Source organism: Temnothorax longispinosus, chromosome 6 (genome assembly GCF_030848805.1).
Source record: "Temnothorax longispinosus isolate EJ_2023e chromosome 6, Tlon_JGU_v1, whole genome shotgun sequence".
Lineage (NCBI taxonomy): Eukaryota > Metazoa > Arthropoda > Insecta > Hymenoptera > Formicidae > Temnothorax > Temnothorax longispinosus.
In genome coordinates, this window is record NC_092363.1 from 3887532 (window position 1) to 3945181 (window position 57650).

Sequence of the window (57650 nt, forward strand, 5' to 3'; positions counted from 1 at the left end):
TATATATATTACTCGAGAAATATTGGACATTTTATACTCACAATCAGTTAAATGCATAAAATATAATGCACTGCATATCGCTAATACAATATTACATATATCAAATGATATCGTTCTTGGAAATTTTTAATCATTCGCAATTGTAATTCACTGCGTCTACGATACGCTTTGTTTCGTGTACAATCTCCATCTATTGTTGCGGCGAAAGCAGCTGGAAAGACGACGAGATGTTCGGCAGTCTCGGAAACGTAACGTAACTTGAGAAGTTCTTACCTCCCGCGCGTATTGAAACAATAATGATATGAGAGACTGCCCTAGCTACGATACCGAAATGAAAACACGTGCCGCGCACGGCACGGGAGAAGGAACGAACTTACCGAACAGGCACGTTTACATGCTATAACATCTCTCGTGGGGGGACGATCGAACAAACAAATTTCGAGCCCGCCGCTACGTCAGAAATTCACCGTGATATTATTATCGAGAGCTTTATAAATCGCACTTAAGGGGAAATACGGCGTTGCAAAATTGCTCTACAAACAGTACCTTATAAGCGGAAGAGAGAATGGTTTATATTATTTTATATCGCTTTCACCTTCACTTTCGCTATAACAAACTTACTTAAAATGTTCGACTTTCTGTTCCGTATGTTTTTATCTCTGATAATTGTTTGATTCTGGTATATTATAGTGCTATGTAATAATATTATATACCGTTAAATATGTTATTTATTATTATTTTTGAAATATATTGTTATTTATCGTATTAATAAGGTTTGGGTCTCAAATGTGCCGCATAAGTATTTGCATCGATCAGATCCGTCCGAATTAAACGAAGTGAAATATAGATCCTGCGGTATTCCGCAACAGCGGAAAGAAGAAGAAAAGGATATAAATTTGGATATAAAGCAATGTGCCACCCCAGGCAAATAAAAATATCGGTCTGTGCCGAGTACCGGGCATTCCGCCCGCGAGATAATTTATCAGTGGCCCACTCTGTGGCAGCGATTTCTTTACATGGCAGCGTTGAATTCTCGACCGTAATAAATGCAGAATTGAGATACTTACTTCGCGCGGTGCGTTGTTTAGACACACGTCTCGTTTCCCGTTCGCGCATCGATCAAGCGTAAGGCCGACCGGCGCGGCGCGGCGCGCGGCGAGTCGGTTCGCGTAGCGGCGATATGAATTTCCGTTTCGCGTTGCGCGATAAATTTTCTCACCAATCTGACATCTCGAAACTGTCGAAGTCGCTAAATTGATTCACGCGACCTGAAGTTGGACAGCTCGCGGGGGAGAAAAAAGAAAAGGAAAATTTATATATATACGTCGCGCGATTAAGGGCGGAGGGCGGAGCGCGGATAGAAGCTGAAGCACGCAATTGTAGCTGACGCGTGTGACTAATCGTGCGAATGGGTTGACGACGATGGGGTTTAACCGGAGGGCAGTTCGTATCTTTTATCTCTTATCTTTTCTCACGCATTACAGCGAAGCGAGAGGGAGAATGTCAACGAACGAGAATAGAAATTATTGCCGTATTTGTCCCGATCACACCATGTGCTTATTTCCTGTAAATATTTATTAAGGCTGCTTGAGTAATATCGCACGTGTCTACATAAACTTGTTTGATCCACAAAGAATAACAATTTTGTACGTTCGGTATAGTCAATCATGATAAAATATGCTGGGATACGTTCGAGCTTTTGGAAATCCAATACGTTTAACCTAGATTTTTTTATTACTACGAGACATTTGCTATTTTGTATAATTGCAAAATTGAACAATGAAACCTTTCACAACAAAAGAACGTGCGCGCATCCTCAGTTTACAATTCGTTATTCATTCCTGTAGTCCGACTGCGAGAGCGCAGACTGCATTGATATGGAGAACAACAATCTCGACGAGGAGGATATCGCAACTGTACTCGACAGTCATAATCTTTATCGCGCCGTTATTGCGAGCGGCAAGGAGAACCGTGGAAATCCCGGGCCGCAGCCCGCCGCGAGGACCATGATGGAATTGGTAGAAAAATCGACGGGACACGCGCGACACGCGCGCGATATTTAATCATTTATCCCGGGGGTGGTGGACGGCGTCTGAAGGATCATTTGTTTCGACAGATCTGGGACGACGAACTCGCCGTTATAGCACGTCGATGGGCGTTGCAGTGCAAGCTCTTCGAGAAGGATCAGTGCCGAGACGTTGGCAAGTAACTTCGACGGATATATCTCATTTTTCATCCCTCTCTCTCTCGCCGCGCCGTTATTTTTCAATATCCAATAACCCATGCAGACGCGAAATTGTTCTACCGATACAACTATCGAAATACGCGCATGCATACCAGCGTTATGTATAATATAAGACCGTACTCTCGATTCTCTAATTCTCTTATCGAGAGCTTTCGGATTTCAGTTTAAAGTTCATTCGGAGCTCACAGATTTCGGTGATAAGAAGATAAGAACACGCGAAAATAATCTTCGTATTCATAAGAAATAAGAAACTCGACAACCGACGGTAACATCTTTTTGTTTTGAAAACGTCAAATATTCTCTTCAAAATTACAGCAATTTCCATATCTGCAAAATTGGATAAGCAAGCTAAAAGTTTTATTGTTAAGAAGACAGAACTGTGAGCAATTTCGTTTTTGTGATCATTGCTCTCAAGACGAACGCTGTACGAGGTCGAGGTATATACGGAATCTTATTGAAACAAGTCGCTTGTTGCAGAACGATTCGGAGTGTGGCAGAATGTAAATGCGCTCGACATGGACAGCGTGGAAAATAGCACGAGTAGGGAAAGAATTCACTTTCATATTACATCGTGGTACGATGAGGTGGAAGACTTTGACAACGCGGAAGTCGGGTAAAACTCGAAAGTGCGCACAGTATATATGTATATATGGAATGTACAGAATGCCCCATATTTAGCGAGACACCTTTTATTTATGTAGATGGTTCGACCAATTTCTTTTTGGCGAACATCGATGGAAGAACATTTATTATTTGTCGCAAGTTCTCAATTTTTAATAATATCTATCTTTTTCACTTATTAACTTTTAACAATATTTAAATTAAAATTTTATTAAAATAAAGTTCATTTAAAATCAAATTATTTAAAATTAAAGAACGTTTTCATCATCTATTCATGAGTTTCCAAAAAATCCGTTACTTTCAATCATTTGTAACTTAAAAATTAATGATCTCGGGACGTTATTGTTGAGAAAAAAATATTGAATCTATGTTAATCGAAGACCCCCACAAGTGGAAGATAACTGGCTATCTATGGGATATACTGATGTATACACAAATCGTGCGTCAAGAATCGTGAACACACGCACGCTTTCCTTACGTGTATATAGGTCGATAGTAATGCATCCGCGAATCACAATGCTGTCGAGGAAAAAGTACAATAGCTTGTACCGAGTTGATCAGAACGACTCCTTTGTGTCGAGAGACGCTATCCCTTTGTGAATACCCGATGTTCGACCCGGCGCGGCGTGTAGACACACCTAACTCGGTCCTCTAAATTTTGGGGAAAGGTTTGCAGCCACCGCTGTTTCTCGCTTCCCTTCGTCTTCCTCTCGCCTTTCCGCCGATCCTCTATTTCATCCCACATATCCACCCTTGTTTCTGCTTTCACTCGCGATCGCGGTACCCTCATGGGAATCCAGTGCTGGTTTTAGGAATCTCGGTACCCCGAACGCAGACTTTCGCGTTCCCTCTTTACCATTCCTCCGTGAATCAAATAAGATTTAAAAAAATAAGCTAACAAGATTTTGAATATATATCTGTATATCTTTCATTTTCTTTTTATATAAAAAAAATTTCTTAAACGTGATAGAATTTATAAAATTTTTATTTGTAGCGTTTTGTCAATAGCGAAATAAATATAAAATTCATAATATAAATATAATAAATTTATCAAATTAATTCTAAAATATATTAAAGTTATTTTATATTTTTACTTCCTTTTTTAGATTTATTCGAAAGAAATAATAAATTAATCTGCAATTTAGTCTATAAGTTTGGAAAAAAAATAACGTTCTTCAAAGATGATTAAATTAATGTTGACATATTTTTGTGGTACCTGCTTTTCTTGGTGCACTGAACAGCGCCAGCGGTTCGTTTCGATCACTCTTTAAAGTTGATACTGCGAGAGGTTTACGGGCAGTAAAGGAAGAGAAAGAGAGGGATGAAGACTTGACCGTCAGGGAAAATGACCGAAGACCGATTGTATGGAACAGAGGGTGGAAATAGAGGAACAGCGGATGGTATTCTTCTTCTGTCGCGCCGGGAACAATCAAAATCGCGTATTCTCTCGGTAAATTGGAAATCGAGAGTGCTATTGTACCGGTTCAAATTACTCGATACTCCGGTATATATGGATCCCCCCAGCAACTACGAACGAGCCTCTGTCGTTTTTTATTATTTCGGTCTGATAGAAAAAAATGGTTTCAATTTCCTACAGAACACATGAAAATGTGATACAATCAGACTTCGAACTTTAACCTTGTAAAGCATGCTCGAAAGAGAGCTGTACAAAAATGTAGTACCCCTATCTCTTTTTTATGTCTACAACTTTTTATGTCGAATTTTATCCGAATACGTTTGCTAAGCAAATTGGTAACAGAGAGAGAAATATCGCTCCTTCCATAATATTAAGAATAAAACGATAGCTTTATGTACAATTTTTATGGCATTTTTTTCAGGCAACATGTGTCTGAGTTTTTAGAATTATCATATATACTTCGTGTCAAAATGAGATCTTAATTATTTTCACGTTCTCTCGTAAAACTTAATTAATAATTTCCATTCGTAATTATCAAGATAAATCTATAAGATGCGCGATTATCTCTCGAATCTTACGAGAGCATCTCAAATTAGGAAGAGACCCGTCCTAATTTGAATTCAAGCTGCGCGTCAATGCGGAGAGGGCTCGAGGCCCGAGGCTGGTTGTTGGCCGTCCACCTTCATTTAGTCCAGATAATCGTACCTTTCAGACTAGTGAACTATTCTAGTACGGCGTGGCAACTCTCCTCTTACATTCCCCTCGCATCGGCGACGTTCATTTACGTTGGCTGCGGCCGCGCGATTTACACGCTCGACTTGAACAAGACCGCGGCGACGCCCGGCGGGTTTGGGAATCGGGTCGAAGTACTCGTGTGTAATTACGGACCCGTCGATCGCACCGCACCTCGGCAGCTCTACAAGCTCGGCCGACCGGGCCTGTGCCCGCTCGAGACCATCCCCAGCGACCGTTACCAGTCCCTTTGCAGTAAGTACAAGCCTTATCTTACGAAAACTTAAAGCTTAGGCTATTACGTCTTTTAATAAAAAATAAACATATTTCTGCAGAAAGAAGATAAAAAAATTAATAACTTTCGAAATTACGAAATGTATAATGTATCGCCATTTGTGCACTCTTTAAATTATCTAACAATCTTTTTTATTATCAATCATAATAAGAGTAACGATTATGATGTCAGCGAATGCTTGTGTTATATATATATTCTCAAGATATCGTAAATATATTCAAATGTAATACTATAGTGCGCAATGCACAAAGTATCTCGTAAAGTTTAACATTAACAAGGCCTAATAATTTTTATGTGTTAATACTGCGTGAGCAAGCAGTCATATACAGTTTGTTTGCAAATCTTAAATAATGGTGCGAAGGTTCCGCACCGTTGTCGTCACGTTGTCTGCCCATGCACATTCATTACTACTTATTTAGCGATTGGACACTTAAACGAGTCGGTTATCCGTCCGCGCTTCATCGATCGTTACGGAACACGCGACCACTCGGTTAATCCGCACGAAAGCTCGTTTATCTTTATCGGTGTTTCTGAGTCTCAGATGCCGGGAGCACTTTTGTGTAAGAAGATTACCTTTGTCGGGAAAGGTGGGAAATCTTTCTCTCGCCGTTAATACTTGCTGACCCGCCTTTCGATACATTATTTTTGTGAACATATTTCTTCTATATATTTTTTTATGCATTGTTGGATGGGTACGTAAATGTAACGTTATATAAAAAAAACTTATAAAAAGAAATAGAAATAATATTCAATAAATATATTCAATAAATATGTACTAACAGAACGGGAAATTTTTTGTTATCATCTCTTTCCGTATAATAATATTTTTAAAATATTTTTAATGTCAAATTTTATATTTTTATTAATATTATTAGTATTAATATTGATATAATTTTATTATTTATATTTTATTATTACTATAAATATTATTAGTACATATACATATATTAACTAAGGCAAAAATTTAATGTGTCATCATGTGTGTTATAATTTTACTTTAAATTCTCGATCTGTTTTCTACATATAAAAATGTCTGCATTGCAGCTTACGCGATTAAGATGAAGGGAACAAGGTTCGTTATCTTTCATTATCGCGTATATCTTCCTCCGCGTTGATCACATTAGTCAACCAGACGAAACCAGGTTAAGGTCCGTCAATGTGGATCAATGTTTTCGTGCTCACTTTCGGCTGACGTGCACAGAATGACGAAACTGCAATTAATGCTGAGTAATCTCGCTGTATTAAAATGTAAAAAAAAAAAAAAACGATAGCCACTTTTTTTGAACGATCAGCACCGCCCTTGTCGTACGATGTATATAGCGATTATTCATCCCTTTCTGAACACCAAGAACTTGACATAAGAATGATGGATGGACTAATATCACCGAAAAGGACATATCGTCGTTCCCCGATAATAATTCAGACATTTTTATTCTTCCCACGTAACACGTAACACGTAACATGCTTCCGAAAAATGATCTCGTAAATAAATTTATAGATGTCGCAGAGAATCTAGAAATATAGACCAAATATGTTGGGAGCCAAACTAAAAAAAATTATTTTTTTTTATATAAAAACGTATTATTTTTCATTCACGATTAGAATAGTTAAGGCGTTTTAATAATTTCAGATTAAATATAAAATTAAAGATCATTTTTAGTATCAATCCCGAAATTCTATCTGAACATATGTGATGTCACTGATATATGTTATTTCATTTAGGAACGTTGCAGGATTCGCCATTTCTGAGAAAATCAAGCCGAACATCGCAAGTGAGAAACAAGCAACAGATAAGCAATCGTACGTCTTCTACCGTCCATATTGTCTCTCTGAGTCAGCTATTGTTGTTCTGTACAATGTCGCTATACTTAACGCTGTGATTACTGTTGTATCGTAGATAAACTACTAAACATCATTTTAAGATAATCTAAAATATTGAGCCAATGTGTATCTATCTATCATTACGTAATGCTATCGGATGTCAGGTTTATCTGAATTACAATGCACATTGTGCGCATTTGTATATGCGTAATAATGCCATTGTAATCTGAGTAAATATAGCATTATTGCCATTATGATTCGCGAGTAAATTGTGAGTAAAATTGTCAGTAACAAGTAACTGATGATTTAACAATTATTAGTTTATAAATTATGGAAATGTGATAAACATGTGGAAATACATCGCATTACGGTGTTGACTACAGTGATTTTATCGTAAATATCACGAGTTAAATCTATGTAGATTTAATGTCTGCTAATTAAATTTACATTTATCTTCGTGTCGATCGGAAACTGGAGACTAATATTCACTATTACTCGTCTTCTAAAATTTTACGCTCCGAGATAAGCGTAATTTTAAGCGTAATTATGTTATGTGGTCTCAATAAATAAAGAAAAAGTGGAAATCATTGAAATTTTAACACTGAATCGCCGTTTTTTAATTTAATTTTATATTTTATCTCTTAAAAAATTTTTGTAAAGTTATTCAAATTTCCGACTAATTAAAATTACATGATTAATCCGAAACTCAAATTTTACTCAAAGTAATGGATGTGTATGATCTATTTCACAAAGATCGTTAACGTTTCAATTTTATTTTAAATTTGTATATGCACCTTATCACATGTATATTTCTTAAACATTCATTACTTCAAATAAAATAAAAAATAACTGGACTCACCACTTTATGATGCGCAGCAGCGGAGTTTGTGATCTGCAAAATACAAATATATTTGCGTTATAGCGTTCAAGTAATAATTATAGCGTTCAATAAATAAAAAAAAAAACTAATTATTACGTGGATTAAATTTTTCATTTATCTCGCAGTAAAGATAGCTAACAAAGTCGCGATAAAAGATAGATAACAATCTATTTCCTTTAATGTAAAATTTACAAATAAAAGATCTGATGCTCGCATAAATTAAACACGTAAAGAGTATTTTCCGTATATAACAAATATCAGATATCTTCTAAAAAAATAATCAAAAATATTTTACGTTACATGATGGTGCAAAGTGACGCGCGGAACGCAGCAGACGGTGGCAATCGCGCAGATAAACGATTAATTCGTCGGGTAATAAAACAAATAAATAATCAAATAAACTCACCCATTATCACTCCGCCGTCGCCCGATGCCGTCCCGGGCCTCCGCCTCCTCTCCTCCTTCTCCTCCTCCTTCGTCGTCGCGGCTTCTTCATGGCACTCACTCGCTAAAATAGGGTTAACTGCGATTAATGCACGTGTGTATGCGTTAATCCCCGTAACACAACGATCGCGCGGTGCTTTGCACGGTAGCGATCGCAATGATCGCATGCGACGAGCACTCTCTCGCGTCACGGGGACCGAAGAACGAAGGCGAAAGAACAATCGCGACGGTACGAGACTGCGATACGTTCGGCATCCGCAAAGTGTCGCAGATTAGAACAGCGAATCAATCGAATCGCGAGCGGCGGAGCGGTTTCAAAAATTATCGCGACCAACTTCACGTCGTCGCCGGTCGCCGCACTTGTTGCTCCCGATTGCACGTTCGTGCGTTTTCCGCTCCTCGAGTAAGAAACAGTTCGTTCGCGTTTCGGAGCAACACTCACACTGACACACATCACACGCACATTCTCTCTCTCTCTTTCCTGCGTGTTGCGATGCGAGCGAATAAGAATTGGAGTTAAAGTCGAAGGTAAGACACTCGCCATGTTGTGTTGGTCATACGTCGCTTCGCCGAGTGTCCCGACATCGAGTAAACGTCGCGAGATACGGTACGCGTCTCATCGATATCGCCGATGGTTAAGAACGTCGAATCGCGCCACGCGGCCGACGAGTATCGAAGCAAAGAAGCCAATTACGATTCCACTTACTGAAAACGCAAAACCACTTTGCGACGTTTGATTCTGCGTCGAACCTTTCTCGCTCGCTCGCTCGCTCCACCGGCTCCACGACAGTCCACGACCAGTGATACCAAAATCAGCCAAAACGAAGCCGCGGGCGGCGCTGGCGCGGGCCGCGGCTTTTCGGCGGCACGAGTGGTGGGACTGGTGGGGGTAGGGTGACTAGGGCCATCACTAGGCACGCCGCGCGACGCGCGCGCTCACTACATCGCCAATTGCCACATTCGCCACCACTCGTGTCGCCGAGAAGCCGTGGCTCCCATATGTTGGCATATTACTGAGAACGCGACGCCTCGTCTTCGTCGATAATCAATTACGAAAAATCGGTCTCGGTAACTTCACTCCGATCCGAGGTACGACACGATGAGTCGAATCAACGGCCGAATTAATGGATCGCGATTCGAAATTACACAATTCGGTAGGTATAGGATATTCACACACGCGCGGATAATATATATTAATACCGCGAAGCACATGTGATTACACATTACGAACAAACGGTCGATTTCTGTCTCATTTACGTTAACAGAATCACTCGATTGAGTGACTCGCGCAGATATTACCGTCCAATCGGAAACGAATAGCCATTTACGTTCAGTATTCGAGCCAAGTCGACCATATATCGAAAGCGAGAGACGCGGAGGGCGACGCAAATATACAGAATATAAATATACACGAGTCTCGTTGAGGAAACGATTGCCCACACCCGTTAAGTATCGCGAGAAGCGGCAATTTTTTAACCCTGTTGCGTTGATCTCGCGTTTGAACGTGCGAACGAGCCCGCTCCAAGCACTCTAACCGATGGTCCAATGAGAATTCGTTTTCAAAAAAAAAATTTTCTCATTGGACCGTCTTGTGCGTTCCGACCGTTCCGACATACGATTGATTGTAGAACCGGCTTAAAAACGAGCGTCGCTGCCGTCGCTTTGGCGCGAGCGGCGGAATCGCGCGGTTTTTTCGCGGAGATGCGTCGCGTTTCGAGATGTGTCGCGTTCGCGATGGCTCGCGAATTCGTAGGGTAACCGGTAAGTAATAATGGGGCCATGACGTACGCGGCTGCCTGCTCGAGTCTCGCCCTCGCCACGCGAATGCCGCGAATAACGGCTACGGTAACCTTGCGTGGGCGTCGGCCGGCGCGGCGTCGCGTCGCGTCGGGAAGCGCGCGGTAAACAATTCTCGGAAAATAAAGACGCGCGCGGCCGAGTCGTCGTCGTCGCTAGAAGAACGTTCGACGCGGTGTGAACCGGCGCACTTACTCTTCCTGAATCCCGGATCCCGGAATGCTCCGAAACTTAACTCGCTCCGATCCCGCGGTCAGTTTGATGGTTAGATTACTTGCCGTACATTAATATTAGAAGTTAGACGATCGACTTGTTACAGTTGTTACTGGAAGCTGGCCGTATTGCGCTCCGACAGAAGGCAGGAACTTATAGTTAAAGAAGAAGAAGAAGAAAAAGACGATCGACTTGTGTCGATTATTTAAGAACTTCAAGAATTTAAAGGCTCGTGGCGAGAAAATGCCGTTTTGCACCTCGCGTATAAACCGACATGCTCTTAATTTGCGACGTTTCTCACGTTGCGTTTTCGAAAACGTTATTGCGGAGAGACACGCGCTGGCTTCGGTCGCGAGAGAGAGAGAGAGAGAGAGAGAGAGAGAGAGAGAGAGAGAGAGAGAGAGAGAGAGATGCAGCGAGATATTCAAAACTGTTTGGTCCACAGAGCAGCCATTTCGATTAACGTTAAGAGAATGAGAGAGAAGGGCTCTTTTATTCCGTGGAATTTATCCCTTTGACGCAAACGTTGTTCGAGCTGATGAATTTTTAATGAGGCTTCCTACCGCCGCAAAAGCCGGGGGACTACGCCTCCCGCATCATTCTACGAGTTACCTTGAGTCTCCGCGAAGATGGAAAAGGTGCCCGATAAAAACAGGCTACAACGTGAAGCATTACTCCTGATTTCTCGCGAAAAAATACCTCCGGAGTAAAAGAGGAAAAATATCAAGGAGCCGAGCGCGACGAGAGATAAAGGAGTTCGAACAGCGGAAAGGAATTTCAACGTCAGCCGGAGTGAAAGGAAGAAGACTATTACTACTGATAGCGATGATCGGAGTAGTAGCAAGTGAATGTGACGCGGACGGGCAAAAAAGATGAAGGCGAAGGGAAAAGAAGAGAATGCGCAAGGTGGAGAAGTGTGCCAACTTCGCTTTTTGAAATATTCGAATCCTAAGTCCATCAAGAAGAGTGATTGGATACGATGTCAGCGAAACGGCGAGCGGTATCGCGAGGTTTTCTATAGGTGAGTGTGAAAAAGCTTCGTACGTGATAAATGCATGTAAGTAACGTGGGAATTAAAAAGGAAAACGATAGTCGTGTGAGCCGTTTTAATTTTGAAGTGTAAATGGGCGAATTATAGCGACACACGCAACGAAATGTGAAAAAGGTAGCGTGTCGTGAAAAATATGACGTGAAAATAAACGAACGTGTATCTCAGTTGACCATTTTATTTTAATGGTTTGTTTTAATAGAGACAAATATGCAGAAAGAAATCGATCGATCGATCGATCGCAGCTTTCGGCGATGGACGTCCTATCGTTACGAAACGATCATTTACTGTGTAAACAGTTATATCGATGTTATTTCAACGTCTGCTCGAATATTCGAATATTCGTAACTCTTTTTCGTACATTGCGACACTTGTGTAACTGTAATACTACGTGAATGTTTTTCATGAAGTATATTTTTAGTTCTCACTTTAAGAAAGAATTAATAATTTTATATATTACATCATAATTTTGACGAATCTATAACGTATTATGGACGCTATAGAATACGTTATAAGATCAAATAAAATAACCTGATAAACACGTTTACATCGTTTTGCAATAAATCAATATTACAATGTATTTAACAAATTAATTCATAATGTTTTAAGTAATTTAACAATCTGGTATACCTACGGTATATAAAATCCGGTATTCGGTATATACAATACGTGAAACGTGATAAGTTAATGTAACAAAACACGATGTTTTATTAATGTTTCTGTACATTCTTTTATATAAAGAATTCTAATACATTTTATAACATATCATAAAAATTTTCTCTTTTTTTATTTCGAAGAATTAAATAATTATGACAAAATATACTCATCTATAACTTAACGATAAATTCCTAAAATAAAATGTACTCAATACATTTTATCTAAAATAAATTTATATTTTTTAATTGTAGCAATCAATCGGTATATTCGATATTCTATAAAATAATTATGAATTAGTTTGTGCGTACGATACCGATTCTTCGCGCGCCGACCACACGTTTATTAAATACGTGGGAAGGGATGGGGATTACGCGTGGCGGGTTAAAAGGTAGGCTCGGTCGTAACGTCTATTCATCCCGATTCATTGTCAGCCAGGCGAGCGAGCGCGGGGTGCGCTCTGCCGCTAAAGTATGTCGCACTTTCAAAGTATAAGCACGCACGTTCAAAAGCTGCATACAGATCGAATGTGGGGCGTACGTCAGACGCGTGCTCTCCGAGCGAGCGAGAATAGCAAATACATAATAGTGATACCGTTGATACGCGTCACGTTACCACACGTTACTCATATACGCGCGATAACATGTAACGCGCTGAAATACTGTAACACGACACCCTAACTAAATTCTATCTCTTTATCGTATCGTCATTACAACGGCGCATTCGTCGCATGTTGCGCATTAGAGACGATATTACGATTTAATTACAATACAGGTATATCGATGCTGTCCTTTTATTACATCTCGTAACGGTATATTACGGTGTATGCTGTAACGTTCAGTTGATATCTTGAAATGGATCTTTTAATCGGTATAGTTTGCTACAATTCCGCTAGGAAAATAGAAGTTATAATGAGTCACGTTAACAGTTGGACGCGTAATTTCTTAGTGAATTTAATTTGCAAAAACTTGAAACGTACGTATTAGTAAAAGAATTATTTTAGGTTCCACAAAAATAGTTCTAAAATATCTTTATATATTATCGAGTATCGTAATCACAAGTAAATGCTCCAAAATTTTCATTACTATATTTTAAATAATTGTTCGAGATTACGATCGCTAAAAATAGCGATTGTTTCATAGCAGGCACCACGACATTTTTATCGATTTTCTTTTCAATATTTTATATGTATATCATAACGAAACTTGAGTTGTTCTCGGACCTGCTCCGGCGATCGATGGTTTGAAAGCTTGTTGATTTTAAACGTAATCAAACAGGACGAAACCGCTATCTCGCAATACTAGCGGTACATCCATGAACTTTGTTAGTCGTAATGATTCCGAGAAGCCAACAATTCTATTGTCTCTACTCGCTGTTGCCAGGGGCTCGGAGTCTCTAGTATATTCGTTGCGAGTATAAAAAACTCCGGAACTTTCTCTTTCTCTTGATTAGTCGTTGTTAGTCATTACCTACTTTCGATCGCGAGCGGTCTAAATTACAGTGAACGAAAATGTAACTAAACGAATTCAATGCGGAACACTCGCAATTCGGTCTACCTCTAAATTCTATAAACCTCGTATAAAGTTTTCTTTTTTTTTTTTTGTATATTTTAGCTATATAATAAAGTGACGCGCCACGTTTGAAATATTTGCGTCAGTTCCCACGTTATTTCCATCTTCTTTCTTCACGTCGCATCGTGAACAACAATATACAAATAAAATAATAAAAATATTACTTAACAATCTCACGTTCTAATGCTTAATTCTAACAGGCATTCTACTAAATTAGTAATTTTAATCAATACAATTATTTATTGTTTCAGATGCAGATACGGATGCACTTTCTGCGGATTTGCCACCTGCAGTACCGGAGGATCCGGTTCGGGCCAAGCAGGACCGGCTCGAAGGTAGATTTTATGTTTATTTTTAACATTTTGCATTAGAAATTTAGTAGTTTTAAATATGTTCTTTTTACAATCCAATCAATGTAAAATTTAATATTTAATATGTGAAATATGTATTAAAAATTCTAAATAAAGCATATACATATATACAAATATATAAAATAATAGATATTTCTTAATTCTTATAATATATTTTATATAAATAATACTTTATATACATATAAAAGTTATACTTTAATTATTGTAAAAGAAAACCTTAACATTGTTTATTATAAATTTGTTTAATTTATATCTAATCGGTCATATTATGTTTTTGTTTCAGAACCGGATGCAGAGACGTGGCCGGTCCTGAATAGGCGATATCGGTGAGTAAAATTTAGGGTATTGGTGATGGTTTTTCCCGTCGAAATTGCTATTTCTGAAATTAGTGCGATTCACATTTTGCGTTAGATTTTTGCATGTACGAGAATTTCTTTATAAGAAACGTCGAGCGGAAAAGGGATATAAGTCATATTACTCATATTTCTCACATTTTTCAAGCAGAAAAATTCATAAAATAGAGATACTTATAATAGAACTACTTTATTGTAACACTTTTATCGATTTAATTTATAACAGCTATTATATAATTGAATAAATAACTTGATACAATATAGCAGTTTTTTTAACGATTGCTTTGTGTGTGTACTTTTTTACTTAAAATTAAATAATTACGTATAAAGACTTCTAAATAAAATTTGATAATTGTTAAATTTTATAATACAGAATATGTGCGTGCATATGTATATTTTCTTTCTCTAAAATATCTGGTTAAGCTTTACCAGTGACGTTATATCACTATTCTTTATCATCGTCGACTATTATAACATTTATCCGTTCTCGATGGTTCAGTTTTTAGTATAAAGTTTTTTGCCGTGTCGATATCGACGCTTGAACTTTGTAAGCTTGAAAATAATCATGTGAATTGTAAATCGTGGTTATTTTGCACGTCCTAATAGGACTTACAATTTTTGGTTCTCTATTTTTCTGTTTATTTTAATATTATTGTTAATTTTCTGTCAGCTTCGCGTGCGAAAAATCATAAATCCACGGATATTGGAAAACATTTTACGGAAATTCTAATTATATTAGACTTTGCTTCTTTTAGTTTTATGCTTTCAGTTTTTTCCGTTTTCTGATCTATATTTTTTATCATAAATCTTTTATCGGAAATAGAAATAGAGGTTTTACAAAATTAAGTTTGTAAAAAATGTCTCAGTTTTTGTGTAATTATTTTATTGATTATTAATATTAGCCGTTTTTATTAATATTAGCAATTGGAAAATTGATAACATTTTCATTCAATTAACTTCACGAAAAGAATTCAACGATAACGTTAAAAATTTAGCGACATCAATTTTATTTGCAAATTATTTCACATGAACGGAGTAATTAGCATTTTCTACTAACAATCGTTATAATTGTTAGATTGTTAGACTGTTAGGCTGTTTCCTTTTATGCATTATTTACTTCGACATTGCAATAAACGATATTCGCAAAAGATTTGCGAAATTGAATTCTGTGTTATAGGCAATGCGATCTTCTCAAGAATATTATGAAACGAGGTGATCTGTGCAAGAATATTGCTAAGCAATAAAATTTAAATGAAATTTAAACTATATTAAAGGAAACCGCAAATTCTTCATTTTAATTTTGATAAATACTCTTTAAACTTAATTTATAAATACTTTATAATAGATTTATCATTTATGATAGATATTATCATTAAAACTATTCGTAAAATGTTGCGTCATACATATTACGTAAATGAGTTTGCAAATTAATATAGATTTCTCGTGTAAATGCACTGTGAGTGAAATGAAGTGATCTGAGAAGTAAAGTTCAGAGCAGTCTTCTAGAACTCTCTCTTTAAGATTTACACGCTTTATTTTATGATAAATTCTCGGGTTAATTATTATATATATCCGTGAATAATGAATTATACAATTAGTTGAAATTGCAATTTTGTGAATTTCGCGTCGCGAGTGGTTTATATAAAGTGCAATCAACGAGGGACGACACAGGAAGGCTCTCGAACCACTTGGGTACTATTGCAGTGGAAGATGCATCGGTGGACGTCGAGGGACGTCGCGAAATGATGAGTTTAAATTATAAATTTTACATTAACCTATTGTTTTAAATACATTTTTATGCACTTTGTTGCGGTTTATGTATACATATTATTTTTATAATTTCGCATAATTAAACATATTATCAGAAAAAATTTACGTCAATTATTTAAAATATAATAATTTAATTATTAAAAATAATAATGATTTAATAAGCATTTTCTTTGCAATAATTGCATAATTAATTGCGTCCTTTTTAAAAATTAATTCAATACTTGAAATTTTATCGAACAATATATTTGGTCTATTTTCTGAACACTTAAAAATTGTAATCTCTAATTTAATATTTTATAGAATTATTTCCCAAGCACAAGTTATCAAGAGAAGTTTTTAATGAGCTATAGACTAAAGAGATATGGGGTGAAAGTGACCAAGACGTATTAATTACATACCGCTAACTTTTATGCTGTTATTAGTCTGTTTTTATTATCAAATAATTAAATATTAGAAAAGCTTTTTTATCGTTCTTACAAAATAATAATTTTTTTTTCTCTCTCTCTCTCTCTTCATCTATTTATATTTAATAATCAAAATATTCGTGAAATATATAATACATACGGATATATTTAAATACTTACTTATACTTAAGTACTTAAATATTTATAGTATATAATATTAAATATAAATTTTGTAATTCTATAAATATAAGAATTTTATTTCTTGCAATATTATTTGTTTACCTATATATTGAAATATATAAGACAAAAAAGAAAGTGCAAAATGTAGTTAAAAAAAACAGGTTATACTGCATGCGTAGTAATCGCTTGTAATAATCGCACTGATTTCCAACAGAAGAAATCATGAACTGTCAAATTTATCATTTTATATTTTGCGCGTCGCGTCGTTTCACTTATTATTAAAAAGTATATTTCTACATATTTGGTTCGCAAATGCAATCCAAGTATGTAAAATTAACTTTCTTGTATTTCCTATATTTTGTCTAATATTTTTTATTATTACAATTTATGTTATTGTTGTATTCTATGAAATTTGTATGTATATTTAATATTTATGAAACGTTTATGTTTATGTAGCAGTTATGTACATTTATGAAATTTTTATACATTTCTTTGCAAGTTAATATTTTTATGTATTTATATACACATATATAAAAATTTACTATTTACAGATTTATATTCGCGGCATTTTGTTTTTATGTATCTCTTTATGCAATTTTTGCTATTTTATTATTATAGCTGTTCAATAATCCTGTTCTTCGATATCCAATGTAGAAATATTCCTAGGCAATAATCAAGCGCTGAAACACAGTTATAAATACTATATGGTATAAATAAGATATAAATACGTTATAAATAATACGTTATAAATAAAACGTTATAATACGCAAATTTAAAATTATTAAAAATAAATGAAATAATTAAAACTAAATTAAAAGAAAGGACGCTATTTTGAATAAATAATCGAATATTTATAAAATAATCAAAGATCTATAAATACAAATCTTTTTTTAGTTACTTTTTTAGTTATATACGCTATCAAAAAACAAAAGTTATATATGACGATTTTATTAATTAATACAAATACGTAAATTTAAAATTTTACTAAAAATTTTAAAATTCCCCAAAAATTGAAGTATATATGCTTCGATAAAAATTTTATAAATAAACATTTGTGCGGAAAAACATATATATTTAAAATACAAAAAATGTAATTTTCAAAAAGATTTCGTGAAACGTAACAATCTTTATATCCATCGAATAACTATAATATTCGTTTCTCTGATCAAGTGATTGAACTCTATCCATATACCTAATATCGTTCTCACCTGAAGACCGTGCGCGGCCGATCTCATCGAATCTTTGATAATCCGCGCTCAATTTTGGCAGGCGAACGTGCACGGAGGCTCGGATGGCTGTGCCAAGATTCGCAGGGCAGAATGTAAGGAAGCCGAGTCTCCGATGCCGCAGGAATTCCAATTTCTTCTCGATTTCTTGGACCACTTTAACGAGTCTCTCGTATACCGCCGCCCGAGGTTACCATCTCGTTCCATCGATATCAAACGCATGTGATCCTCCTCGTTGCACCAGACAAGGAAAGTTTTCTTCTCGTTAAAAAATATCCCCGGGTACCTGGAGGAAAGAATACGGCGCGATACAAGCACGGTAGTTTTATATGCCTTGAACTTTCAACCGGGAAGCCGTTCTCCTTTAATCGCGAAAGGTCTTCTATTACATCCCGTTGTCTTAAGTATTTTTGTGTGATAGTTGTCGTTGTTATTGTGTGTGTGTGTGTATGTGTATGTGTGTACTTATAAATATTACACTAAGTTTCTTGTAGTACGGCAGAAATAATGGATAGGTCGCAAGGAAGCAATTCCGTTTAACCTTTAACCAAAATCGTCGTATTTTGAGTCAAGGGACATTATATTGCGTGTTCAGAAAGTTAGAAAGTTGCCTCGCCCACTTACATTTTAATTTGAATCATTTTTTCGTTTATAATCACGTGAAATGCTCGAAACGTGGCATAAACTTTATCACGAAACAAGTATGTCTTAAAGATAAACTTGCTTTCGCTTAAATCTCACTTCGCACGATCTTGCAAGCTCTTACTTAAGTCTGGCAGTTTTATTAATAAATTGTAAGTACTATTAAATTCAGTTACAAAAGTAAAATCGTGGCGAATATCGAAATTAAATGAAGCCCAAGGTCAAGATTAGCTTCGGAATAAGCGCTTTTTAAATTAATCTAGCGATAAGGTAATATCTCATAAAGTACATGATACGAAAAGTCTAATATTCGAATGAGCGTAAGCCGAGAGCGCGATGCACTTTAATCTATTAGTGTATTCAAAGGCTAGTCCGTATTGATTCAACCGGTCGGGCGAATCTCTTTATTAAAAGGAAAAACGGATCCGACTATGATTCTGATTATCCGTGAGTAACAAGCAGGCAGCGCGGTAATCTCCATCGAATGCACGCAACAAATGGAAAAAGAAATGCAGCGAGATATGCAATAGATAGACGAATCAAACAAAGCACGCAATTAAATTTGTCCTATGGCGAATCATATTTCTGCACATTGCACATTTAATTAATATTAGCGGCAATGTCAAATGAGGGGAGCAAGGGGAAAATCCAACAGAGTTATGATGTTGTTAATTAAGCATAACTGCATATGCGCCCTGCGTAAACGCGGGAAAGGGCGCGCCGAGATCCTTTGTTTGGCAGGCGGTAAAAAATGAAACGTTTTTTTTTTAATTGACGTGATAATTCGTTTCATCTTCCATTTAAAACCTTTTCAACGTAACCTGGATTATTCCATTGTGTACATTTTAAAAATCTGTCCGCTAAATGACGAAAAAAAGAACCGGCTGGGGAAAATAGCCGAAAACTCTTTTGTGTCTCGTTTTTCATAATAACGAATTAATGATTCAAAACACACCGTGTGCATTTCGCGAGAGCGCGTGTAATCTGGAGCGGTTCATAAAAAAGGGAAGAAAAAAGAATTCAACAAAACATTCGGTTCTCTTAGAAAACTCTCAAGCACTGTACGCCACACCCTTCTAAGCTCCGTAACACTAAGCTCCATAATACCTTCTAACCCTTTTAACTCCCTAATCCTAGAGGCGAAGGGATCTTCGAGACCTCATCGTGACGAAAATCATTAATGCAAATTTATTTAATCAGCTGTTTGCCGCTCTTGTACCGCGTAACATATATATGTAAGATATATTATGCCGTAGAACACATTGTTTACACGAACATCATGGGGGATTTGTAACTTAAATTATTATTTAAAGTGAGGTATGATAAGACGTGGATATAAAAATCCTTATTACGAAGCTGCTTAAAAATGCATGTTGCAGTTTGCGGGTCGGAACTCGGAACATTTGCCGACACACGCGCGCGTAATCGTTTTGCTTATTCCCGTACAGAACTTGCTTTAATCTTAGTAAAGTTTTGGTTTAATCTTCGTTTCAACATAAATCCTCGATTTGGGGTGTATGGCTTACTGAGGGATTAATGTTTTCGAGTAGGCTGAAGGAACTTAAGACATTGTAATTGAATGTTTTAACGAAAGTAACTACGGTTGGATCGAAGTTCGACCCCGTATAATATTAGTCGTCGAAGTTGGCTGTTAGCGTGCAGTTAAGATAAATGGAATACATTTGCAACACCGTCCGATTTCTACTATAAATAAGATGCGAGGTGTTAGATAATTTTAGTTTATCTGTGGAAATGTAATTTAGTGCTGAATTATGTACACATAATTCGAAACTAATTTCAAACGTAGGCGAATAAGAAAGTATAACGCTATTAATATTAGTTGTATATTACATTGGGAGATTTACCCGTTGGCCAAAACCTAATAATGTTCGCTGCTTTTAGAAATCTGTCGCCTTCCTTGAACGGGAAATGATCATTCAGTAATTATTGCCGGATCTGTTTGTCTAATGCTCCAAGCGTGTAATAGGTCCCTTTGAGCTCGTCCTTTAACGAGGTTAAAGCTTCCTGTATCCAGAGGTACAGGATAATCGTGTTATAAAAGCTATCTTGTAGCTTCACTCTTACGGCAGCTTTAATTCTCTTTCGCCACGGCACTAAGCGATACAAAACTAATTGCAGAAATCATTTTCTTGGGATAAATCGCGCGCGCTTTCTACCAATGGCGGATTTAGTACTTCAGAAGCCTTAAATGCGACGATCCCTGCTTTGTTCAGCTTTATATCAGTACGATAGACAGAGCAAGAATTTATTTACACGTTCATATGGAATGGATAAGATTTCACAAATTTCTCTATCGAACGTTCGTTTTTATTAGAAATTACAAAAAAGATAAATTATTATTAACTCGCACAACGATTTGAGAAACAGCTAAAGCTCTGAGAATCCGTTTAACTCGCTCATAAGTCCTCCACTGTCTTCCATTTTCTACTTTAGCTCGCGGTAATGAATCTCGCTCATGGCAGGATTGAATGGATAACAGGATAACCCTTGATCGACCTTACGCAATCCGCATCAAGATCATGTGCTTTCTTCTTGGATAAAGATTACTCAGTTTTCCTGGCTCACCCCTCAATCTAGGTCGGAATGAACGTCGTTAGCCCTAAAACCACTGTGATACTCTTCGATTACAGGGTCGAATAATCCGGTGAAGACGTTATAGGTCTCGGGATCAGACGCGTATATGCCCATGATAGAATCAGGATTCACCGGGCCAAGGCGCGAATCATGGTCTTAGGGTTAAATCCCAAGTGACTGCGCGTGTCTTTAGTTGGTCGAACAAAGTCCTCATCAGATATTTTTTTAACGAGAAATCACCTTTGTTCGAAAATAAAATTAAATATGCCGTAACGGAAAATGTCAACCAAATTTTTGGTTGACATTTTCAACTACACTTTTTAAAAAGTTAATAAAATGTAGGACTTATAAATGCAGTCATTTCATGCATTTTTTATGTACAGAGTATGTACATATTCTAAGTATCGGGTATTCATCGTTATGTTTTATGCAAAATATTGCCATATTTAATTAAAAATTTTATTAATTCTCCTGAAGTTTAGTTTGATTTAAATAGAATGCATATAGTATTAAACGAGTATAAGCTGGAGAATATATTTAATTTTATTCTACCTTTTTTGTTTGTATTCATTATATCATTCTAACTAAGTATCACATATTCATCGTTTTATGCAAATAATTTACCACATTTAATTAAAAAATTTTTTAATTTTCCGGAAGTTTAGTTTGTTGTTAGATAGAATTACATTTTTTTAATATAACGTCATTAATACGTATTTAATATTGAGTATAATATCGAATTGAGTATAGTGCAAACTAGAAGACATATTTTATTTTATTCTATACCTTTAGTCTGCATAAACTTTTCATGTAAGCGCCTTCCAGTTCTTTTCCGTTTTTCATCGTCTATTCTGATAGAGCTTTGCCTTTTTTCGGCAAACGCACCGCGCACGATCGCTTGTCGCACATTTTTTCAACCTCTCTCGTTCGTTCTTTCTTTCTCTCTTCACGTGATCGTAATCTTTTTTTCACACACTTGTCTTTCTCTATCCTATCTGCCGTCGGCGTCGTTTATCTTGGGTAATTTTCTCGTCTCCTCGCCCTGATTTCTTCGCCCATGCTCGAGATGCATTTCACTCACAACGTTGGATTTTAATTACATATTTTTTCACGTACTTCTCATTCTCTTCCTCTTCATATATATTCCCCTTTCCTCTTTCTTGACATCCGTCGCAGTCAGGAGAACTCTGTAAGAGAAAGAGAACGCGAAATTTCAACTGAAAATGGCGATGCATTATGCAAGCAAAAATTCTTCATTTATTCTGAACAAGATAAAAAATAAAATGCACGATTAAATAAAGTAAAGTAAGATAGACTTGTATCAATTTTTAGAATACATTAATTTCCATTAAATATGTTGAACATTTCCTTTTGAAAATACTTAAATTTATAAAAAACTGCAATTTTTTACTTGCTGTGATAATAGCAATGACAGGCATATCTAGTACAATTGATAATAAGCGTTGAAGAAAATTGATAATAAACGATGAAGAAAAATAATTTAAAGTAATAATAGTTATTTTAATCGTTACATTCGACGTTAAATTCGTAATATTTTTATACTTTATTCTCTTGTTCTCTTTATATTATCCAGACTTGACTTCATTATCTACTTTTACTTGTATTACTGATATAATCATATATGAGACCATCGAGACACTTTTAATTTAAATGTTATGTAACTAAAAACGTATTATAATCTTTATTTGATTCTAACCACAGATTTCTATAATTAGATCGCTAACATGATATAATTTGTTACGAGACAGTTTGAGGCCACGGACGCCATATTTACCCGGTCATCACATACAGTGCTTTGTGAAGTAGTGTTAGTGTGCTCACTTCGCTTTGATTACATTTATATTTTGTAAAATTACAATAAAATTGAAAAAAGAAATCTTTTTTTTTTATTTTTCGTTTTGGAACAATTAAAAAGATGCCTTATAAGTGTGCAGTTTCTTATTGCAATTGCAACAATAAAAGTTCTAATATCTTTATTTCGATGCGTATCTATAATTAATAAATATTAGTTTTACACAAATAAAGAAATAAAGTAATAATTAAAATAAAAATATATATACAGCATCACAGAGAGAAGGCTTTTCTCTGAGAGCACATATTACGGTTAAAGTGACTCTTAAAAGATGCTACAGTTTGGTCATGACCAGATAAGGATGGCCGTCATCCTCTCTCCTATTAAATTAGCTTCACGTCCATCTTACGGAGTTAGTGAATCTAGTTATAGAAATCTGTGATTTTAACGTGTTAATTAAAACAGCATTCAATTGATTCATATCGATTCAATCAATTTTATCCTTTATTAATTTAATCTTAAGTTTAATTATATTGTAAGTAATTATATTGTAAGTATATTATAAATTTTGATATGTACTCCAAGTGTAGATATTATAATATTTTATTGTTTTGGGTACAAGCGTGAGATATTTATCTATATTTTATATTATTAAATATTTCCGCATAAATTCAGCTTCGATATAATCAAAGTGATAGAAAGTTGAGTGAATAATGCTTCTCCATTTAACACCGCGCTTTTATAACTTAATAACGGATTCCGTGTTATATACAGGCAAATGCCGCGGGTTATAAATTATGTTAGGAAACTTCGGTGCGAGAAGAATATCGGTGGCGCACGCAAAACTAAACAAACCTTTCACGAACATCCTAATGACACGTAACGAACGCGACTGACACGAACTATGCTCGAACTTCAAAACGCGAGGGGTAGCTCTCATGTAAATACTGAAGAGGCAGGGAGAAATGCAAGAAAATGGGGCGATATTACCCAGAGGTGAATAAATGTGAAAATTAATTATACTGAAGTAGGTACGTCAAGCTGTTAATTGATGTTCGATAGGTTCCTTGAATAATGGCTTATAAAATAGAAGGCCGAGATCTTTTGATTATTTAAAGAAAGTGGAAATACTGTGTTGATGAACATATTTTTAACTTTCAACTTTCTATAAAAAATGTTACTTGCTGCTTAGCATTGTCTTATATTAAGAAACTGAATTTAGTTCACGTATTTAAATTTATATATATTTAAAAATTAATTTCTTAAAATCTTTCTTTTTCTCTCTTAAAATCGCTACTTGTCCGTAACTATCATAGATATATGTATAATGACATCATCTGGATGTGATTATTGGTGAAGATAATGTCGGTTGGTAAGATTCTTACGAAAGAGTGTCGAACTGGATGATTGTTTGACCAACGTCACAGCAATTCGCTTATTTACTATCATTTGTTTGTCGATCGATCGCGATGCGTACCGCCGTCTCCTGCCGAATTGTTTGAACGGTAGACTCGCCGGACGCCGGTTTCCCGGCCTCCCACCCCCGAGAATCGACGCGGTATCGTGCAATCTCGACAAATTATTCGGTACTTATCGCCCTCCCCATCATGGACGACACCAGACTGTACAAGTACTATCGAACGTCCGGATACGGTTTGAATTCGCTGGTCAGAAATGCCGATCGATTAGGTTACCTCGATTCCGTTCGAGGATCTCAATTTTTCACGAACCGTGCTTCGTTTCAGATATACCGATTTCTCATCGCCGATTACAATCTCAGGCGGTTCTTCAACTTGAATGCTTATTGCGGAGCGGTGACTTTTATTACGTTCATCTTCGTAGTGATTATGGCTGTCTGTTCGATAGCAGTAAGTTTAATATAGAGCATTTTTAATTACAGAACGGGTAATAGAATAGTTTCGCTTCTTTGATACATGTAGCAATTATTTTATTTCATTAGATACGAAATTTATCAGATAATTAACAAAAGGGTTTAGATTATATTAGCAACGTCTAAAAAACTTATCTGTTAATTAACTTCGTCCGTAATAGCAAGCACGAAAGCTTCTATGCACAATTATTCATTTGACAGAGAAAATTCAAGTGAGCTTATTATTCTGGCAATTAATTTGCATATGATACCCGTATGACTCGATACAATAATTAAAACGCCATGACAATACGAGTACACCATTCTATAATTAATTGTTTGCTTTAAATCCAACGTAATAATATTATTTCAACGTGTAATTAATCAAGGAACAATAAGCGATCGAAATCGCGGAATTATCGATATATTCCCCGTCGTATGGTGGCCGATTTTTGAATAGATAATGCTCATCGTTATATATATCGTACGAAAGAAAACGAGTCACGTATCTTTCGAAAACCTTGCCAGCGCCGAACTCTCTTGCCGGCTTAAAGAAAATGTAAACAACTTTGCGAGGCAATCGCTTGAATACTGATGTTTTCGCGCACGTGCCACGTTGTAACAAATATAATTCTTATACACACGAAAAAGTACCTATACCATGCCTCTTCAATTTTGACGAAGGAGATTTCAACTATTTCCCACGCGAATAACGTTTGCTTTAATTCTTTTTTTTTATCGAGCTAACGACGTACAGAAGTTACAATTTCGAACTTCAAATAAATATACAAACAAAAGTTTTTATTGATTTTCAGTTTGCTATTTTTAGCTTCACGTCTACGAGGTTTATTTCTTGATAAAACGGATTAGAAAGCACGCGATAATTTCGTGACAATTCGTAACTATTTGTAAAAAGATAAGCAAACAGTGAGCGGTAGGAAATCAGAAACGAATATATAAGAAAGTGTAAAAATTAGTTTAAATTTAATTTTATATAATAATTGCTTCAAATACTCAAATCTTTATTCTGATGTTAGAGTTTGAACACGGTGACGTTGAACGATATACTTTTTCGTGAATTATTCGAGAAAGCGGAGAAGGTAAGTTGGGCAGTTTCGGCAATCACAGCTAAATTGAAGTTTGATCGAGACTAGAGTGATATTGAATCGCACTTTGAAAGCGTCAACGTTGACTGCCAATAATTTGTAGAAGCTACCGCGAATGGAGAGCGTCATTAGCATCATACCTCCGTACAAATGCATTCACAAGCATGTAAGCTTATTACTTAAGTATACCGAAAATTTTTAAAAGAACACGATTAATATTTTGCGTCACGCTGTCTAATTATTTCGACATCTAGCTACAGCGGATGAGCGTGTTCCAAGAGAAAACAAAGAAAATGGTGGGTATCGATAATCTGTTCGGTCGCTTGCTATACTCTCACTAATTAAATACTTTAATTTTCGGATTTCCGGATCTCGCTGTAACAGTTATGCAAAGAGCAACTGGAGCTGGAAATAATGAACAGCAAAATGTCGTGCATCGAGAAGCTATTGAAGCCCGAGGTAAATTATTTGTCGCAATAAATGGGACACATTGTGGGTCGTTACTAGAATAAATAAAAAAAACCCCGTTTTAAACTTGAGCGCCATTCACGCGCGTATTCTTTGTCGCGCTGTAACTCAACACTATATTGATAAAAATAATCGACTCCACCGCCAACTCGCATACCTATTCAGAATTTACGCGCGATCATCGACCTTAAATAATTTAATAACCAACAGGTCGCGGAGATGAATACGATGAAACTCGCGCGGGGGACTCGTACAAAGGGATAAACCGTGTGTCGATCACGAGCTCGTTTTTAATTAAAATTTAGCCGCTGTCGAAGAATGAGAGATTTAATAAAACGCATTTATGCGATTTTCCGCGTATACGCGGGGGATATTGTTACGATAGAAAGAAGTATCTCTTTTGCTGCACGCGGGACGATCTATAAATTCTGAATTACCAAAGGTCGTATAAACGTATCATGGCCTCGAAGACTTTCGGTCGTTGCGTCGGGCATTAGATCAGTCTCGGTATATCCGGCAGGCAGTTGCGCTCGATTGGCAGACATAAAATTAGATTCGACCCTATCTCAGACCTTTCTGTGGCTATCCAGTTTATATTGCATGACGGGATATTTTTACTCATCTGTTAACCCTTTCTGAACGGGGATATTTCGATACTTGTCTTTAATTAAGCGTGTCATACTTCTATTTCTTACCGACAATGGAGTTGATATTCATCATGAAGCACAAACCTCCGAATTAGTGAATCATTGAAGGTACAGGTATCATTAATGAGACGGTATATCGTACGGAAATTACGAGTTATGCATGTCATATTCTCGTTAGAGGATTAAGGTAATTCTGATCATTAAAAGATATTCTGTTCGTCGGCAAAGTGATCATCGAAACTTTCGAAGTTGTGATAATTTAGGAATTTTCTGCTTAGCTTTGTTTCTTTTAATCGATATGTGACGAATCTTTCCCGCGATACTCGTGCGTCATTATATTGTGCGAATTAATTTATTTGTTGTTTGATAAAATAATAATTATTATTAATAAAATTATTGACATATAATAACGGCGTATTTTGCACTAATTGAATATCGTCATAATGCGAATTTGTTGATAGTAACTACGTCCGATTATTATGCTAATAATGTATCTATTATACAAATATTATATATAATTCTTTATTAATAGTACTCTCTTGTGTAGGAACAGTCCAAGTGGCGTCGTAGTAGATCACCAAAGGTATACCATCGTTCTATTAACGTGGAAGCATCAAAGTAGAAAGTAATTTATATACAGGAAAAGAAGACGCATACATATGTAAAATCTGATAAAATTTTATTCTGAATTTTGTAATTGATGTTTTTGTTAACGATATATAATTGATATAAACATAATGGTTGTTGTCTGACGTTATATTTTAAACACTCAGTATAAATCTTGTGGCATAGTGAACTAGTAATATATATTCGCACATATCTCCGTCAGTTGTAAGCATTAATGACCCTTTGCGACTTGATAAATGTCTCAAAATTATATTGGAATTATTAAGTCCGCCCGCTGTATCTGTATTTTATGGATACCGAGCACACGTTATAATACTATAGTATGCATATCAGATACGAATTGATGTAAATTGTAAAACTTAACGTATTATAACCGCGTTCGATAAAACTGGAAAACATTTTCACACATAGTGAAAAAAAAACAGTTGCAAATAATGGTTTTGTAATCGAAGTATCGTTGTTCTGACACACCTTGATCAAACACACGTAATTTTCGCATCACATGCAAAGCAGTATAAATCATGACCTATTAAATGAACTGTGTATCACGTATAAACGTCACAGTTTTTCTGACAAAATTTTTTGCACTGAAGCAGGCGGCGACGCAGGATGCTGAAACTCTAGTACGTGCCGAAATTCGCCGAAAAAAAAAATGTGGCGACCTTTTTTGCGGTCGACCACATGTGAACGACGAGTGCTGTTGCGTTCTGTAAAAAGTAAACGCCATAACGTCGCTTACGTTACTTTTCCATTCTTCAATATTCAACCATTGTCAGACCATGTTATTTTAGAGTGTAAAAAGTCACGAAAGTCGATTGTTCAGATGCACCAATTTTTTTAAGTACGTTTCACGTTACACGTATAATTATATATATAGATATATTCATCCGAGTATTCTAGGTATGTGATACGTAAAAATCGATGATACGTTACAATCTGTGTCAGAAATCATACGTTGAAAAATTAAATGTTTAACTTGAACCACTTTCTGTTCAGAAATACCTAAGTCGTTGCTGAAAATTCTGTGAGACAAATTATATTTTAATGATAATTATGAAGAAATCAGACCTTATTTCGATAAAATTAAGAATGTTATTTTCATTTAAAACAACTCGTCCAACATAAAATTAATCAAATAATTCTTATATATAAGATCGAGAGAAGTTACTTGAATACACATATAGGCAATATACGTTATGTAACAATAAGAGCTATTGTGAGCACAACACCATTGTCTCGAGACAATAACCGTTAATAAAGTTTAACACTATTATCTAACTCGGAAATAAGAAAAGACAATTTAGCATGATTGCAATCTACCGAACTTTAACGTCTATTATCTCAAGACGATCACGTGTGCTTGCAATACACACTTTGCACAATACTGTACCGGTGCAAAACGTATCACTAATATAATTATTAATAACTCTATAGCCATAATAAATCCACATTGCGGAGAAAACAGAAAAAAATTGGAGCCAAGATTACCATGTCTGATTGTATGTGCAAGTAATGAATGATCCTTTCATTTCGAGAATATTTTGAAATAGATTAATCTAACATTTAGATATAGAAAATTTCGTGAAAGTATATACTATATTATAAATTGAAATAATTTGGGGATAGAAGAAGAACAGAGAGAGAAAGTAGAGATAGAAAGAATCGTGCGAATTACTTTTATCTTTCTAAATTGAGCTAAGATAATATTATCTTCTAAAATAATACTTTACGCTATGCGACCTATATTTCGTTTATAAATTTCGATTTCTATCCCCCGATTAAAGTTTACTCACCCCGGTGCCGACCGATATCGCGCACCATCCCTCTTCCTTTCTCGCCCGAGCTTACGGATGTCGCCAGTAGTGCCGGTCCGGTCTGTCGCGGCGCGGCGAGTCTGGCCACGACCGTCTGTTTCCACTTTCGATCCCCCGCCACGGCGGGGTTGGAGAGACTGGCTCAGGAATTGAACGCGGCTACGTGGCGTACGAGAACAGGGTCTTTGCTCCCGTTTAATATTTTAGCCAGTCCATTGGCTGCTGCCGCCCGAGGCATCGACATGCGCTCTGGCTTTCGGTTCGCTCCGTTCCGCTCGGCTCGGCTCGGCTCGGCACGGCACGGCACGCCGTGCTTTTCGCACGCCTCGTTACGTCAGACCGGACTTTCAGCTCCGAGGTTCTATCTAACGAATGCGCTACGCGGCATCCGTTATCGATATGGGGATGAGACGGATCGATTTGCGCCGCGCGCGCTCGGCCTGTTTATTCGGCCATCGATTCCGCAGCTATCGAACCGCAGCGGCCGCTTACGGTTCGGGAGACGGGAAGTGTTGCATTCCGACCGATTCGCGAGAGAACGGGCTTCGAAAGGACCTCGTTATATATGGGTAGATCGTTATTGTATCGTTAAATTCGGATTTCTCTGTCCTGCCTCCTCGACGATATAAGATCGAAAGACAAAAAGGGAAACTGCAAACCGAATCTAAAGAAATAAGACATCTTATGCAGGAATTTTAATCCCAATATTATACCACTTTCTTTCTTTCTTATTGATCGTTTTCTTAGATTCTGAATTGATCTGATAATCGTTTTTTAATACGACGCGAAACAATTCTTACGAGAATAAAACGAATTTATTTTATAACGTCAAAAATCTTGATACTCTGCAGAACAGTAAAATCGCTCGATATTTTAAACCTATGATATATGGAGCCACATTTGATGCTTGTGGGAACTAACGCGAGGGAATATTTCATGTTTGCCCGATGTAACGTTGATGAATGGATAATGTTCGCGAAGTTTAGAACCGGCCTTTAAAGCTTAATTCTTCCGTGCGAAATATTCTGTAAGCCGCAGACCACGTGTTAACATCACAAAGAAAATAATTGCCGATCTTGATACGAATGCGACGTACGATAAACTGCGGTAAACAGCTTAGGGCCAAAGCACATATGACAGTCGTAGTCGTGGACGTAAGTAACGCACAAGCTTTGGCGTATCCTGATCTGTCAGGTCGGGTACTATGACCGTCGTATATCGCTACGCCATGTTATGTGCTTTGACCCTTCTTCCATTAAATATCTGCGACATCATGCGCCTGTCTTAGAGATACGTGGTAAAAAAATATTGACAATTTTTCTTCTATTTGACTTGAAAATTTTGCGGGGACGCGATACCCCTACTCCTACTTCTACCATCTCCGTGCTACGATCTCCGGATTTTTAAACCTCGTGAAATGGCAACCGTAGTGTTGACGTTGGAGAATCGGGTATAGAGAGTAGCTTCTATATCTCCCGTACCACTACGTGGTCACTGAACCGTGCGGAGAATTTTTAAAGTAGAAGAAACCTTACAGCAAACAGACTATTGCTGGCATATCATAGACGTCTAAAAGCATAATTTGCATGCTTCCCGCATGCTGTAAAGCCGCGTGTCTATATAATTAAGTTTAGTATAGCGGAGACATAGCATTGTGACGTAGAATCGAAGTTAGCTGGTAGCGAGATTCAACAGAGATTTAATAAACTTGATATTAAATAACGACGAATTAAATCTAGAACATATTTTGGACATAATACGTTCATTTTCGCTAGTACGTGAAGATTGAAACTGATAACAATTGGTATGAAGGATTGATTGATGTTTGTGCTTCTAATACGCGATTCGGCATGGCTTCTTTTGTCGTCCATCGACTATAGTCAGCAAAGCCATATATATGCTGATCGGCATTTTGTGCCGACTGGCATAGATCGATTGACACGTATTCAGTAACGGGCATTGCCCAATGATCTTGTTGATCGACAAAGGCGATTATAGTAACGGGTGTAGAAGGTGCCTTAAAGCGAAAACAATCTCGCAAATTATGTGCAAATAGGTTTATTAAAGAAGACTATAGAGTTGAGCGTAGCATGACGCGATTTGAGATTAGAGTATTAAAAAGTATAATTTATTAATTAAACCGGTGCCGCGATTATGTACGTGTCGATTATTCTTTTTTATGCATGACATGATTCGATCAGTGCAATTAAAAAATAAATAATTTAAGAATGTACTTAATGCTTTTTAAGATTTGTTTGAACTTGGTATTTCATATTTTATACCATAGAAGTGGTTCACTGCAGTGCAAATGCGGTCGAGAGATGCGCAAATTGCTAGTGATTATATATTTTATAAGAAGCCTTTCGCAGATTGACATGTTACTACCAATGCCTCACAGTAGTAGAAGTGCATGGTAATACAATTTGGGAATGACTTCGGTTGTAGACGGAGTCTACAACCGAAATTACACGAAAACCCCATTTATTCTACGTGTCGATAAGCCTTTGAGAAATCGATCGTACCGCAGCAGGCAGGTTGTTTATGCAAGTGTCGGTTACGTTACCACGCCGATAGCCTCGTTTGGCAAGTGTCTCGCGTCGCCATGCTTTACCGCGAAATAACCCAATAGCTCTGACACGTATCTCTGTAACGCTCGAACTTCGGAAATTTCGGACACGCGGCTGACAATGATTTCGCATTTATGGACGTGGTTTTCGCACTCGTCTCATAAAGACTTTGCCTCACTATGTAATCTAGATCAAACTGACCGAAATCAATAGATGTATTGTTTACACCCAACACATAAAAAAAAAAATCTGAAATTTGACAAGCAAGATATATCATTGCGCCATTGCTATAAACGTATATTTTATTCAAAAAATAATTACAAGGGTCGGTACGAAAGTAATGTTTTCTAATTTTTTTCTTTCGAATCTGGCGTCATAGAAAATTTTGCGTTTTACTTGTTACTTGAAGTCTATAGTTACATTATGTTGAGTGGTGTTGTGATCAGTTACGTTAGTGTGTCACACGAACAGTTCAAACTGGTGTGTGTTTTAGATACGCGTAACAGACAAGGGCGGTGATGGAATTTCTTACCGTGGAAGAAGTGAGTCCTATTGAAATCCATTCGTATTTCGGAAATGGTGTTATCATAAACATTTCTGAGACGCGAATGAATTTTTGCGAATGAGACTGCGTTCAGCAGAAAAAGCAACTCAGCGATCGGTAATTTTTTAAAATAATTGGAGCTTGCCTTTAGTTCTTCCCTGGATCCAAGTGTAGAAACCAATCGTAATAAAGAATCATTGAGCGCTCATTGAGCTGTTTTCTCTGCTGAACGCAGCCATTGGAACTCATTTCTTCCACGGTAAGAAATTCAACCACCGCCTTTGTCTGTTACGCACATCTGAAACACACATCAGTTTGAACTGCTCGTATGACACACACGTAAATGATCACAATACCACTCAATATAACGCAACTAGACACATCACTTCAAATAACTCATTGAAACGCAAAAATTTCTATGGTGCCAGATTTGAAAGAAAAATATTAGGAAGCATTACTTTCGTACCAACCCTCGTATATCCATAACTATATCTATAAAAAGATAGATTAAAAAAGAATTATTTCGTTTTCGTCAAGGTGATTATTCAATTTCTGATCATCCCACAGTTAATTAATTTTCAAACAAAATACAATCTCGCATATATTCTGAACAAAGTTTTATGAATAGGAGAAAACGATTTCTCAGTGGATTAGGCGGTTTTTTTTGCCCGCGCAAGTAGTAAGCATCCGGAGTATGGTCAGACTCACGGGTTCTTGACAAATATCCCGGGTGACGCTCGGCGAATGAAGAAAATCCGATTGTGTCAGTTGCCTATGTACCCACGGGGAATTTGAAAAATCGATGGTAACTTCTGACAACGGCCCGCGGTCCCCCTTTCTCTTCTGCCGCTCTTCGTTTTGGCACCCGCTCTTCACCGCCTCCCGAGAACGCTGTCTACGCAACTATCGACTTTTTCGTGAACGTGAGAGAAGGAAAGGGGAGAGGAGGGAGAGGGTGGATGGCTGACAGGATATGGTGGCCGACAAGCAGCTTCTGAAAAATGCCCCTGGAGCGTGACTACCCTCCGGCTTTTTTTTCCTCTTCTTCGGCCTCGTCCGGCACCCCGTGCGATGCCCACACCGGGTGGCGGCGGGAGGATTCGGAACGAATGGGCCACACGTGTGCCGCGCATTCTCTTTTTTCTTCCTTCCTTCCTTCCTTCCTTCCTTCTCTCTTCCCCTTCTTCCTTCGTTTCATCCACCCTACGGCACCGACGCCCCCGCATCGTCGATTTCGCAGCTCGCTACTGGCAAGCGAGGCAAGTCGAACTCGCGCGGAGCTCTCCCCGGAATCGTGATTTACACTTGTCACGGTGTTGCCCTATCCCCGGTGTACCACGTGCCGCGGACACTTGGCACTTTACTCCCTTATCGCGACCGGGAATTCGAAAATCGCGTGTTTTCTCCGCACAGGATTGTATTAATGAATACGAACTTATTTCTTAGACTCGGCTGTCAAAGAAAATGGAATGTCAGAATCAGATAATTAATATTGTACCTTATTCTGCAATTATTTTCTTCATTTCTTCTTCAATTATGTACAAGTTTTTAGAAAACAAGATAGTTTAGTACAGAATTAGCGCTTTAATGCAGATCGCGAGCGCAGTTTCAGCTCTAAAAGCTTAATGCACTTAAAATTTATTAGCTCGCCAAATGCTACCATTTTGTGCCCAGTCTTTAATTAATACAGGATAGTGTACTATCAGTCCGCCATCTGCACTATTGTAATTTTATGAGATGGACTAGAATACCTTTGGCTTTAATTGTGTTTTACGTCTCGTTGCTATTGTTATCCGCTGCCACATAAATTATTGTAACGATAACTGCAATGTATCTTTATTATTTCCTCTAGCGTATAACGTATATATTCCATCCATTGATATATACGTATAGATATATATACGTATAGGGCTACAAATACAATCCGGATTTGCTAATATTCGGATATCCTGATAATTAATTCACCGAATTATCCGATTACTCAAGTTCGGATATTCGAACTAATGAGTCGAATCTTAATGAGAATCAAATCTAGCCTGATTTGCAAATTTATTAATAATTCGGATTCGAATTGTCTGCTACAAGAATAAATCAGGAAACTGATTACTAAGGTAGCAAGAATTTATTTAGCTTTTCTTCTGGTTATGTTTCTTCCATTGACTCCGAAAGACTGCTCTTTACATCGGAAAATGTTGTTACAGCTGAAAGAAGCTATCATTTGTGTATGCAAATCGATTGGTATTTCAAAATCGAGAAACATTTAATTAAATTAATTTGTTTTAAGTTCCATCAATTTATTCCAAAAGTTTTTTGTATATCGTATTTATTTTTTACCGTGATGTAATAAAATACATACAACCTAAAACGATTTATATATACGTATATAAATGAAACTTATATAATTTTAATATAGATTTTAGCATATTGTGTGTGTGTGTGTGTATTGCTATCAATTTTTTATCAAATTGTTTTAATTTAATCTGGATCCGAATTCACGATATCTATCACGGATCCAATTATTTAGACTGTAGATGTTATAATTCCAGTTCTTTAGATAATTAAAACATCTGAATTTGAATATATAACCGGATAATAATTATTTTACATAATTTGAATATTATATTATCTAGGTGTTTAAGTATAGAGTAAAGATTCCAATTTAAGTTTTTTTCTTCTATTATTTCCAATTATGAAAAGAGCAGTTTATTGATTCAAAGCTGTTATATTTAATTAAATACACTATGAAAGTTTATTTGCCTTTTAAGATAATCACTTTTTAGAAAATCTTCTTGACAACCACTTTAATTTCTTCTTAAAGCAAAGTCAAATGCATCTGTAACCGGGAAGATTAATCATTAATTTCTTGTTATAAAATTTTTAGAATTATTATACGAGACATACGAAATAAACTAATGTTTGTTGCGGTTTAAAGTACTCCCTTTACAGCGATGTCTTTCAGAAAAAGATTTTAATCCCTCAAGCGACTCGCCGGAAATCCGTCTTCGTCCATTTCTCTCATCTCTCGCGAAGAAAAGCAGCCCGTCGGCCCTCTTGGATCTTCGTCGGGTCAGGAAGAGTCCCGAGATTCTCAGATGAATAATATCTAACGTCGTTCGAGAGAGACGCTTCTAGGATAAATTGTCGTTTGGATGTTACGTCGTCCTTCACACGTATATATGATATATATATATATATATATATATATATATATATATATATATATATATATACGTATACGCGTATATATCTATATGTTTGAAGTCGGGGCGAAAAAGGGCTCTCGGGGAATAGGTAAACTGCAGCTAAACTGCGCATATTACATATGACTCCGCAACGACCAGCGTGTGGGATCAACGACGTTGTGTGTTGTCTGTGTGCGTGTGTGCGTCTGCATGTTCGAAAGTTTCCGCGTGATAAGTGGCGAATGATTTATTCATCTCACGACGGAGCGCAGGCAGCGGTACAAATTACGCATCGCGTACAGAAAACCTTCGCGGTACGTGACAGTAATTCATACATCTGTATTAACGTACGCCGCCGTGCGGCGTAACGTTCCTCCGCGTTCCTCCGTTATTCTCCGGCCTCTGTTCCGTACGGAAATTTGAAGTAATTTCACTCGTTTGCGCAAACTTCTTCGAACTGTTAAACGGCGCTCCCCCCTCCCCCTCCCTCCCCCACGATGAAAATGTGCCACATAAAATGTGAAATGGAGAGAGGTGATTTCTTATCGCGGATCGTCGTAACGTGCTCGCAAGCTCTGCAACTATAATTAATTAAAAGGTTAAATATATCGTTTTACTAATATAAGTCAATTAGACAGTACTTAAATATCTCAGTTAAATATGACCCATTAAATGTAATTACAGAATAGGAGGAATGTTTTAGAACTTGTTCTACAAGATTGAGATAAAATCAAGTAATCTCAAGTAAAATTATATATACTATATTTACATGATATATATAAAGTTATATTAGGGAGGGAATAATGGGCTAACAATACGAGCTAAAGTCAAGGTAGTATATTAGAAATAAATCTTATTCATAAATGTAATGGATATAAGATAAACGTTTCGACTTCACTTAAGTCTTTTTCAATACTAAAATAGAATTTACGAGAATACAAAGTTATATAAATATATATATATATATTATCTATAAGATACACTGATTATAGATTTAGATGCCGAAGTCCCGGTATGGCTGTAATCGTGGGGGTGAATCCCAGACAGCGGAATTGACTTGAAATTTTTCCTCGTCGATTTGACACGTCCCACCGCGAAGCTGTCACCGAATTTCGGTTGACTAATCGAGCGTATCGACACGCAATCACTTAGAAATTGACGCGATGGATTGACTGTCGACGCGCGGTGATTCGATTTCGGATGCGAGCGGGACATGCCCGTGGGTTCGATATAGTTATTAGAGAAAATGGAATTAATCGACCAATCGTGCGGTAATTTGGAGCGACGTTAACCCGTATACTACTGATATCGCGGCTAAAAACGTATTTCTAATCTCGCAAGTGGAAATAATTCGCGACGCGCGGTGCGGACCTATCGACCCGATCTGAAATTCAACTTCGATAAAGCTGCTGGGAGTTAAGCAGATCATGGCGCGTATCTTTTTTTCCATGGTATACCCAACGGACCTATGGTTCACTACAAGAGCGTAACTCGGTCGGGGCTATTCTTTGCTCCGCGGGAATTTTTGATTAAAGTTTAATTTACAGGTGCGGCTCCTGGCGGACTTTAAAACGAGATTTTTCACTCCCACTCTACCGTAGCGTTTGCTTATCGTTATTCCGGGAAAAGCCAAGCGCGCGATGACGTCTGTAAATATTATCAGTGTATAAGTATATCGCAAAGTGCATTACACGCAACTATGGATATTTTTAGATATATTTACATATTACTTCAAAGCAGCTGTATCCTTCAAAGTAATGTAATTTTATGTAATGCATAATGTAAACTCAAATAATTCCATATACATATATTTAAAATTGTGCAAGTTTGATTTCATGACAATTTCACCAAAACATCAATATATATCTGCAAAATCGTAATCGCCTAAATAGTACTTTAACATGTAAATAACTTGACATTTAACTAAGTTAGCCTATCATTATTTTTTAAATTGACATCTACTTTAGGAGTTATGCAGGAAAATTACGCACAGCAATTAAAATTAATGTTAATCGGTTGGGTCATTTAGGTAACGTTAAGTAAACGTGTCATATTTTTGGACGGGCTCTTCATGCGTTAAGAAAACACAATGTAATGGACTTGATGCGAAAAAATGGCCTTGACACTCGCCGAATGAGTTTCGATATTATCGTATAAGTTTCGCCTCTTAAATTGGTTTCGGAGAACAAACTTTATCGTATCGCGCGAATCCGCGTATTCGCGAGTGACTCAGAAGAGGGAAAGGTATTTAGAAGGTATACACGTCTACGATAGCACAGCAAACTCTACGGCGTTTGCCAATTAACGATACTCAAACTTTGCGCTCAAAAAACTCGTTCGGTGTTACTCGAGATTTAATTGCAGCGGCGCTTTATCTAGACGGTTCAGAAAGCGGTTCTTCGAGCGATGCGATATCTTCGATCGCGAATCAGTCCGTGTACAAGACCGCGGGGCCACCCAAGATTACGTAGTAACGCGCGAATTACGTACACGCGAATTTGAACGTCGGACGATAAAATACGGGCTTAGGAGCCTCGCAAAAAGATCCCACACGCGTTTAAATTTTCCTCCTCTCTTCTCTCGTTTCCCCATTTCTTTTCCCTCTTTTTTTTTTTTACTTTGCACGTCGCGATGCCCGGCGCACGCGCGCTTAATAAAATGAATATCGCCCTCCAAGGATAACCGCGCGCTAACGCTGGCGGCGGCGGAGGCCCTGCACGAAATTAAAAGCAAAACGTGGTGGAGAACGCGATATTTCAGGAACACACCCATGGGTAATTGCGCGAAGTAAATTCGAAGCGGAGGCAGCGCCGACGGCCCGAGCTAGCTAGCACGCGAGAGCGTGAAAAAGAACGACGCGCGTAAATAATAATTGCCAGTCGTCCGTGCAATTCCGCTCGCGTCTAATTAACATGAGATCCGGTTAATCAGCGAGAATAGCAACGGGCGATTAAAAAAAAAAAGAGGTCGAAACCATGTCGCGGAATACTCCATTCGCGATGCTATAACCGATTCTTTTTATTTATGTGTAGAGCTTACGGTTTCTTTCTTCGAAGCCAAACCTTTTCTTATTAATTAGCAATTACAATTATAATTCATACAAAAATCCTGTAATTAAAATACAATTTTTATCGTCATAAGTAAGGATATAAAATGATCCACATTATTTATTTTAGATATTTCTTTTTAATTATATAATTGATTGTAGCAAATTAGATTTTAACCGAAAATGTGTGTGATATCGTTGCGGACTATCTGAAGTTTCGTATTAGCATAGGAATGCATGTACATATCTCTTTCAAATAACATGGGCGTGCATACATCGCGTTATCCCTGAAGAGTCCGACCTAAAATACGAGACAGGCCAGAATTGCGGGCGCCGCAATAGTTCACGGTAACAGCCGTATTATGAAGACCGTACGATACGCATTTTCAGACCGTGGCTGAATTCGCGATTACCATTCGGGAAAATAATATGTCGTTTTCTCGGTGTATGCCCGACGTATCGTTGTGCGTACGTTAATACGTGTGCACACGCGTGTTTACCCTCACGAGTTGTATGCCGCAGCGCAATAATGACGTTTTCGAGATAGTCCGCGCGCTGCATTCGAAGCCTCGGCGCATGGATATGAAACTCGGTATATGCATTTCGGCATCGCGGTCATGGTGTAGGCGCTCTTTTCCGTGCCATGTCTCGCTGCTGAATTGGAGCCGCTGCCAAGATCCCGATGTAAATGATAAAACGAGTACTTTGCCTAGAATTAGGACGAGAGACGAGGGACCAAAATACAACAGCTATATAATATGGAATGTTTAATAATTATCGTGACTCTTAATTTTAGTATGAACGTGAAAAGATAAATTCATCAAATGCGTTAAAATTTATCATTTGAAAAGTGAGTTAAATAATTTAAATAAACTGGTGTTTTGTATCTGGCCATATACATATATTTGGTACAAAAAAAAGTTTCATTTTTTCCCCGACATTTTCAATTTTATAATTTGGACAAGCTTGTTATACGAAATATATATGATTCAACTTCATTATGATTGCTTTGCATTCACGGAAAATATTGCGTGTATTTATTGCGAACGAAGCATCGTTGTCGTGCTACTGCGCGTTTTTGCATGATGCAAATATAAATATTATATACAACCGCACGACTGTGGCAATATTACGGTTAACATCAGAAACAATACCTGCCTTGTCTCGTAGACGCAGATAACGGTATTTCTGCTAACACACAATCGATACCCGATACATCACAGTAGTACAGAAAATAATAACCGATTGCCCTTTCAAACGATATTGTTTTTTTCTCCCTTTTCTCTCTCTCTCTCTCTCTCTCTCTCTCTCTCTCTCTCTTTCTCTTCATTGTACAATGCAGTTGCAGCTTTTTACAGCCGTCGTGCTTTTTCACTCGAAAAAACATGAATACGCACAATACCGTTAAATCTAACGCTAAAGCATGTGCTCGTGCATTTGTCGTGTATCCCAACAACGCGTTCATCCCGTTAGAGATACATATATGGATGTAGAATAACTGTGCTATCCGTGTAAAGATTGGGAGCAAAGGAGAGCGCGGGAATGGTGGGACAGATTGACGGGGAGGGGACAGAGAACATCATGCGGATATATTGATTTTTTGTTACAAATAGAAACGCGGGACAGACGGCACAGATAGAATGATACCAATCAAGGCATTGTTGCTATAACGCGATTGTTGGATATGAAATTTCAGAATGCAACGCCCGTGTCGCCGGATGCAATTCGGCCGTTCAGGTTTCAATCAGGCTGCGTCGTTTTCGGCCAGAAATCCGGCGGAATGCTATCGGCGGTCTTGCTGTAGAATTTGCGTGTCCGTATTTACTTAAAATCCGTTTTAGACAATTCACTCGCGACTCGCGACTCCGGGATCCGGGATAAATTATATGTACCTATAATTTATCTCGATACGCGTTACAGAAGAGACGTTTGTGAAATTGATTAATAAAATATGATGAATATGTTCCGTTTTCGCGAAGATAATATAATATATTTATGAGAAATGTGCGTAGTAAACTGACTGATTTAATAATCCATGCTTCAAGACTTTAATTATGAACGTCGTAATTGGGTATACGTAAAATTGCGGAATTCAGTCTAGATTTGACATCCAACATGACGTTTCCTTTATCCGCTCATTTTCTCTCGTTTTTTGCTGATTTTCTTTCGTTATATACGCACATCACGATTCGACGCGTATCCCTCCCTTCATATATTACTCGCATATTATACGTCGCGGAATACTTTCCAATTGAATTTTCACGCGATCCTTTTACATGATGTATGTATGCGAGACCCATCATAATTTCTCACTTTGACAAATGCAAGCGGATCGATCTGACACGAGATGACCCTCTTTCTATTGATAAAGTGCCGCTTATAATAATGACGGATAGGGGATTCCTCCTCGTCAAACGTCAAGAGCACCATCGTCCTGCCTGTCTTCGATCTATCTCTCCGCTCTTCGTTCCCGGCGTTTGTTTGACAGTCGCTCGAAATCTCATGGCTCGAGCCCACATTCCCGTTCAATACCTCTTTTTAATGTCAACAGATAAACGCAATGACGAAAATAACGACATATCGACAGATCGTGTTAGCGCACGTGCCCGTAGACATTTATGATCATTAACACGGTAGAAAATAAACGTACGAAAATGGCGAATAATGTTAAATCCTCGATAAATATTTATGATACAGTGCACTGGAATTATCGAGGTTCCTTTTCAACATATGTGATAATTTTTAATCACTATTTTAGGTGTATAAGATGCATTTAAATTAAATTCGTAAACTCTAGGAATATAAGTTATTTAAGCGGTGAAATTAATATATTTTGTAAAGATATTTGAAAATAAATTATATATAAATTGCACATCAGGCTCTCATCTTTTATTCAGAAAATTTGATGGACAAATGGGTCAAATAAATAATTCTTGAACATGAATAAAAATGTAATCACATTGGTTTTAAATAGTTATGCGCAGACGAAGTCTGAAATATTTATTCCTTTTTTTTTTCATTATTTCTGGTGCTTACAAAAACTACAGGATTTATATTTATATTTATTTCTGTAATCATATTCTCAGTTCGTTTCAAATGTTGCTACATTCCGCTTCTATCAATTTCGCATTTTTTTTATTATCTTAAAAAATAACAAACTTGTAGCTGGATAGGAAGAACAAAAACCAGTTATTCGATCGAAAAAAATTTTATTTCGACAACTGCCCTTATAGCACATGATTTTTACCGTACATGTGGGTTTATGACAGCGTATCGCACGCGCGCGCTCTCTCTCTCGCCTCCCTTTCTTTCATCAACAATTTCCGTCTTGAACGGTATATTCTGCTCTATTTATGTATACCTTCAAAAAAGTGCGTAATCTTGGAAATATAGATACGCCTATGCCCTCTAAAACGGATCGCAATCATACGCACGCCCTTCCATCTCGTTACTTGTAAAATAAAAGAAATATTTTTATATACTTTTTCTCGTTTATTTTTCTTATATATTCGTCGTCATACACCGCGCCATTAGATGGATTCTTTCTGCGACACTAAATTACACATTTGTACATCGTTAACATCCTTAAAAGTGGTTGCCCCCTTTGGCGGGCACGTCTTAAGGGTCGTAAACTAGGTCCGGTTCCTTTATAACTTACACGCGAGCACTCGGTTTACAGGCAAATGCACATACATACCTACATACGCATATACAACGCACACGAACATGTACACGCGCGCACGCAGGATATATAATAACGTTCTCTGCTCACTTTTTGAGATTGCCAACAATAATGCATTGGTTCCGCGCTGAGGAGAAAAATTTAGATAAATTCGGATTAATTCAATAACAAAGTTTCCTTCGAGAACTATGACATCTTGAAAAACTACTTATAGGTATAGATATGTAACGATATGTAAGTGTGTAAAATGATGTGTAATAAAACATATAGATATGTAAAACATATAGATATGTGAATGTACGGGATATGTGAGCATGTGGATATGTGAGGAATGTATAAAGAATTCCAAGCTCGAAGAGAGCTTTACATTTTGTCAAATCTAAAGATTTTGTAAAATAATCTCGTTGGCAACCCTATCATTTTCCCGCGATTTTCGAGAGATTTACATTTCCTCCTCTCATCCGGTTTTCAGATTATATCTGATGTGTCGCGATGGTACGTACAAGTGTATGTGATATCCCTTCGGACGGAGCGCATATGTACGCGATACTATTGTTTCAAACAATAGCCTGTAGACGCCGTCGACGTCCTATTATCTTTAAAACTGAAATTTTTATTGTCCGCAATAGAAGCGTAGATATGCGCTCAGCGCTTTAAAATTACGATAAAAAATGTAAAATTGATAGAGAGGGGCTAGAAAACTCAGGTTGTATATATAATATATATATATATATACATATATACGAAGGTCTATGTCCCAATAATAAGGATGATGCATACGTTACGGATGTGTTACCGCACGGGTTATTAACAGAGCCAACAACCTGTAGCGAGGATTTTTCGCAGGACTCGCGTGTTCGGGCCGCTTGTTGGAGCGCACGTTAAAGAGTTACTCATTAATGTTATTACTAGCGTTAACACGGAGCGCATAGCCGGTTACGAGTCGCGGCAACGCGGTTTGTAACACTCGGTCTAATTGTAAAGGGCAGCTTTTAAGGCCGAGGTCGACGCGTTACGTCGATGCGTATCTCGGTGCCTTTCTTCGTGCTCTCAGGATTGCCAGATTTTTCCCTTCGACATACAGGAACTACGTAGTACGGTTTACGATTACGTAAAAACAAAGTTTGTATTTTATAAATAAGGGCGTTACTCTCTGTTCTATACCTTCAATATGTTCCTCGATTCAATCTGTTTACTCTTCTCGTTTTGAAACGTATATAATTATAAGATTTCAAAAATTAAATTAGGTTCCTAAATTTGCGATATAACGCCGTTATCTTCGTCGCCTTGAAATCTAGGGCAACTCCACATACACAAAGATCTCTGGCAACCCTACCTAATCATACCTGAGTACTTGTATCAGAAATTCATTCAATTACTTCCATCTAAAAATACATCGCACCTTCATGAACGTTATTTATGTAACAACTGGATATTTATAAATAGATGTTATGTTAGATATATTTCCGGATATCTGTATAATTCTTTTTAACAAATCGGAGAGAAATAACGTCACGCATCATGAACGAAATTAACTCTTGACCCGTGGTTACACATCTGGCAGTCACGTGTATGTGTTTAAAATCGATTTAAGTATCTTAAGACGCGATTTAAAGTACTTTAAAACGCAACTTGTTTTTAATGTCTTTAAAAAAGACTAAGATATGCGTCCTTATTTTAAAATTCAGTATCCTTTTGCTTTTTTAATTTCTGTCTGTCCACATTTTCTTCAATTAAGTTAAAAAGAGAGAACGCCGGATTAGAAGTTAATCTCGCTACTTCAACCGGGTACAAAATTACCAACGTGGCGCGCTATTATAGTGTAACGACAATTAATTTGCCGCGCGTACTTCGAGGTTGTAGAAAACACTTATCATTCACACCTTGTTGTATGTGCGAAGCCACCGCGAATAAATATCTTCCCTTTTATTTACCGTGTCCATCTCTGCTTCATTATTATCAAGTGCTGTAGATAATTCACAATTTTCTTGCATTACTTCGCTTGTCCACCATAAAAGTTGCCGTACATTATTGCCTATGTATACAAAACTTCACGAATTCAGTAAAATTAACACTTTGTCTTTTAATCTCTTATTCCTTTTCTCTCCCCCCTCTCTCGTTCTCTCTTTCACTCTCACACATGCACTTGTCCTGTTTCCGCTTTAATTTAAAATACTTTTCGGTCGATTGGTAGTTACTACGATTTATTGCTGCCAATTGTTAAGACAGATGGTACTCATTTGTTACGTCACAACAACGGGAAAATACCATTGAATGCTGTATCTATATTCTGATAATAATGACCCGTAACAACTGATGCAAACTTTGGCCTAGATAATAAAGCTATACGGCCGGTCTCGGCCACATCAATAAGAAACATTAAAACATTATAACAATTTTATAAACTCTAGTTAAAAATATTTATGATATAGGATACACATATATATGTTATAAAATTCATCTGATTTATTTTATATCTTTTTTTTTTCGAAGGGCTCGGAATACCTCATTTTGCGCCCAAAATATTCTAAATCCGCCGCTGCGTAACATTATGTTAATACGTCTATATGGTTCCGAAAGTACGAAAATTCAAGGTGTGTAAATTTTACGAAGACCCGCGGCATCGAACGTCGCGGTCGCGAAAGCATATTTTCACGCTAGGAGCGAAGAACGAGCTTCTCCCAGCGAGCGAAATTACCTTAAGAAGTGAGAAAATATGTGCACAGGGTTGTTTACGCTCGTCTTGTGTACCCCCTTCTCCTTTCTCGGCAGTGTTTCAAATATATTTTCTCGTAAAAATATGCAAATACGTAATCGCGTTATCGTTACAAAAATTACAAAGATTAGGATGTCTGCATCATCCTGTCGGTTGTAGAAAAAAGAAAGTCACGTGCATAAAATTTAAAATATCCTTCCTTTTATAAATCGAATGATATCGACGAATAACGAAACTTTGCAAATAAATTTTAATTGAGCTTTATAAAACGTTGTCAAAACTTGGATTAAAAGCTTAATTATACATTAAAAGTTAAACTAGCTTTATATAACTGATGTTTATTCATGATTCATTAGCGTTAAATGTATTTTAATTTATTCTAAGCTATTGTTGTCACAGTATTAAATTAATCAATGATAAATTATAGAAAATGTCATAATAAAACTATTAATTTAATATTAGTCCGATATTGTGTGCGAAACAGCACGTGGAAATGTTGAACACAATTTGAATAAATTATTCGGTAAGTTAGCCTCATTAACAAATATAAAATCGCTATGCCTGTGTAGAACAGACATTCGTGTGTACGATGAAAGTTTCATTTCACGCAATACCGCATGCCACGTGTGAATAATTAACTACGCAATTTTTTATTTTTCGAAAGTAGGATTCCAGAAAATAAAAGGCGTCTATATTGATCAGTAGAGGAAAGTGCCCTATTATGAGACAGGATCCAAATATGAGATATGTTAAGCTAAAAGGCCCTATATAGGCCCTATCTGTTGATCCCACCATGAAAAAACCCCGCCATCTCATATTAGGATCCTATCTCATAATAGGGCACTTTCCTTTAATTCAGAAAAGCGAAAACCAAAGTCAATGGTGAGACGAAACAGCATTATTCTGAGTATATTTGCTAAGTTTTATTATTGAGTCATTTTCAGAACGCAAAACTTTCAATGGAGCAACGAATGGGGCAACCAATCACTCTTAGTTCTGTGATCCCCGGGGACTTACTATTGAAAGTGATTCTCGTAAAATAGAATTTTAAGTCCAATACCAAAGTTTGAAATATTTATTATTCCCCTGCATAATAGCGTAGGTAGATAATGAGAATTAAAACAACTACGTCATCACTTGTAAAAGAGTGAAATCACATGCACGTGTTCAAATTTAGAATATCTTTCCTTTATGAGTTGAATGATATCAACGGATAATGAAATACATAATGTATTTCATTACATTATTAATTCTTTATAATATGATCTCTATCGTGCCCCAATTTATAGTTTCATAAATAATTAGTGTTTCCTAGCAGTATTGCGTTTGTGTAATTTTCCGACGAGCTGGATCAGATTCGAACTCGTTAGATTGCTCTATCCAACGCGTTTTGTAGAAATTTTTATTAAATAACATTGTGATATCGCATGAACGACTACACCTCAAAGATTCGCACTTTGATTTTGACAATAAATAGCAATTAACATCGCGTTTCCTGATTCCTCGATCGATGTAGCTCGTATTGAGTTGTGAGGTTCTAGACCTCACGTGCCTTACAGTCGCTATAGACAACGAGTGCTATCACTGCGTATATTGACCTGGCATGTGGCGTTACGGCACTCAGTTGTGTGCCACGTCGATCGAAAGGTATAAAAAAAAAACTAGTGGAAATCAGATATAAAGACTCACTTGCACGCAACAGTTGACTCTCGGCTGCTTTGAGCGATCGACATGCCGGTATGCGCGAGAACGCCCAAAAGCATATTTTAAAGTATAAGCAGGTAATAATTGTAAAAAAATGAACGCGACATTTTTTTCGTTAGTTCGCGTTTTTAATGTAATTTTACGAAATGCAAGGGTCACACGATCCAAGATGAGGGATTGCAAGTTCGGAAGTAACGCGCAACGACGCCGCGACGTCCGTAAAGCGGAAAAACTCGCGAGCTTTGTATACCATACAATTTTTTTTTAGTATCGTGTATGTAAGCGAAACTGCACGTAGAAGTTTCAAACGAAATTTTTTTCGAGGACGAATTCGGTTCGCGTAGATTAACGAGCGGATCACTACGAATGATAGGTAGGATTGGGTAACGGCGCATTCCTCAAATCGAAATTGTTACGAAACGAAAATTTCCGCGAGAAATAAAAAAGGGAGGAAACGAAACTCGGTTATTCGTAATCCGTTTACTCGGATAAGATAGCAATTAAAGTCATGGAAACAAACAAATAAATGAAAAGAAAGACGGGGGACTCCATTAATTATGTTGAAAATTCTAAAAATGGGTCGCTAGCTTCACGAAGATCACCTCGTCTTCTTTTACACGTATATACCAACTCACATCCGTGTGAGAAGAATGGTAGCCAAACGGCGACCAGTTCGTTTTCGTTTCAAAGCAACGTAACTGTTGTCACTCGCTTTACATCCCTATGAACTTTTTCCTCGTCACTTAAGTCCGGCTAATTACTACGACTTTTAATTACGGGCAACGGAAAATAGAAATTGTCAGATAGAGAAGTTCCGTAAGTAATCCCTGTAACTGCTGTTAGAATATTCAGTACAATCGTATTAGAGCTCGTAGAGTCAACCTTATTTACTTATATGTCACGTGTATGTCGTCTACTCTCGCCCCCTTTTTCTCTAGATATAAGAACTAATGCAAAAGTCCGAGCGATCCAGTTCTGTGTGTGCACGCGACATATCGTCCGGAGTGGCCGCGGGCGCTATTTCCGGGGCGCTGTTGTTATTTTTTTTTTCCGATATGACGGATACGGTTTCGAGATCATTGAGCAGAGAAAACCCGGTCGTTCCGCGCGATACGCTATAGAACAATCGGTGATAAACGCAAAAGCGCCGAATTGCGCGCGCGCTATCTCGGCCGCGAGCTTTTTCGACGAACGGAAAACGCGTACGCGCAAACACGGATACACGCGCATCCACACTCATCCACATACACATACGCGCACGCACACGGGTACATGCTTATATACGACATACAAAATAAACGCACGTCGACACACTTTAGATGGGGATCGAACGAAACTCGCGACTGGCGTTTTTGACTTATCAGATCGAATTTGCTTGCCTTCTTGTAGGGGTAAAAAAATGTCTCCAGGACAAATTGGTGCCTGAGGAAATGGCTCGTAACTTTGATTAAATTGTTCGCCGCAAGAACATAAGCCTTTTTGTTGCAGATAGATTAAAGAAAGTAATTTTTTTTTCTTCCGGAAAAAGACAGCATACCAAATTGGAAAATACATGACGCGTAATAAACTAAAAACATCCAGTAAAATAAGAACATCCAATAAAAACGAATGATTGAACTGAAAAATATAATGATATATGACCAAAAGATTTTTTTTCTATTGCTGCATTTTATAACGTATTTTATGATTGTAGGCTGTTCGGAGGCACGTTGCTTACTGATAATTTTGTGAAATATTCGAGTTTTCTCTGAATTGATCACTCAATGCGCGACTCAAAGTTACCCTTATAGGAGCGTAGTAATTCAACTTGACAGTACGGTTCACCGTCGAATGCGTGGATCGACAGAGTCTCACTTACGTAAGACGCCAACGCCAGACATAAGCCAACCAATCAATCGCGAAATCCAGCTTTAGTGATTGAGCAATAGTATACATTCGCTCGCGATTGGTTTTAAGGACTTATCACGCAGCCTTATGTAATTGATTCCAGTGGTTCCCGTTGCACGCACAAAAAGACAATGATCGAGACCTACATATACTCTGGATTCACCGTCACTACACACGTGCTCGCAAATGGCACGTTATCTATTTATGTTAAGAAAGCTTTAATATCCGATGTCATCAATATTATTGATCGGCACCGTTGTACATTTGTTGTATGAATTTAATACGATATACATATATCTTTAACGCTGATAAATATTGAAATAAACAAAATTGCTATTATACCACGCGTAACAATAATCGTATATCGAAAATTACTGCTAAATTGAATATTAAATAAAATAAGAAATTCAATCAAGCTGTGTATTCGGATAAAATGGAAATTGAAAAAATAAATTTATATCAGTTGAAAACGTAGCAAATTTGATATAGGGTACTCGAGAAAAATTGGTACTATCCGCCAAGAGGCCGCGATTGCGATCGAATCCGGGAAACGTGGAGTCGTGAGTATGGATCCAGAGCGGCATCCGGCCGCCATATCCCTTACTCGATCGTTCTCGCGAGGCTTCGTCTCGGACACGAGAGCCACTCGGACCGGCCACTCGAAGCAACAATATAGGCTCGCCGGTCCGTAATCGTGAGAGTTTGTCGACCGAAGCGCTTCGAGGGAATAACCCAGGTGTTGACACAACGAGACTACCTCGCGTATTCTCTTAATTGAGAATACGCGCCATTTTGCCAGCGCGAGTTTCCCATCCCGCCGAATAAATAATTCCGTCGTGAAAATCCGTTCTCATTTTCTGTATTTTTTTTCCGCTTTCTTTTCCTTCCTCTCTTTCTTTCACCGAATTGACTAGAAAAAATCCGCGAGAAATACTTCGTAGATTAAGCGTCGTTCCTCGCTTCCTATGCAACTCTACGCGTCATCCCCATCATCGGAAACGTGCACTGCCAGTCTTCGTACTCGCCGTTTATCGTCTTAAGGGGAGTGTCACCTAACGTATTTTTTTTTTTTACCCGGGAGATTTCGGCCTCCCAATAGACCCCAAACTGCTTTTGGCTTTAGCCGTTATACAAATGTATTACCCGTCGATATTGTGCTGCCCAGACAATGACGTGGCCGACGTAGCGTATCGTCATCGCTTCCTCGTCCCTGACTTGATGCACGTCATGTGTATGCACTTCCTGTATGCACTCCGTGTGCGCGAGACGTCGCCTTGCGGTTGATACGATCGACCGATCTTTCATTGCTCCGTTACACAGAATATTTCCAGAGGGGAACGCCAATATTTTGAAAGATAATAGTGTCAATCGTTGCGAGTGTAAGCGAATCTTAATGAACACGTATCTAAATTTGGATTCTCATCGAATTTGCAGTTACGATTCCCGAGAGATTACTGCGAATCTGAAGATGATTTCTGCATACTCGAAGGTCTTAATCGTAAAGTCTTATTAACAATCACGATATTTATGTATTCTTAAGTACAAACAACTTCCGTGGGTAGCTTCCGAGTTATTTCAGAACACACATTTACGAGGGTTCGTCTCACTCGCAACGACAGGCATCATCGTCTTTCGTTGACCATTTTTTCGGAACATCCTGTACAAGTTGACATTGTCGATATCGAACACTGGAGGCAACAACCCTCGTGACACGTACAAACGGAACCGAACATCTACCAACTGGTTGCACCACACGCATTGCACACAAGACATCTCAACTTAATTAACTTTGTCGTTAATTGCCGCCTCGAAGAGTCACACCACTACAAACACTTGTTTGCGGGCGTTCGTTCGCGACGAGCACGGGCACGGGTGGTTCTTCGAGAAGGCCCAGCCGTCGTTTTCGCCATGTCGCCTATTGCGCCCGGCTCGAGAAGGTCGTGCTAATCGCACGTGATGATCCTTAACACGGTCAACCATGCGAGCCAGTTTATTCGCGTCGAGCGAGACGTTTATGCATGTCGCAGACGTTCCTCGGTGGCCACGATGTCAACCTATTGCAGTAACGATCCACGCGTTCGTCGACCTCTCGAAAGCTCCTTGCATACGCCTAAGCATATTCGATTCGCGTAGTTATGGTAGTTTAGTTATGGCAGTCTTTAGGGGTGGGCTGTGTGCGTTGCTCGCGCCTTGTCCATGTTTCCATGCAATTGTATACCATACCTTCCTTCCCGATCGCAGGGTGTTATCGCACCTGCCGACTTGAGTGGTATCTGTTGGATGTGAAACTGTATATAATGCGGTATCTTCGATCACTATACGCGAACGCGATCGCGAGCATAACGCTTTCGTCCAGCGGCGAAAAGCAGTCCGAGCACAACAATAATGGCGCGTTATCATCGGTCATCGTCACACTTGGACGCGATCACACTTAAACGCGAGATTCGTCCGACACATTTTTACTCCTGTTCACTACCGCCCGTCCGGCACTCGCGAGGACAACTCTTGTTTTTTTCTTCTTCTTCTTCTCCTTCGTTCCTCTCTTAGCAGTCGGTGTCGTCCTCCTGGTGCCGTCTACGTAGCTCCAGATAACGGTGCCGGGCGTCGCAGTAATGAAGTAGCGGTACCTAGACGTCGGTGCCGGTGCCCTCCTGATAACCCTCGTCGGGCGAGCTGCGCGTGGATCCCAGGACGCGTTTCAGCGCCGAGACCGGCGGCAGCACCGGAACGCCCTTCTGCCAGACTCTCATCTGCTTCGCCCCGGGCGGAAACTGCTCGACGACCGGCGCGACCACCGCGAGCTGCTCCTTCGACGGGTACGCGTTCACCGAGACGGCGGACGTCCTGCCGCAGCTGTCCCTGGCCTCCCACAGGCAGCTGGTGTAGAGCATCTTGCCGGCGTCGTCCAACGCTTCGACGCGGCCGTAATCGGCGACGCCGTAAGGCGTGATGTCCTCGGTGGAGCCGCGCCGGGTGTCCCTGATGAGATCCGGATTATCGATCGGCATCAAGGACGTCGTCGACGAGAAACACCCGGCGCCCGGCATCGCCGCCACCGCGGACTGATTCTGGTCGTCGAAGCGGCTGATCGTGCTGTACTCGCTCTCCTGCACCACGGCCGCGTGCGGTCTCTGCACGTAGCTCAGGTGCAACGAAGCGGGCGGTTTTGATTCCAGCGCGAACGACGTCGTCTCGATCTCCTCGTGTTTCCTGCGGGTGGTCGAGGTCGCGGACGGCGGGTTGTTGTCACCGCTGCCGCCACCGCTGCCGCTGCCGACACCGTCGCCGGTCGCCGCCTCCATCGGCGCCGACGACTTAACGTCCTTCAGCGGCATTCTACGTAGACGAATGAACAGGACGAGGATGATGAGTAGGATGAAGAGTATGAGCACCACTAACGCGGCGGATATCCCCGCGATCTGACCCGAACCTAAAGTCGACATGCCCGCCGTTCTCAGGGACACGTGTAGGGTGAAATTTGCCTCGACGCAGCCAGCGGGGTTCTCGGCGACGCAGTAGAACTCGCTGGAGTCAGCCTCCTGTGCGTTGGTCAGGATGAGGGTACTTCGTTTTCTAAACTGGCCCTCTTCGAAGATGAGGATCTTTTGATAGCTGCTGAAGGCCGAGTGATTGGTCAGCAGCCGGCCGTTCCAATACCACTTGACCTTTGCGGGTGGTATCGCGCTCACGCGACATTCGATGCTGGCATTCTCGCCGATGGTGGCCTCGGCGTAACGGCTGGCTATCAGCAGGATCGGTCGGCAGGCGAAGTCGTCGATACCGAGGTCGGTGAAGGCACGATTGAGTAACTGCTGAGGCCCGTGGCACACGGGCGCCACGATCATCGGCAGATTATGCTTCACCAGCCACATCTTCATCTCGCGTAGATGGCAATCGCAGACCCACGGGTTCTCGTGCAGTTCGATACTGGTGAGTTTGTTGAGCGGCTCGAAGGTGCCCGGATGCAGAGTGGACAATGCATTGTTGCTCAGCTTGAGGCTCTCGAGCATATCCAGTCCGTGAAAGCCCTTGCCCTCGATCTCGGCGAGCTGCGTGTGCGACAGATCGAGCTTCACCAGATTCAGCGTGCTCTTAAACGCGTGCGGACGGATCCGCTTGATCGGGTTGTACGCGAGCACGAGATCGCGTAGGAATGGCGTGTCGGTGAAGCTCAAACTCGGCACCGCAACCAGCAGATTGCTGCTTAGATCGAGCTCGACGAGATTCGTCAAGCCGGCCAGTGCCTTGCTGTCGATCCGGTCAATACGGCACTCACGCAGGTAGAGACGCTGCAGATTCGTCAGCCGCACGTGTATAAATATGTTGTTCGGCAGGTGGCAGATGTTGTTGCCGCTCATGTCCAGCACCTGGGTCTCTGGATCGATCCACTCCGGTATGCTGGTCAGGTCGCGATTCACGCACTCCACCGTGCGCTTCCCGCTCTTCCACTTACACGAACACTTGTCGGCGCAATTGTCGCTGGCTGCCACGCCGAGCACCGTTACCGCGTAAAGCAGGAACACCGAGACCCCCATGATGGATCGTTATTGTCGTCGTCGTCGTCGTCGTCGTAGCGAACTTTCGACGTCCCGCAACTCGACTCGACTCTTCTCTCTCTTTCTTTCTCTCTCTCTCTCTCTCTCTCTGTGCCTTGCTCTCTCCCGACGACACTCGAGATTCGCGTCGTCTCAACGACGGCCGAGAAGCGTCTTCTGCGCGGAGAAGCCTCTCGGGACCGATCTTACGCCCATCCTCCTGCTTTCCGAGTTCTCGCACTTGTACCCTTTCCTTCCTTCCTCCCTAGTGTTTTCTTCTTTACGATTCTTCTTTTATTGGCTGTTGCTCCTTTCACACACCTTGAAATTAATCCGGAGCCGCCGGCTCTTCGGAGTCCTCGCTGGGCACTGTGGCGAATTACGAGGAGGAGAATCGAAATTGAACGGACCCGTCTCGTCCATTCGCGAATCTTTTCCCAGCACCCCTCGCCGCTATAGCACTCGCTGCGTTCCTTCGTCTTCGCTCTGCGAGCGGCGCGCGCTCGACGAGCCCAAACCACCGAGGACGTCCCCTCGGATTTTCGATCAGCCACTTCGTCGAGTATCCATTGGCGGCGTCACACGTGCGCACACGCGACCAGCGACCAGCACATACGACGTCACTAGTAAGCGGACGAGCAGGCGGACATGTCCTCGTCGTCGCCGTCGTTGTCGTCGTTCTTACGTAAATCTGCGCCCACCAACGTGCACCACTTGCGTCGTCCCCGACGAGAAGCTCCTCGGCGCCTCCGCCACGCCGTATCGACTGTAACCGCACCACTACCACCAGCGACGGCACCACCACCGCTACCACCAGGCCACCACCGCCACCACTCACATCACCGACCACCGCCGCTACTATACGGAAGCACCCCTGATACCCGAATTCTCACGAGGTGCCCCGTCGTGCTAGCCGAGCGTAACGCTGCTCTCGTTGCGCCGGGGGCCAACGTACGAGGGTTCGCGAGCGAGCCCCCTCGCCTCTTCTTTCTCTCTTTCCCCCTTTCACCCTTTCACCCACTCTCTATATCTGTCGACATCTGTCTCTCTCTCTCCCTCTCTCTTCTTTTCTTAACGCTTCTATCTATCGTTCACGCGCGCGCGCGTTCCCTTGCTCGAGGGAAAAAACGGCGACGGCGACACCAGCGACGTTCGGCGTCGTCGTTGTTGAAATGCGAGACTGCGAAACCCCCGGCAGCGAAACAGAGAGACACCCTCTCGCGCGGCTTTCCTCTCCTCGTATCTTCATCTCGCGTTGCCCTCTCTCTCCGTCTCTCTCCGTCTGTCCGTTCGTACGTCCGTACGTCCGTACCCCGCTAACATCCCGCGTTTCTACCCTCGCGCCCCGTTGCACCCGCTGGGCCGCTTGGGAGGGAAAACGCCGACGCGAAGTAGGGCGCACCCTTCTTCCGCTTTCGCTACAGGGTGGTCAGAAGCACTCGAGAGATAGTAGCGAGACGGTATCGGAATTCTCTCTTTGGAGATGGAGTCCGAATTGTTTAACTTTAGAAGCTTTAAAGGGTTTTAAGAGATCGGAGTAGCAGAATCTTTTTTGAAGCTCCTACGACGTTTGATAACCAAGAATCAGATCTTCAGTGAAATTTTCATCAAGATCAAATAATGCAAAAATTCGTCAGAGAATACCATTATAATCTGAATTTTTCACGACACCCTGTATACCAGACGCACACACATATACGCGACCATCGTGATTCTATACCCCTCGTACCCTGCAATCGCGCGCGTACGTTCTCCAGCGCCCCAACGTCCACCCTCTCTCTCATTCTCTCTCCGTCTCTCTTTCTATCTCATTTCCACCCTCTTCTCTCCCCCTGCTACCTACAGATACTCTCCCTGTAACAAATCCCCACTTCCAACCCCCGGCGGCGGCGGTCGGCTCGTGCGCCCTACACGCCGAGTCGAATCGGGAGCATTTCCACCCCCTACCAACGGACGGGTAACCCCACCCTGGTCGCGGGGCGGGGGGCACCTTCTATCCCTAAACGGGTATGACGGGGGGCGCGCGCATATCGTAGTCGTCGCTATACTCTCGCTTCCCCCCTTCGGGTTCTCTCTCATCCCCCGTCACACGAGGGCCTCGGCGCTTCGCGTCTCTTTATATCCTCGGGAACTTTCTCCCCCGTCTCCACCGTCTCCTCGCCACCTCGTTCTGCCGATCTCGCCGCCGAAACCCACACTCTCGACATATCGAATGCTACGTCACAGCGAGAGAGATATACGGCTATTTCACAAAGTGGTTAAATGCACTGCCAGATTACGGGGCGGAGGGCGACGGTCCCGGCGCCCCGGCACCGCCGTCGTCGGCCCGACCGCGATATCGGCTACGGAATCGTAGAATTCCATCGTAGAATTCCGCCCGCGAGGCGATCGAGATTTCGTGGTCCCCTAAGATCCCGTATTCCGGTCGCATACTCGGCGCCAAACGCGTGCCTGCCCGATTCTCGTACCGTACAAATAAGCGACGTTTCCTCGGGACGTCGCGCGTCGATTAATTTTAACGATAGTTCAATTGTCTCTCCGTTTTCCCTCCACGTTCGATGTTTGGAAAGAAACGAAAGAGATCAACGTTGAACTTGCTGGGAGGGGATTCACTTGGCGTTAAAAACCACGAAAAAATATATATAGTATCCTTCGTGATGAATTTACAGAGAAGGTAACAGAGAGATAGATATTTTATTCATCATCATTCACCGTAATTGAAAACATCCCCATTCTTTCGTATCTCCGGACTTGGGTAACACACCTCCAATCTGGGGGTTAAAGTATACGTTCCAGGGATCGGTCTCCTAAAACCCGATGGTCACACACTCCGATGGCTACGCTTAGTGTGCTAAATGTGGCGGCGAAGATAGAAGCAGGAATACGGGTCTCAGAGTATTTTTCGTTTCTTTATACCGCTCCGTCTTCTTCCACACAGCATCCTTATTGTATCCTTCTCCGTCGCTATTGTCGCATTGTCGTCGCCTATATATTCGAGCCGGAGGGGAATGTGTGTGGCATACGGACTTCCTCGACCGTATCTCTCTTTCTCTTTTTCTACCCCCTTGCTCTTTTCTCCCCCCCCCCCCCCCGTCTCCAGAGTCTCGACCCTGCAAACGACTCGTGGAAAAATAATTCAGAAAATGAGAGAGCCACGACCGCGTAGAAAGATGGGATCCGGTCGAGACTGAGAGAGACGGAGGGTAATAGGGACGGCTGGCTGGATTTGGCTACACGGCGAGAAGAATGACACATTAGCGGTGGCGGATGAGACGGAGGAGTGATTCGTAGTGTGTCATGTACAAATTCTCCCTGGAGGACCTCTTAGACCTAATTGACCGTCTGAATCGATATCTGCTCGTCCGTTGTCGGCAAAATTGCGATGTGTTCCTCTCTCTTTTTCTCTGCCTCCCTTCCCCTTTCTCTCTCTCTCTTTTTCTCTTTTTCGAGAAAAAAGAGGGAAGTAACGATTCAAAGTGACGAGAAAATAAATCTTACAGAATTAGTCTAGAAGAGGTCGGTCGTAGAATTGCGCTTTCTTTCGTCATTTCATTTAGTGCGCTTTATGAAAATAAATAGAATTGACTGTATTGTTTTGTTTGTTTTAAAAATAGCAGTAAAATTAATATAAACTGTTTGAAACGCCGGCCAGGGAACGTAGCCGAAGAGATGGGTATGCAAAAATGTAGATGTTCTTCTTGAAACTTGATCGATCGGTAGGAAAGATAAAAAGGGTAAAATAAAAACTTTAACCATATTTTTTTCTTTGATATGCAACACATTAATTAGTACGATGAATTAATTTATTGGCAGGGAAAGTCTTTAAGATGAAATATTACTTTAAAATTAAAATTACAAGCTCCACACACTCTAGTTAAAAAAGAATCCAAGAAAGATTTCAGAAACCAATAAACTGAAAGCACCTTATAAATGTATCGGACTTTGATAAAATTGAATTAAGAATTTCATCATCCCTTTTGCGTGGTATGAAAGTAAATTTCGCCGTTTTCCAAGGTTTGCAGTAAAATTGGAAAAAAATACATGTAAGTGATCGCATGTATTCCATATAACAATAAATCATTGATTGCATGATTTCCTGCAATAAAACTGAACCGAGAGTAACAAAGATAAGAAGAAATAAATATAACTGGAGAGTATGATGA

At 39.3% G+C, this 57650-nt stretch overlaps 3 protein-coding genes across 6 annotated transcripts; 2 read left to right on the plus strand and 1 right to left on the minus strand.

Annotated features, from left to right (window-relative positions):
- The first annotated feature begins 1877 nt into the window (after window positions 1–1877).
- LOC139814855 (venom allergen 3 homolog) lies at window positions 1878–5455 on the plus strand. Its single transcript, XM_071781345.1, has 4 exons — window positions 1878–2018; window positions 2117–2201; window positions 2723–2858; window positions 4996–5455. Exons 1-4 carry the CDS (start codon window positions 1878–1880, stop codon window positions 5300–5302), a joined length of 669 nt encoding a protein of 222 aa, XP_071637446.1. The 3' UTR covers window positions 5303–5455.
- Window positions 5456–8417: 2962 nt separating this feature from the next.
- On the minus strand, window positions 8418–54767 carry LOC139814234 (leucine-rich repeat, immunoglobulin-like domain and transmembrane domain-containing protein 2). Of its 4 annotated transcripts, none has more exons than XM_071780350.1 (4): window positions 50096–54767; window positions 22066–22466; window positions 18025–18328; window positions 10698–14488 (listed from the first exon to the last, which is right to left on the minus strand). In XM_071780350.1, the coding sequence occupies exon 1, from the start codon at window positions 53485–53487 to the stop codon at window positions 51580–51582; it is 1908 nt and encodes a 635-aa protein (XP_071636451.1). In that variant the 5' UTR covers window positions 53488–54767; the 3' UTR covers window positions 10698–14488; window positions 18025–18328; window positions 22066–22466; window positions 50096–51579. The 4 variants fall into 4 exon arrangements, 3 of the variants coding, with proteins under 3 accessions (XP_071636452.1, XP_071636451.1, XP_071636450.1); XR_011732378.1 differs by lacking the exons at window positions 10698–14488; window positions 50096–54767 and adding exons at window positions 16734–17496; window positions 29604–30228; XM_071780349.1 differs by lacking the exon at window positions 10698–14488 and adding an exon at window positions 16734–17496.
- On the plus strand, window positions 23795–27805 carry LOC139815161 (uncharacterized). The gene is made up of 7 exons (XM_071781830.1): window positions 23795–24759; window positions 24838–24960; window positions 26000–26062; window positions 26172–26234; window positions 26323–26364; window positions 26453–26527; window positions 27731–27805. The coding sequence occupies exons 1-7, from the start codon at window positions 24700–24702 to the stop codon at window positions 27803–27805; spliced, it is 501 nt and encodes a 166-aa protein (XP_071637931.1). The 5' UTR covers window positions 23795–24699.
- Window positions 54768–57650: the final 2883 nt, after the last annotated feature.

Excerpts from the sequence above, each read along its gene's own strand:
- LOC139814855 (XM_071781345.1), top strand. The coding sequence starts at position 1,878 with ATGGAGAACAACAATCTCGACGAGGAGGATATCGCAACTGTACTCGAC. Across the intron at positions 2,019-2,116 it reads CGAGGACCATGATGGAATTG|ATCTGGGACGACGAACTCGC; the intron begins GTAGAAAAATCG and ends TTGTTTCGACAG. Across the intron at positions 2,202-2,722 it reads GGATCAGTGCCGAGACGTTG|AACGATTCGGAGTGTGGCAG; the intron begins GCAAGTAACTTC and ends CGCTTGTTGCAG.
- LOC139815161 (XM_071781830.1), top strand. The coding sequence starts at position 24,700 with ATGGACGACACCAGACTGTACAAGTACTATCGAACGTCCGGATACGGT. Across the intron at positions 24,961-25,999 it reads TGGCTGTCTGTTCGATAGCA|AGTTTGAACACGGTGACGTT; the intron begins GTAAGTTTAATA and ends TTCTGATGTTAG. Across the intron at positions 26,528-27,730 it reads AGAAGCTATTGAAGCCCGAG|GAACAGTCCAAGTGGCGTCG; the intron begins GTAAATTATTTG and ends TCTCTTGTGTAG.
- LOC139814234 (XM_071780351.1), bottom strand. The coding sequence starts at position 53,487 with ATGGGGGTCTCGGTGTTCCTGCTTTACGCGGTAACGGTGCTCGGCGTG.